Here is a 72,089-nt window from a genome sequence, read left to right as displayed (position 1 = left end):
TTCTTAGTGAATCTAAAGGAGAAGACGTAGGCAAAAAAGCTAAACATCTATAAAACACTTGTGTTAATTTCTCTACTATTCATTTTACTTGAAAATTCAATTCTCTTTCATTGATCTAAAAGCCAATTAGTTTGTATTCTTTTTAAACTCAGCTTTTGAATTAAAGAAAATATTTTTTCAAAAAGGAAAATAGTTTTTTTTTTATTTCTTAAAATAGTCCAATTCACCACCTCTTGGGCCTAATCATATTGAACTAATTAACCTAACATATATTATAATTAATAATTTTATAAGTTATAAATTTTGTAATGTTAACACAAAATAAAAAGTAAATATACTAAAAGTATATATATGATAGTAATTATATTTCTTATAAATTAACACAATATATAAAGTATATATATTAAAAGATATTACAAGTTAATTAATAATTATAGTTTCATGAATGAATTTAATTAACAATAGGGGTTTGTCGTTAATTACATGAAATTAAAAAAAGAATAATTAGGTTCCAAAACTATTCTAATCTCACAACTTCTCTTTAAGTATATATATTATAAGTTTATAAAAATAATGGTATATACATTATGATTAATAAGTTTATAAGTTATAATTTTTGTAACGTTAATATATATAATAGTAATTATATTTTTTATAAATTAACATAATTTATAGAGTATAAATATTAAAAGACATTATAAGTTAATTAATAATCATAGTTTTATAAATTAATTTAATTAATAATATGGGTTTACCTTTAATTACGTGAAATTAAAAAAAAAACATAATTGTGTTTTGGGGTACGGGGGGTTCCCAAGAGTTGATACCTGAACCAGACATAGGTAGTGAAATTACCAATCGAAGTCATCTCAAACTCGATTATAGAGTACTTTAACCCTACATAACCTAGTCAGGTATCTTGTTACAGGGTATCCATTGCCATCCCTATTTTATGTAGCCTTCATCTCGACATAACTTGAGTCCTCAGTATAAAACCCATAATTATGATATTAAGGCAAAAGAGACACCAACTTTATATGTGAATCCGAATATCAAATTACCATTTTCGTCTCTAAGTAGTCCTCCCAATGCTATTAGACCCAATTGACCTCTAACGCTTCCATCCATATTTAGTTTTACAAAGGAATGCTTTGGTAGTTTCCAAGCTATTAGTATTTCTTTCTTCATGTTCTCTTCTTAGGTTATCCCAAACCTCTTTTGATTTGGTCCATATTTGTTGCCATGCATTTTTGCGCTAAATAAAAAAAGTATTAAACACTGATAGATTTCTCCAATACCATAGCATCCATGTAGTGTAAGCAAAAATAATCTCCCATGGAATTCCATCCAACTTTATTTTACTCATCATATTTTCTAGCACCCACTTATGCAAATCAAGATTGAAGAAATTACCAGTGATTGTCATTGGAATAATCTGAAGCCATAGACCCTCGTTGTGATTGTAATCTCTGACTACATGAAGCAAAGATTCCTCTTGATTACCACAATGAAAGCACGATGTCAGGATTCCCAAGTTTTTCCTAGATAACCAAGTTGCAGTTGGCAAAGAGTGATGTAGTAATTTTTAAAGTAATAAATGCACTTTCCTAGAATTGGTGAACTTCCAGATGTGTTGCTAGTGATTCTCTTTCAAATGTTGGTTGTTTAACTAAAACTCATATGCCAGTTTCACTATAAACTCACCATTACTCGTTGGTAGCCAACATGATGCGTCATCCTTAGCACTAATAGGGTCAACCATCACTGCTGCTGTCATCTATGATATATGTCGAAGGAGTTCCTGCTCAATTTGCTCCCAATTCCATCTACCAAACTCATCACAATAACTAGCTACAAATAAATTAATTTCCATTTTTGATTAGTCATTAACAACATGATCAATTAACAATCCATAGCTAAGCCGAACATTTATCCGAAAATTTGTTTGGTGGCCATTGACAATAATTTTCCCCATGCCTTCCTCTAATATTGGTCTAGTTTTTAATATGTTCTTCTATACATGAGAGTCCGTTGCTTTGGCTTGCATTGACATTAAGTCCTAGCCATAAAGATACAAACTTCAATGTTGAAGTTTTAAACTTTGGATTTTTAATTTTTCAAAATTATTATCAATTTTTTATGCTAAAAATTTTGGAAATAAATATAAAATTTATTAGTGTAATACGCTTCAATGTGTAATTTTGTCTTTATATTTCAATACTTGTTTCACACTTAACGCTTCAAGAAGAAAGTAGGTAGAGTGCATCTAAAAATCCCACATTGGCACATCGACTAGGTAAGGGAATCTTGGGAAGCTTATAAGCGATGGCACTGCACACCCCATCAGGTTAGCCTTTTAGGGAGAGAGTAATGACCTTGTAACAAGTGATATCAAAACAGACTCGACGATGAGAGTATTGTCATATTGGGTGGGTGAGGTTTTCATGTGTTACAACTTAAACTTATCCTCATGTGACCTTAAACTCTGAAAATAGAAGTTAAGTAAGCTTATAAATCACGGACTCACTTTTTTAATCTAAAAGATATGTTTGATAGATGGTGGAAGATCTATGTTTATATATCAAAGACTCACCTCATCTCTTGCTGATGTAGGATTCGTGACATTCTCACCTAGCACTTCAAGAAGAAAATAGGTCAAGCGTATCTAAAAATCTTACATTGGATAAGTAGAGAATCTTGAAAAGCTTATAAGCGGTGTTATTACATATTCCATTAAGTTATCTTTTTGGGAAGAGATTAACTGGCCCTTGACAACTTGTTTCAATTTTTCTTACTTTTATTTTGATTCATATTTGATAAAAAAACAAAGAAAAAATATTTTTAAAAATATTTCATTTATTTGAATTATCTAAAAACATAATTATTATGACGTGATATCTTAGAAAATAAAATAAATTTTTTTTCTTTTTTAAGTTTTTGAAAATTAGTAAAAATTTTAAAAAATAACTAAATTTAATATTTATTTCTAAGATTAACGTTTGCCAATAATAATTTACCGTGTTATAAAATTGTTGAGTTCCCGCCAATTTGCAGATAGAAGGTAAAGATTTACCCGCCAAAATCAGCCGCAAAAGTGCAAAACCCTCCTCCCTTTGCCAAAATCCCATTTCCGAGACAGAGCGAAAAGAGTGTAAGGAAGAATAAAACTGTAAAGCCAGAAACAAAGAAAAAAAAAAGGGGCGGCAAAATGAGTGGGCAAACTCGAAAGATGATACAGAAGAAGTTGAAGATCAGAGGATACAGCCTGAAGATGGATGGCCTTGAGGAGATTCTTTCCTTTGTTGATCGCTTCCAAGATGCCCAAGATGAAGCCATCGATCTGCTACTCGATCAGCTCGATCATGAATCCCGTAATTTTATGATTGTGATTGCTATTTATTGTGATTACTGCTCCATCCCTCTTTATTAGGGTTTTTCTTTTTCTTTTTTTTTTAAATTATGAGTAATTGGATTTTTCACCGGAAGCAGTGAAATCTTCCATAATTGACAAGGGGGCGGTGCATCGAGTAATCAGTCTTCTACTGGAAGCAGAAGCAGCCGAGGAGGAATGCCCTACTTCTTCAACCTCTCTTTCCCATTCTTCTATTCGCGTTGTTGATGCCTTTCTCGTCCCCAAATTTCGATACGATCCCATCAAGAAGCATTTCTTTCAGTACGTAATGCTTTACTACACTTTTCTTTTCTTTTCGAAACTATTAGGTTAGATTTGAATTCTAAAAGTTGCTTCATGTTTATAGACATGCTGGTAGTCTACCGATCCATGGGGATGCCTCTGCGAAATCAGCTCTGTATAGGGATAGGTTTCTTTTATTGTTCCAAAGGGTTTCTCGTGATCAACATTTTATTAAACCCGCATTTGATACTGATGAAACCTCTCAAAGTTGTCAGGTGCTCCCTCCTTTTCTTACTCTTCCTCGTTCTATATGTATACGGTGAAATGGAGTTAAACTTCAAAGTTTGTGTGCTCTAAACACAGAGAAAAAATTGATGTTTTCATGAGATAATATTGTTGGGCAGCTATCTCCAATACAGTCTCTGGTTGGGCAAAGAGGGAAAAGATGGGTGATGGGTGTCATCTCGCAGTTGGAGGATGGACATTTTTACTTGGAAGACCTTACCGCTGCTGTTGAAATTGACTTCTCTAAAGCAATATCCTTTGCTTAATTGCCTATCATACCTGCTTATATATTGGTTCTGTTTCATTAAAATTTTAACTGCTTCATAAAATCATTGTTTACTGTAAATCAAAGTGGAAAACAGAAAATCATTGTGTTCTTTGACAATCAACACAAAATAACTACAGGATTTTTTATGGAGAACACCGTCATTGTAGCTGAGGGTGAAATGCTTTCTGAGGGTATTTTTCAGGTGGGTGTTATTTTTTATTCTCTTTACAGTTGCTACATTCACACTTTACTTTATGATACCTCCTGGGAAAAGTTTTTTCTTCTAAAACTTGTGTGTGTTCTCTGTATTCTATCTTTTACAAAAGTTTCTGTATGTAGAGTAATATATTTTTGGCAAGCATGTTGCGCACCATGTAATGATATTCATTTGGACTACTTTTATAAAGCAGTCAAAGGAAACTACCAAAGTTGACTCAAACAAGTTCTAAACCATAAATAGAAGCAAACTAATAGAAAGGAACCATGAATGTACCTTTAGACTTGACATTTTCAGATTTCTAGCTAATTAAGATGTACCAGAAACCTTTGTGACACAAAACCAGTGAAAACAGAACAAAAAGTAAAACTTGCAACTATTAACTTGAGGAAACATGAATTGTTATAGACTTATAAAATATCTATTCTAGATTAAATAATGTCCTAATCCAATCTAATATCAAATAAAGACCATATTTCCAAACCTCCTGGATCTTCATTTTCCTTGAGCACTTTTGTCTATGTTATACTCCCATTGTTTGAGAATAGTTGTCCCTGAGATGCTGAGGTAGTAAAAATCCCTTGAGCTAATCCTTGCATTCTCTTATGGATGGGATAGGATGTTAAACTACTTGTTCTTCTTTGTAGATGGCAAATATGCTGATTTCAATGGGGCTATTCTTTTGATTGACTATATGAATTTTTGATTGAAATGGTAGAGTTCATTGTTAGAACAATTTTAATATGTAGCCCAATATAATAGTGATCATCAGGGTTGAACTTCCTCATCTCCTTTATTTTCTTTGTTATTGTGCATTCATCCAACTGTTCTTGGAAAGCATTGGTTGCAGCATCAACCACAGGTTTCATCTCCTCTCGGGCCTCAAGTTTTAATGGCTTGTAATTCTAGGATCTTTCTAGCTAAAGAATTGGAAACACGTGCAACAGATTCCTTAATTACTTCAGCTGGGTGATTGAAGCCTGAATCTTTTTTTTCATCCATGATGCAACATTTCTACTTTTTACTTCTTATCTTTTGTGCTTCAACTCCTCATGGCCAAACAATCGGATAGCTTTTCTGGTTTCACCTTTTCTGTTACTCTCTGGTTAAGTAAAACAACACCTGATTGGTGTTGCTGCTGTGCTAGTGAGTAATTGTAGCTTTTTCCTTTGGACTTTATAGAAAAGATTAGTGCAGAAGTTGTTGGATGCATTGAGACTGAAATTTAGATGTAAACTAGAGTTCTAAAATCCCTATTTTAATAGTTATACCTACATTTTCTTTTGACCTGGAATAGTATAGAACTCTTTTAACATCTTCTGAAGCAACTCATCAAGCTTAGCTTTCTCATTTAGCTTCTAATGAACCTACTTGTACTTATGTCAAAATCTACTTTGTTCCTCCGTGATTTTGTCGAAGAGCTTCAACATTGGATTTTAATACATCTTTTACAGGCATTGTTCAAGAATCCATATTTTTGTTCAATTTAATTTCAAATTTCCCCCACTAAAATGCTTTTGTTGCAAATATGACCTCCTTTTTGTCTTTGTGGTATATATTTCTCTAGCAGTATAGGTTTATTGCCTCCCTTGTATGAATAGTTGGCCAACCTAACCTGGTTATACCTCTTTCAAATCCATACCACCATCTTTATGCCAATCTAACTAGTTCTATCTTTGCAAATTTTGTCCTACATGCATAATCCATATCATGTAATTCTCAATATTCTTAAATGGAATTAATCCAATTAGAAAACAACATAGATCTACCTTTCCTTCATAATATGGAACCACAATCTGGACCTTGGTGAAATTCGTTACCACGACATTAACAATGGGCCTGACATGGTAGGCTTTCGTAAAATTATATGCTTTGGAATAAAGATTACTTGATTGAATTAATCATATATTGAAGGCGTTACAACTTTTTCTTACTTATCCTCATGAATACCATGTTGCTGATTATGAAATTCTAAATCAGACCTACTTTTGAGATTCAGTCCACACTTAAGTTGAGCAATAATTTGTATTTTTATCTCCAGTAACCCAACATGACCTTGCCTGCTTCCTGATTTTCTAGATTGTTTACAGACAATTTTCCTCTTTCAAGATTATAAAATCTATCCCATTGCATCAAGCTGGGCACATGGAATCTCCCACGAGGTAAAAATGTCTTGGAGAAAGCTCAAGCACGAACACCAAATTGACATAGGAGGGGAAACTGGGTTGCATCAAGTTAAGAAACATCTGGCTTTAAGGTGGGCAAGAACTTTTGTATTATGGTATTATTGGATGGTAGAAAATTATTAGCAGTTGGTTTGTTTATGAAGGCAAGAACTTGTTGCTTTATGATATTATTGGATGGAGAAGATAATTAGCAGTTGGTTTGATTAGGAATGAAGGCGAGAACTTGTTATTTTACAATATTATTGGATGGGAGAAGATATTTAGCTGTTGGTTTGTTTAGGAAGGAACCTCAGTTTTGGAGGAGAAAAAGGGTTAAGCCTACTTTCTCTGGGTGTGAACAGTACCCATGAACACTAATTCAAGGTTAACAGTTGAAGCTCAGATGTTGCTTTGTGTGGATTTGGTTAGGGTTTGATATATGGTTGTTCTAGGGTTTAAAGGGAATGATTTAGTGATGGTTTTAATCTGAAACAGAGCTGTAAAATAAAGAACAATAAGATAAAGATCTAGGTGTTGCACCTAAGTCCCTGGAGGTTTCACACATATGGTTAGGAATTTCCTTACCGAATCCCAAAGAGGCCTTAAAATCACAAGATGTTCATAAAATTTATATCTATTCAGTGGGAGACTTATTTATTCATAAATTTCTACTATTTTGACTCCCACAAAGATTAGTACCAAACTTGACTCAGAAAAAGCTATTAATCAGAAAGGAAAAGATAACAATGGAAGTAAAGCTTACGGAAAGCCTTAGACTTGAATTCTGAGATTTCCAGCAAATTTAGAATTACCTGAATATCTCTGACATATCAAGCCCAAGCAAAGGGAAAATGATAAAACTTGGAAACCTAAGAAACATAAATTAAGACTTAATAATTAGTATCTTTTCTAGTGTAAAAAGGTCCTAATTCGGTCCAACATCAAAGAAACACCACAAATCCAAAATTTCTCCGAACTTAATCTTGACTTTCCTTGACCACTTAATTGTCAGCAATGAATTTCTTAACCATGGCTCTCTAAGCTATTTCTTCATTGTGCGTAATGAGTTAGCAAATGAACTTGCTGAATAAATTCGGGAATTCCATTTTGGAGCAGTTTTTGAGTATTCATTTCCATCTTTTGTTTGTTTTGAAACTGTTGGAAATGAGAAGAACAGAAAATGGAACTTCCTTTTTCTTATTCAACTAGGAAAGGTTTGTGTAAAGGGTTGCAAGATTCCTTTAATTGTAAATCTCCAGACATTAACAGAACAAGTTCACAAGTCACAAGTCAGAGTTTTGTGCCTAAGCAGAACAAGAAGAATTTGTTTTTTAATTTTATGCAAGTTTGTAGGCAATATGATTTAACGTAGTTGTATAGTTAGTGAAAGTAGTATCAATGTTCGGTTCAAATATTCCTTTGTTGGAGCCTACAAAGAGCTGGCCTGGCTTGCTACGTCAGCATCCATCTATACTTTTAACAGGGAAAAATGGAAGGCTGGTTATAGAACCCTATTTTTTGAAGCTCAATGCAGACATTGAAAGACATGTAACATCATTGCCCCCCTAAGAAACTATGTAATAAATTTAGTGAACATTTGTGAAATTACATGGTTTCAACGTTATACATAATTTGAAGATATCTATTGAAATTGATTTTTTCTGGATGAGCTAACTATTGCTCTGTGATGAAGGTAATTACATGTGGGTTTCCTCCCTTAGAGGACAGAGATAAATCATTCAAAATACTTGCTGGGCATGACTTCTTTGGTGGTGGTACACTAACAAAAGAGGAGACTGTATCCTAAATTATTCCCTTTTTGATGTTTATTACTTGGAAAAAATGCCTGAACTCTTTCTTTGAAGATTCTTTTAGCGGAAACTGAAAATAGTTTCCCTAAACCCTCTTAATAGCTCAGACTTGCAGATCTGGAAAAGAGAGCAGTGAATGACATGTTTGTCATACTGTCTGACATTTGGCTGGATAATGAAGAGGTAATTCACAGTCTCTAATTCTTTTCCTTTTCTTCTTCTCTTATTTTAGGGTGCTTAAGGTGTGATTTGTTTGCTGAATAACTTGACATAATTTATAATACTGTCTTGTCCATAGAGAAGGTCATGGAAAAGCTGGAGACTGTCCTTAATGGATTTGAGAGTGTGGAAATTGTTCCTTCCTTATTTGTTTTGATGGGAAACTTTTGTTCTCACCCATGTAACCTCTCCTTTCATTCTTTTTCAAGTCTCAGGTGAGGATTAATTAAATTAACTCATTCTAGTTTTTCTATACACTTGTCATTTTGGGGAAAAAAAAGATTGGCTAGAGAAATAACTTGCTACTTTGATGTACAGATTGCAATTTGGCAAATTAGGCCGAATGATTGAAGCCCATCCACGGCTTAAAGAGCAGAGTCGGTTTCTGTTCATTCCAGGTCCTGATGATGCAGGTATATTAAAGTATTACCTCATGACGATTGCTTGTTCCCTAAAAGAGTTGCAGCATTTGATTGAGGATATAATCATTTTCAGGTCCATCAACGGCTCTACCCAGGTGTGCTTTACCAAAATATCTAACTGAAGAGCTCCAGAAGCATGTTCCAAATGCCATATTTTCTACTAATCCATGCAGGTTAATCTCTCTAATCTCATACTGTTTAACATATGATAACATAGGCTTAATATTTTGTAGAGAGCTTCGTCTGAGTCCATGCAGACTTGATAGTATTCAAAATTGTGTTCTGTGATTCAATAGTCAGTTACTAATGGAAGCATGAGAGGGTGATCTTTTAAGAGCTCATTTTCACACCTTAGAATATGGGATTCATATTGCAACTACAACAATTTATGTCTTTGATTTCTTAACTTGCAAGTGTTGTTTAAATGCAGAATAAAGTTCTACACCCAGGAAATCGTCTTCTTTCGTCAAGATCTGCTGTATAGGATGCGTCGTTCCTGTTTGATTCCCCCTTCTACTGAAGAAACGGACGATCCTTTTGAACATGTAACTTTTCTTCACCCCAGACCTTCCTCTTCTGCTTCTTTTTAATTATTTCTGACTATTCTAATTACTTTTCTCTCGTTGAGATGAGATTGATTGGTTGAGTTTCTTTTGCAGCTTGTTGCAACCATAACCCATCAAAGTCATCTCTGCCCACTCCCTCTCATTGTACAACCCATTATTTGGAATTATGACCATTGTCTCCATCTATATCCGACTCCACATACGGTAATGCTCTTGTAATCCAACTTCTTTTGCTTCTTTTGGTTGCTCTCAGGCATTTTGAAATGTTATATTGGAAAAAGAATGACACTGGGATTTTGTGTTTGCATCATCCTTAAGATCTTGAAGAATAAAAGCAAAAACTGAATGTAACCAGATGACTTTTTAGTTCATGAGAATGTGTAAAAACCAATTGTAACCAGATAACATTTTTATCGGTTGAGCAAGTTCTCATCCTATGTAGAAAGTACCCTAGGTTGCCATTTATTACCATGCCAGATAGACGGGGCATTCATTCAAAGAATGTGTATAATAATCATTTTTAATAGCCGATGAGTGTAATTGGAAGAAGTCAGATTCAACTCTGTTTTTATGATTGATACTGAGAGCAAAGATCTGACAGTTTCCTCCATGGCCTTTCCATACAGATCATTTTGGGTGATAGAAGTGAGCAGAAGGCATTCAAATACACTGGAATTACTTGCTTTAATCCAGGTTCCTTCTCAGATGATAGCACATTTGTTGCATATCGTCCCTGCACTCAGGAAGTTGAGTTTTCAGCCTTGTGAGTTTCTAAAGTTTCCTTCAGAATGCAGAGAATTGAACATGCGAAAAAAGAACTGCTATCTTTTTTCGTTGTAGTAGAACTTGCAGATTAACCTGTCCACTTGTCTTTCTGTTGTAAAGTAATCTCCATAGTTTTGGTGGATGCATATTACATCCATTGCCAAAATAGAAGAAAATTGCATTGTTATTAGTCAAACTTTGCCTGGTGAATATTTTTTATGTTAGTCAACATCTACCGCTCTATATGCACTTCAATAAATCGTGGAATTGAATATGGAAACTTCTATTAAGCTTTTGCTGCAAAATAATTATTTCACATGTAACATGCACTTTCTTTAACTATTTCATCACCATCCCCTGTTTCTCTTTCCATCTTTTTAGCTTCTAATTTGGCATTACATGCATCTTTCCATATTCCACTTAGTCATCATTCTTTTTTTTTTTTCTTCTTTCTTATAGAATAAGAAAAAGATGTTTGAATTTTCAATGGCAACTCATATTGCTTGTTCCACATCTTGTTTATTGAGTAACTAAGACAGAAACCTTAATTCTTGTCATGTTCTCAACCTCCTCATGTCATCTGAAGCAGATTGAAAGAATTAAAATTTCTTCATCCTTGTTAAAATAAATTTAGGGTTTTAAACAAATTTAACTTTGTTATATGGATGACTTAGCTTTTTATTTAATGTTAAATTAATATTTTAATTTTATTATAATAAAACCACTCTGTAATTAATTGACACCATAATACAATTAATAATAACCTCTTTTATCTCTGCATATTCCTTCAGGTTATTTCTTATTATTTCCTCTCCCTTCATACAGGGCTCCAGACTCCACTTAATTCATTCTTCATCTCTCTTGTCTTTTCCTTTGCTAGTGTGCTGCCCCGAACCAGAGTTAGGTCTTGTTGTGTCCTCTGTGATTATCCTTTTATATCAACTATATCAAACCGACTGGATAGCCTATTTTTTCTCTCTAGAACGCAAAGCTTTTCTAAGAGAAAAAAGATAGTCTTACCTGAATTGCTGGAGAAAAAAGTCTACTGATCAATCAGATTGAGGAAAAGCATGAAGGAGACAAAGCAGTAGTTGAGATAATTTATTGACAGTGCAAAATCAGAGTGGGATTTGTTAAATACATGGTGCAAGAAAGTGTTTCAGATCTTAAATTTTGGATATTTAAAACCCTTTCACAGGTTTGATTCAATTGCCTTTGGATTTTAAAATCCAAATGCAAATCGTTGGTCCCCAAATGCAGCATTAAACCATTAAAGCAACTTTTACTCATGCTAAATTGACCACAAGTGATTGAAAGAAAAAGTAGAGAGAGCTAGATGGCTGCAACATCTAAAGGCAGGTGAATGTACTAAGATTTAACTATGTCATCAATTAAAAGGCACATACGTTGAGGATGGGAGCATGGAATTTTCAAGAACTGATAATGATGGAAAGAAGAATCCCTGTTAGCATAGATGGGATAAACTGACAATAACTTAAAACCATTAATTGCCAAAGGGGCTCCTGTATAGTTACTTTCTTCTGTACCATCGAATGCCCTGATTCTATTGTTGTATTTTAATATTCAGTATCATATATCATCGACAATTACATACATCAAAGAGTAGATTGTCAAACAACAGAGCTGTGGGTTTTGCTTCGCCTACACGCAGGTGTGTAATGATTTCTAGCTTTGTGGAATGCATTCTCAATGGAAATTTGACAAAATTTGAACTCGAGAATACATTGAGAGTGTATCTGTCATCATATTATAGGACAACTAGTGAATGCGGCCGCACGTTTTGAGTACTTTTGATGACCCCAGATGCTATTATTCCCTCCTGATTCTCAAAGTGCAGATTGTTGTTGCTATATAATATACACATATCTTATATTGTAGTCCATCAGCCAAATTCTAAACATGACAAAAGGTTGCCATCATCATCGTTGACATGTGAGTTTTATTGCTTCATTCAACACTTGAGCCGAAAGATATGGATCATATGCATTCTGTTCTTCATTATGTTGATAAATTTTCCTACTTTATATTAATAAAGCAAAAGTTTTCTTCAATTACACGCCCTATACCATCGCAGGTATGCTATGTTATATTTTTCTCTTTGGAAACATAAACTAAAACATGGTTGCCGATGCATGCATATTGGATGAGATGTGCCTTTTTTGGATGGTTAATACATAATTCATGTGGTTAATATGACACTATCAGATGAGATATGTTCTTCCCAATTAAAAGCAATAGAAAATCCCATTGCTTTCATCCTTGGGGCATGTCTTAAAAGGGGGCATTATTTTAGTTGCTATTAGATGATGCAAAGGTGTGATATTCCATCAAGTTAGTATGTGAAATCCACTTAAAGGAACGTATCCATGCCGATAGAGTTGACCTTTACATCCTTACCTAATACCCGACAAGCCTCAAAAAGTGAGTTGTACTCAAGGAAGTTTTCCCAATTTTACTTGCATAGTTTCCACAACAAAAATAGACTTGTGATTTCCTGAAAACACAAGGACAAAGGTATTGGTGAAAGGGTATCTTGTTATCTGCAGAATAAGCAATGGCTACATGATTGATGGAATCACAAGATATCCAAAAGAAGAAAAACACAGGGAAAGGAAAAAGGATGTTAGAATAGAATATGCATGGTTTGGTAGGTAGGTGTACTCTTCTCCAGTTAAGCTCAAGAAACAAAAGGAAGCCTTTGAATAGTTACCAGTTAGTTTTGAACAGTTACATAGATGACAGGCTGTTTGGCAAGAGTTTTATCTGGAATCAGACATGTAGAAAGAGGAAGAATCTGAAGCTCTCCTCCTATCATGGAAGTTGTATTGTTTATATTATTGTGGTCTAGCATTTGGAAAAACCAATAACATTGGACTATTTGGTTCGTTGGTCGTACAAAGAATTGAGTTAAAATTTTTGAAAAGTAAATAATTAAGAAATAGTTGAACGAAATTCTTAAAAACTTCTCTAAAAATAATTAAGAAAAATCTTATGTTGCATAGTCCACTGCACAGAAACTCCTTTTATTAGTTTAGCTAAAATTAAAAACAAAAAATAAATAAAAAGTTTTTCATGTGTCTCAATTTAGTGTAAGAATTTCACCTTTGAACCTTCAAGCAAGATTAGTGTGTAGGAGTGTGTATCTGTGTGTTTTTCAAAACAAAAAAAATAAAATCATCTTTAATGAATTAATCTTTGAAATTTACGTATGTTTAGTTTGATTCATATTTTTATAAAAGTGCGTTTAGAATAGACCTTTTACACATAATACTCAAATAAATCTTTATTTTTTTATTACGTTCAATTAAGTCATTATATTATTGTTTTGGGTCAAATAAGCTCTTATAATTAATGACTGACTAATTATCATTAGTCAAAATACCAAATTAACATGTCATGTCATTATCAATTGTGATATGTCAATATATCACATCATCATTAATTATGATATGTTGACATACCATATCAATGCAACATGGTATAGAATGACAAACAGTATTTTAACTCAATCTATAGGGATTTATTTGATTTTTTTTTAAAAAAATATAAGAGTTTATTTGACTCAAAATAAAAGTACAAGGTTTTAATTGAATGCAATCAAAGTATAATGACTTATTTCAATTTTCATAAATAGTTTAAGAGCTTTTTTTGGAGATTATGTCAACATTTTAAAAATGTTGTATAAACTTAACGTAAAAGTATTATAAAATGTAGACAATTATTTGATAACTTTTTTATTATTTAAACAAATATAAAAAATAAATACTCAAATTTATTTAGATTGAAAGAAATGAATAAAACAAACTTTTTTATTAATTAAAAATTAAGCAAAATAAGTTAAATCACAAAAAAAATTAGACAACTTAAAAACTATAAAGTGAAAATAATATAATTTAACTTATAATTTTATGAATGAAGTTAAAGTATAAAGTGATCAGAATGTAAAAATTTTTCATTAAATATTTATTTGTTATAATACATAGTTTGTTTCAAAAATTCAAATAAGCATTTCGAATAGATTAAAAATTTTAAAATATTGAAGGTCAAACGTTTTATTTTTAGTTTTACATTAAAAAAGCTTTTCCATATATTAAGGCAAAATTCCCACTTTGTCATTTTGACATTTGATAAGCGTATCCTTAAATAATGACTAATTTTCTTATATTTTCAATATTGCCAATTACAATAAATCAGCTTTCATGTTATACCATCTTGTCTTCAATTCTTCATCCACTAACTTAAGAAATAAGTTTTTATTTTAATTCATTTAATTACTGTTAAAATTTTAATATTCTTTACAATAAGCCCGGTACAATTAATAATTAAGATAAAATTATGTAATTATTTCTTTTACTCTGTTAAAAGGGTGAATTTAAACACTGTAAAATAATTTGTAAAAATTGAACTCTTGTACTTTTTAAAATTAAAAATGTCAATTTAATTTAAAATATTTTCATTATTTACGTGGACATAGTATTTGACTGTATTGACACGACATTGAATATAATGATGTAACATCTAATAATGATGTAATGATTAAAGACATAATTGAATGCTACGTCATCAAATTTAATACTACATCAATACAATCAAATATCATGTTAACATAAATAACGAAACAATTTTAACATTGTTAATGATTGGATTAATGTTGTAAATTTTAAAAAATTAAAAAATTTAATTTTTACAAATTATTCTATAGAAATGAAATTTCCCTGTATCCTTCAAATGGGTGATTGTACAGGGGCTGTTATTTGAGACTTTTTGTGATTTTGTATCTGGTGTCTTCCCTTACTTGGGGCTCTGGCTTGTCTTGGATGGAGGTGGTTTGATGGATATGGGGTGCTATGGATTCTTTTTGTCATACATAGCTTATGATGTTATTTGGAGGTGATCCCCTTTCTATGGAATTTATACATTTGCTATTCAAAAAAAAAAAAAAAACTGTTTTTATTCCATTTTCTTTTTTCATATTTTCAGCCATTGTTTTCTCTTAATTTTTGTTGTTTGTCTTGATAATTTTACACATTATATTTTTCATTTTCATGTCTTTTTTTTTTATTTTGTTATTATTTGTTTAATGCTTTTTGGGATCTTATATGATTTTTGTTTTCAAACTGAAAACCTTGCTCAATTGGTTGAATTTGAATCCGAGCCAATCCAATTAAACTAGAAAAAATAGACAATCTGAACCATCCAACTCTATGTTATAAATTAAAGAAAATATAGTATTTAAGATTTTTTGTAAATTAAATGAATTGTAATATTTAAGATTTTATAGAATAAAAATAATATTATAAAAGAGAAGTAAAATAAAATGTGATAGTCTGATTTGCCAGTGGTGATGGTTTAACTCCCTGCTATTGGTTAATTTGCTAGCAAAGTGGAGATTTCTTGTAATCATCCAATAATTAGCATGTTTTTTTCTTTAAAAAAAAATTAGCACGTTTTCTTTTAAAGTTAGTAAATATATTTAAAAATATTAAAAACACTAAGATAACAGAAGTTAATCCTAGTAAATATTAAAAGTTGAAATTAACTTTTGAAAGTAACAATGGTGACAAAGTTCATCCTAAAGATATTAAAAAGTATAAAGATTTATTTAAATTTTTTAAAATAGTTTATGATTTTTTTAGATATTATGTCATATATTAATATAAAAATATTTTTAATATTTTAATAATAAATTTAATTTAAATGATTTTAATAGACAGATGAAGCTGGAGCCTGGGTCTAAGTTATAGAAGATTCAATCGAGCCCAACTCAACCCGACTTATAGATGCCTTTACTTTAGACTAAATCTCTTCCAAAATATTCTTAAAATGAGAAACTCCAAAGAACTGGAGGAATTGGACACACTCTATACTTAATTTTATTTTGACATTATGATTGAAAGTATACTCATGAGATTGTAAAAGCAAATTCCTACTTACTTTTAAGAATTAAAATAAATTAATCATAATGAAGATTTTTAATTGTAAACATTACTTTATTTGATAATATATGTACAGTTAAAATTAATACTTACAATCCAACATAAATCCAATTCTAATTTCAATGCTATTGCTGGGGTCTTATAGATATGTACAGAGTTCAAATTCTAAGACCCCCCAACAATCCACGAGCCTAAATGTTTTGGCACATATACAGTTTAATTAGGGAGGTAATAAATAAAATTTAATTTCCCTTCAAAAGTTTTCATTTCAAATTTATTATAGTTTGTTGCCAAATACAAATTAATATAGAATTTATATGATATTATTAGAAAATTCTTCATCTGCCGGATTTTTTTATCTTTACTTTTTATGAAAATTGAAAAATTTTAATGTGCCTTATGTCAAAATTTAATATATCTTTAATAAATTTGATGTTCCATAATTTTTAATACCAAAAAGTAAAAAAAAAAATCACGAACAATAGTTTTAACTATTAAAAAAAGTAAAATTATTAGATTAAGAAAAAAAACATAATTTTAAGATATCAAAAGAAGAAAAAATAGATTGATAAAAACCATACAAGGGAGTCTTTGCTATATATAGCTAGTCTATGGGTAAACCTTTGGACATAAATACCATTAATTTAGTTGGTAGAAGACACTTTCAAACATAAGCTTAATAGTCTAAATTGAATGTTGACCAAAAACATATGCCAAGGAAAAAGAAACTTGTTCTACAACCACCACCACTTAAACATTCATTAGACCACCATATTCTTTCTTTGCGGTGGCAGCCCTAATTGATCTAAGAATATTAAAGATACGTCATTTTCGAAAAAATTTTCCTTTCAATGATATTTTTATTATTTTTTTAATTTTTGGAAGAAAAAATAAAATATGCATTTAAACTTTCGATAAAAAGCCAGACAATATATTTTAAAATATGTAATAAGTTTAAGATAACAAATTAAAATATTTTATATTCATTTAAATACATTCGCTAAAATTGAAACGACATAGAAAAGATTAGCATGGTCCTATGTTATGACTCTCACATTAATCAGAAATGGAGTGGATCTTGACCATTTAAACATGAGTTTTTCTTTGAGTTGAAAATGTAAAGTCGTGATATCTGATAATTTTGTGATATTAATTGGTATTGAATTTTTTACTTGTTGCTTTCAGTTTGTAGATATTTTTTGCGAAACAAAGTGCAAAAAGTAAAGAGGATATATATAGAGAAAGACGAGCACTTGGGAATTGGGTAGGTTTGTAGTTAAAAGGAAGAATACATATCATTGTCGAGTGTCGTTAGTGGTTAGGAGAGACTGAGGGCCGCAGCAAGACATCCCATGGACAAGGATGATATCTGTAGGAGAAGTAGGTGAAATTGGTGAACAGTCAAGTGAGGGGAATGGAGAGGGAGGCTCTCCGTCAAGCTAAGAAATGCCTGCCATGAGTCGTTTAGTTTTAGACTAAGCCTCTATAAGGTCATAGAGTTGAAGAAAACAGCATACCAATGACAGTTACCACTCCCTCCAGCCGTAGACAAATGGAAAGCCCTCACTTTTTATACAAGCAATTTGGACAATGGTAGGCCAACAGTCGAACCAAGACCTCATTAAATAACTATAATAATATATGTATTATAAGTAAAGAGAGTTACAACAAAGTAATATTATGATTTTCCGATTAAATTTAAAAAAATAAATATTCATGAATTCATTATTTGTTACCCGTATGGCATTTGACAAAAATAGCATTACGCTAATTTATCAGCAAATTATGGAGAGCTGATTGTAAGGCATGTTCCCACGTGGCCCCGCCGCCAAGAAGAATCAAAGCGAAATTGGCTTTCTTTTTTGAACTTTCCTTTTCTCCCTCCTCGGGGATTGCTTCTTACTTTTTTTAATTCAAGTTTTATAAATTTTCCTTCTCATTACTTCTTAAGCCGTCGCTGAATGTCATAAATGTGAAAAGTGAAGCACGTGTGAAAGAGCTGGAGGCTGCCAGAGGAAGGGCAGTTTTGTGAATATTGAAAATTGTAAAGGTGATTGCCGTAATTATGATGATTAAAATAGGTTAAGAGAGAAACCCTAATTTATTAGTCGCTGCAATATATATATAATAAACTGTACCAAGATATTAAACATGCCTTTCTTATGAAATACTACTGAATTATTCCAAAGTTCCTTTTGTCCTTGTTCTTCTATTCTTTGCATATTTGGGAACTTACATGATATGAGAGCTTAATTTCTAGAGTTTTTTTGTTTGTTTGTGTTGCATTTAAATGTGATGCGTTCACATAGCATGTAATTTTGTTAATTATTTGTAAATAATTAATAAATATTTAATTAATTAATGTTAAATATTATTTTGATATTTTTTAATTAAATAATTAGAAAAAAGTTTGAAATAGGATACAAATTTAAATTTAATTTGTTTAAATTTAAATAAGAATTATCTATCTATTATATTTTAATTTAATTTGTTTAAATTTAAATAAAGATTAATTACATTTAAATTTAATTTGTTTAAATTTAAAATTAGTATCCTATTTCTATAACCCTAACACCTCTATAAATAGTGAACAGATGTACTAGTTTTTTACATACAACTAAAAGTGAAAGTGAGTTGTTTTGTAAGTCAGAAAAATCAAAAACTCTTTTCTCTTTTTCTCTCTTCATTCTTGAGGTACCATAAAAGGTTAGAGGATTTTGGAATGTGTAATTCCTTGTGGATGACTCTAGTAGCCACTCCGTAACAACGAGAGCGAAGAGATCATTGTGTGCACGAAGGAGGATTTGTAAGGCAAACATCTTCGATTAGAAAAAGCATGGAATAGTTATTTGAAAACGTAGACTCACCTCTCAATAGTGGTATCAGAGCAAGTTTCGGCTTACTTTCATCCTTTTAATTTGTGTTTATTTTGAAAGCATGTTTTGGTCATGATTTTATTTAATTTAAATTACTAGTATATGATTTATTATGTATAAATCTATAATAGATATGTTTTATTTTTTATTAGCTTTCTAATGATGTATTATATATCCAAAAAAATATTGCAAATTTATTTTGTTGAGCCTTATGGATGGCAACAAAATGAACAAAAAAAATAGAGAAAGAAAATGCAACTAGCAAGATTCAAACATGCACTAACAAAGTCATTGAAACTTTTAAAAATATCCTTTAACCACTACACTAAAGAAGCATCCTTGAGATGAGAGTGTGACAAATAATAAAGACTAAAAGGTTCGAACACGGCCATAAAGGACTTGATGTGGTAGCCACATGGTGCTAATGGATCTGTTTTTTTAAAATTACATTTTTGCCCCACAAATTTCTATTTGTTCAAAATGACCCCAAAATTTTTTTGAAATTACAATTTGATAAAAATTTAGAATATTATTTATGTTTTTGGCATGTTAATATTTTATTAAATTCAAATGTATTATAAATATAGTTAATTAATATGTTAATTAATCACAATTTTTTCTTATATGTTTATATTAGAAATGATTTTTTTCTAAAACATATATATCGTTTGAGTGAATTTAGCAAATGTTTGTTAACTCAATTATTTTACATATGTTATAAAATGCTATGGGCCATATAAGTATATTTTGTATGATTTTACTTTATTGCTTGGTAAAATTTATAAAATGCATGATTAATTATTTTACTTATTTATTAAATAAAATTGTATGCAAGAAGACAGTAGAATGATTATTTGTCTCAGTAGTTTTGTCAAAGGAGACTAGGTTTTAAGAGAGACCGTTTGTGACTCGTCTAGCCTTTCTTAGAAATTATTATAGAAGTAGGGTGCTTTGTCGAGGAGATTATTATAGTCTTTCCTAGAAGTATATGAATATATGATCTACTTAGTGCTATTTTGTGTGCATAATATTTATACGAAAGTTTTTGATCATCCAAAATAATAAATACATATAAGCAAGTGCAACATCCTTATTTTTGTGTAGATTGATGTAGTATAGGTTCTTTATGATGTAATTTATTTTAGATTTATATTAATTATTGAGGCCATGTAAAGAGATGTAATTTTTTGCTTACTTTATGCATAATATTAATTTGGATATAGGCACCTATAAATATCAATAAGGTTTTTTAATATAACTTATTATATTATGTGGTAAGTGGAAGTTGTTCCCAGGCTTAAGGATAGTGAGATTTGTTCCTATAATCCAAGGTTAAATTATATTAGATATTTTAATTGATGTTTATACTATTGGTGATGATTACTAACCTGCATGTGAAATTTTCGAACTAGTAATATAGGTAAAAATTAAACATGTCTAATCTTAATTGATTAGAAAATTAGATATGCATCTAATTAAATCTTAAGCAATGAAGTAGTGATATGGCTTCAAAACAAACTATTACTGATTTGACTAAAGGTGCCAAACTTGATGGCAAAAACTATGATATTTGACATAAGAAGGTTCAGTATCTTTTTAATGAGCAAGAGTTGCTCGATTATCTGACCAAAGAGATGAAGCCACCTGAAGCTAGAAACACTGCCCAGCATCGCTCATTGAGGAGTTTGAGAACTTCTTCACTGCCAAATAGTTGTGGGAATAACTGAAATTCAAGTATGATGGAACTACAGCTACGAGGCTTCGTGCCTTGACACTTAGGTTTAATCAATATGTGATGGACTCCAAGCACACTATGGCTAAACACTTAGGGGTTCTGTCAACCATGATAAGAGAGATGAAATTAGCTAGCTATGATCTCACATATGAGCAACAAGTCTTAGCTATCATTAGGACATTCATTGAGTCTTCATGGGGACATGTTAAACTTGTATTAACACACAATCAAAAAATAGAGACATTTGACGACATTTCTCGCCATCTAGAGCTTGAGGTAGAGTGTAAAGAAGCTATTCACAACACTACCTTGATAACTCAAGTTGAAAATAGTAAAGGATATGTTCCCCAGCAAAAGAGACAAAAAAATGAAGAAATATTGAAAATCTAAGGCCTAAAAATGATGGAGTCACCAAGCACCAAAGAGGCAAGCATGGTGAGAAGAAGGATAAGTACAAGTTGAAATGCTTTAACTGTGGTAAGAGGAGACATTTTGCTCAAGAGTGAACTGAGCCTAAGACTGTTCATCCTCTAAACCGCTTTAGAACTTATGTATGTTCTCATGTAATTATAGCTCATTCTTTCCTTGGTCTAATTGTAAATATAGAAGCAACCAAGCACATAACTCGGAACCTGCAGGATATGTAGATTACCATCGTTTACCAATGGGTAGACACTTTGTCATGATAGGGAACGGAGAACAGGAAAAGGTCCTAGGAGTAGGAACTTACCAACTCACAAAGCACAATAGGTGAAAATGACTCTTACATGATGTGCTTCATACTTCATTCGTACAATGTAATCTACTTTCAGTTTAGCATTGATGGGTTTTGGATTTAATAGTTTATCTATTTTTCTTGAAAACACATTTTTTAGTCATGGTTATTTTAAAAATAGTTTGATTATGTTAGATTTGGAGTCTAATAATGATGTTACTTTTGTTTCAAATTCTTCCTTTGATCTTATAAATAATTTTGTGAAATGGCATGCTAGATTAGGACATATTGGGCAAAATAGAATGTCCAGATTGGTTAGAGAAAGACTGTTGGGCTCATTCACCAAGTGAGCCATGTCTTGTTGGTAAGTCCAGTAGAAAGCTTTCTGGGAAGGCTAAAAAGGCCACCATCTTTTAAAACTTGCCCATTCGGACATTTGTGAGCCTATGAATGTAAAGGCACATAATGACACATCCTATTTCATTACATTCATAGATGATTACTCACAATATGGATCCATATTTCTATTGTCCCACAGTTTTAAAGCTTTGAATATTTTCAAACACTTTATGGTAGAGGTTGAGAATTAGAAAGAAAGGAAACTTAAGGTTTTTCACATTGATAGATGTCGTGAATACTTATTTGATCAGCTTAAAGAATTATCTGAGGAAAAGAGGAACCTCATTGTTGCATGGAGTCATTTTTGCTGCCCATTGCAATCATAGTGTTTTACATCAACTCAATGGCTCAAATCTAAAAGACATTGAGAAAAAGATTCTTTGAACCAAATGATTCCAAAATATGTAACCTACAATTCACCCTTTCTAAGCTCACTGAATGTGTTCGTATTGTTGACTCATATTTTATTGAACTAAATGCTATCTGAGAAGAATTAAAGAATTTTAGGCCCTTACCTTATTGTAAATGTGGTGAATGTAACCTCATTTTTTTCAAGAATACATAGATTTAGTAGCTAAGGATAATGTTTTCAAGTACTTGAATGGGTTAAAGGAGTCATATGTTACTTTAAGGTCCCAAATAATTCTATTGAGATCATTTCCAATCTTAGATAAAGCTTGTAGCTTGTTAATTAGAGAAGAATCTAAGAGAAATTTACTATTGCAATCTTAACCCTCTATTGAGAGTTCTACTATAATAAGTTTTAGTAATGGTAGAAAAAAGTCACTAAGTCAAATTTGGTTTGTAGTAATTGTGGAAAGTCAGGGCATGTTAAAGACAAATACTATAAAATGATTGGTTTTCCTAGTGACTTTAAGTTAACTAAAAATAAAGGTGCTCCAAAGAGAATGGTTGCTTTAGTGAACAGTTTTGTGGTTGATAATCATGTTGCTAAACAAGAGGAATCCACAAGTGCTTTGCCTCATTTCTCTTTTATAGAGTCTCAATATAAAAAAATCATGATGTTAATAAATAAGCAGAACATTGATTCTAGTGATAATCCACTTTTTTCAAATAATTGTGGTATGAATACTATCAACATAAGCCTTCAATTATCAATTTATTAGTGGTAGGTATGATTGCTAAACCCTATTATTTCAATTCACATAATGCTTTATATGATGATTCTTTTCACCACAATATTTCTAAAAATGATCGTTATCTTTAAATGATTGATTCGGGTGCTTCATATTATATAGCTTGCACTTTAAAATTTTTCATTTCATTAAGACCTATTAAAAATATTACTATGTGTTAGCTTTATTCTTATTTTGAAATGACAAAATTGATTGAACTAAATATGCTTTGAAAATGAATGAGAATGTTTTTGAATTTGAAGAAAATCCTCAAGGATGTTTGAAGTTGATTTTACAAAGAAAGATATCTTGAAATGTTAAGATTGATTGAATATACTTTGAAAGTGAATGATAATTCTTTTAAACTTAAAGATATGCTTATCTTTTGTTTCTAAACTTAAATTGCTAGCTTAAGAATCGAATTTGCAAATGTAAAAATTTAATTCTTAAATGAGTAGAAAGAAAAATTTATTTCTTTATCACAAGAAGAATTGATTTTAAGAGAAGAAGAAGTCAGTTCTTGGAAAACAGAAGCTACTGGAATTGAGAAGAATTGACACCTCAGAATGAAGGAATTAATTTTGGGAGAATAGAATGCAGAAGGTAGAAATACGAGAAGAAAAAAATTGATTCTCTATATAGCAGAAGTCGATTCTAAGTGAATAGTGAACCAAAGAGAATAAGTTTGAAGATAAAGAATCGATTCTACATGAAGAAGGTATTGGTTATTGAAGCACCACAAGCAAGAATTATAAACTTGGTGAACAAGGAAAAATGGTGTAAATGGATAAGATTAGAGCATCAAAAGTCAAGTTGAAATTCAAATTTTGGCGCCAGTCAACAGTGAAGAATTAATACCTTGAAGCAAAAGAATCGATTCTCTAAAAGTGCAAAGGTGTCACTTTTGAACCAAGTTAAAGAAGAATCGACATCTCAGGAAAGAAGAATCGATTCTGCAAAAATAAAAAGTTATAGACTTTATGAAGAATCGACATCTCAGAAAAGAAGAATCGATTCTTCAGACACAAAAAGTTTTAGACTTTATGAAGAATTGACAACTCAATCAAAGAATCGATTCTCTATGTGCGACAGAAATGTACAAGCTGACCAAAATGTATGAAAATTGATTCAAATTTCGCTCCAATGGGCAAGAAATCACAAGACCTATCAATATCCACTTTAATGACGATAAAGGTGAGATCTTGAACAATTTTGAAAAGATTTTGAAGTGCCAAAAAGAGGAAAAACAAGTAAGAGAGAGAAGAGTAGAAAAATCATATCTTTGAGCAAGAGCAAAACGAAAAGATCACATTTTAATCTTTCAGCTGACACTCCCTGAGCCTACACTTCATTTCATTATTCATCATTCTTGAAAAAGCTCTCATCTTTCTGTATTGAAAATCATTATCAACCTTCATAGAGGTCTTGAGCTACAGATTCTTTTTGAATCTATTGTTGTATTGGTTATACCAACACGCAAAAGGTAGAGGGATTTTGGTTAATCCTTAAAAAGGCTGTATTTTGTGTAAATGTTGTTCTTGAACTTGAAAAAGGTAGTGTTTTGGTTAAGGTTATGCATGATGCTGTGAAAAGGCATGTTATGAAGGTTACGTTTGACCTTATCAAAAAGCATGATGTAAACATTATGCTTGACCCTGTTGAAAAGGCATGTTGATAGTGGATTCAAACTCCTTGTGCTATTAAGGGAAGGGATGTAAGAATTGGAAGGCCGAACCTCCATAAGAATCTGACTGAGTACTCTTCATCTTTTTACATTTTACTTGCTTAGCTCATACATTGTTTTTGCTACTCAATTCCTTATATCTCTATTGCATTTTCAAAGTTCTCTTAAAAAGAATGAACTTTTAGTTTATAACCAATTCAGTTCCCTTTTTGGTTACTTTACTTTAAGCTTATCTTCCTAACACTATACAAATTAAATGCCAAATAACATAAGAGTTACTGTCACTCATAAAGGATTTGCTAGGTTACTACCAAATTTGGTTCTACATGATGTGTTATATGTTCCTAACAAGTATTAGGTTAAATCTAGTGTCACTAAGTAAGTTAACTAAATCAAAATCACATTAATTGATTTTTACTTATTCAAAATGCATTATTCAAGACACTAAGTCATGGAAGATGGTTGGTCTAGCTAAGGTTAAGGGTGGATTATATATCTTGCAAACTAAAGATGGTGCTCTTCTAAATGATCAAACTACCTCGGAAGTCCTTGTTGGTTTTCTCCAAAATAATGGTGTTTTTCAAAATAAAGAAATTTCTTTTTCTGATGTGTATGCCGCATATTGTGTTGGCTCTATTAGTTTTTGATGATAATAAAACATTCCCATTTATTTGTGTCTAATACCTTCATTTAAGTGTGCAGAAAATTAATATATGAAATTAATTTATTAACTCTTCAAAGAGTAGTTTTGAAAGAAAAAAAGGGATAAAATCAACAAGATGTAACTAAATAACAAGGAGGAAGCTTGTTGGTGAAACAAGGAAGAACATTGGTTGACCAAATTTCAAATTGGAGAAATGGCAAGCTGAAGAGTTTGAGAAACAGAACCAATTTAGTCAACCAAGTCAGTTGACTAAGTGCTCTCTGTTAGAATCTGCAAACCAGAAACAGAACCAACTTAGTCAACCAAGTTAGTCGACTAAGAGCTCTCTGTCTACAATTTGAACTAGAGCACTACAAGACAGATTAATGGCTAGAACTCATCCTCAACTGTTTCCAACATATATAAACTACCAAACTACCATCAGAGTTGCATCTCCAAGTATAAAAGGGTATTCCGACAATTAAAAACAAGTTTTTTGAAGCCTTGAATGAGATTTGAGCTATATAAAGTAGAAAAACAAGAAAAGCTTCACTGCACTTGTCTGCACTCAAACGTCTACTCTTTGCATTTGTATTTAGCACTTAATTTTGTACCACTCAGATCAACTTGTGATCATAGGTACTTTCTTTTACTACCTTTCTTGTATTCTCAGAGTGAGGAAGTCACTCTAAGAGGTTATTCAAGCTTGGGATAGCTTGATTGTTGTAGGTTATGGTTAAGCCTTGAAAAACCACTTTGGGTTTTAGTTGAGCTCGTGAAAAATTAGTGTAAAAGGTTATGGCTGAGCCTGGCAAAAGCCATTGTAAAGCTTGGTGAAAGCTTGTGAATTTCACTAGTGTTTAGTGAATTTGTGGGAAAATCCTTGGTTGGATAATCAAGGTAGTGGATGTAGGTCTTGGACCAAACCACTCTAAATTGTTGTGCATTTTATTCTCTGTTTTTATTTTCTTAAGTTCTGGAAATTAGTTCCTCATATTGTTAAGAGCCAAATTTGTGCTATTCACCCCCCTCTAGCACATATTATAGGGACCAACAATTGGTATCAGAGCTAGTTCCCTGTTATTAAGGTTTAACATCCTTAGGGAGGATCCATATGGCTCTCCAAAAATCAGTAGTGGCTAAGAGACAATCAACAAACAGACCACCTCTGTTTGATGGCTCTAATTACCCTTATTGGAGTACTAGAATGTCAATTTACATTAGAGCTATAGACTATGAAATGTGGGACGTCATAACTGATGGACGCTTTATGCCCTCAACAGTGAATGTGGTGACAAATGAGTTGATGCCCAAGCCAAGGTCTGAATGGACTGAAGCTGAAACTAAGAAAGTTCAAATAAATTTTAAGGCCATCAACACTTTGCATTGTGCATTAACCCCCACTAAATTTAACAAAGTCTCAAGCTGTACAACAGCTAAGCAAGTGTGGGAAAAACTTAGAATAATCCATGAAGGAACTTCTCAAGTAAAGGAGTCCAAAATTGCACTCTTAACACATAGTTATGAAACGTTCAAAATGGAGCCTGGTGAAGACATCACCAGCATGTTTGATAGGTTTACAAACATCACAAACAAATTGAGTCAGCTAGGTAAGCCTATCCCTGAACATGAATTAGTTAAGAGACTGCTTAGAAGCCTACCAAAATCTTGGAAGCCAAAAGTGACTACCATTAGAGAGGCTAAAGATCTGAACATCATCACACTCGATGAGATTTGTGGTTCTCTTCTTACTCATGAGTTAGAGCTTAAGGAAGAAGAAGAAGAAAACTGAAGGGAAGCAAAGGAAAAGAAAAAAAGTATTGCACTTAAAGCCAGCATCCTTGAAGAAGAGCTGGAAGAGTTTTCCTGTGATGATGATGAACAACTAGCTCTAGTTGCAAGAAAATTCAGAAAGTTAATGAGCAGAAGAAATCGAAGGCTAACTAAAAGAGGTTTCAGGAAAGACCAAGGTGCTTCATGGAAAATAAGGAAGAAAAATGACTCCAACAGAAAAGAGGAGATGATCTGCTACGAATGCGAGAAGCCTGGTCTCTTCAAGTTCGAGTGTCCATTGCTAAAAGATGAAACACCCAAGAAAAATAAGAAATCCAAGAAAGCAATGGTGGCAGTTGCATGGTTAGACAGTGACACATCAAGCTCTGAAATTGATGATGAAAAATCTAAGGAAAGAGCAAACATCTGTTTAATGGCACAAGAGGATGAAACAGAGGTATCCTCATCCCCCTGCATTAATTCTTATGATGATTTACAATATGAGTATGAGTGCCTTCATGATAAATTTGAAAAACTTTTTTCAAAGTACAAATCATTAAAGAAAAAGGTTGCGTTACTTGAAAATGATTTGAAAAAAATCAAAAAAGAATTTACTTCTGTTTTTGAGCAAAGAAATATTTTGCAAGTTGATTTAGAACACTCAAAAACAAACTTTGAGGTTTTAAAACAAGAGGTGGAAAACAGGTTTGAAGCGTTGCAAATAATTCTTGATGAAAACACAGCTTTTAAATGTTTGAAAGAGGAATCTTCAAAAAGAAATGTATACCACAATAAAAATTCAGATAAAGCATTACCTAGATGTTATAATTGTGGTAAACATGGTCATTTATCATATGAGTGTTTTAAGAAAAGAATAGTGCAAAAAGTTAAGAAAATCTGGGTTCCTAAGGGATCCTTTGTTGCAACTAACACTCAAGGACCCATCAAAGTATGGGTACCTATAAAGAAAAACTGAAATTCTATTTTGTAGGTTGAGTTGGACTTAAAGGAGACATGTTCAAGAGCTCAACTCAAGAAGAAACAGCCTTGGTACTTGGACAGTGGTTGTTCATGGCACATGATAGGACATAAAATGCTGTTTGCTCAATTGGATAAGAGAAAGGGAGGAACCGCATCCTTTGGAGATGATTCAAAAGGTAGAATCCATGGTATAGGTACGGTTGGTAAGAATTTCCAGACTCAAATTAGTCATGTGTTGTTGGTTAAAGGCTTAAAGCATAATTTGCTAAGTATTAGTCAACTATGTGATAAAAGATTCAGAGTATGTTTTGATTCAACTAAGTGTGAAGTGATAGATATGAGTACAAATAAAATCTCATTTATAGGAAAAAGATTGAAGAACATGTATGTGATTTTTCTTGAAGATCTTGAAGTAAATAATGAAGTATGTCTTGTTGCAAATGCTGAAAATGATAGTTGGCTATGGCATAGGAGATTAGGACATGTGAGCATGCATACTATGTCAAAATTAATTAAGAAAAATCTTGTTACCGGACTGCTGAATTTAAAATTTGAAAATGATAGGATATGTGATGCTTGCCAACTAGGAAAACAAGTTAGAACATCTTTTAAGACTAAGAAGATAGTGTCAATATTTAGACCTATTGAATTGTTACACATTGATCTTTTTGCTCCAATAAGCACAACTAGTTTAGGAGAAAAATCTTATGACTTTGTAATAGTTGTGACTATTCTAGACATACTTAGGTGTATTTTCTTACTCATAAGAATGATGCTCTATAAGCATTCTTAAGTCATTGTAAGAAAGTAGAAATTGAAAAAGGACTAGCTATAGTTAGCATAAGGAGTGATCATGGAGGAGAATTTGAAAATGATGAGTTTGAAAAGTTTTGCAATGAAGAGGGGTTGGATCACAATTTTTCTTCACCTAAAACACCCTAGCAAAATGGAGTTGTAGAAAAAAAAAAACGAACCTTGAAAGAAATGGCTAGGACCATGCTATGTGAGAACAACCTACCTAAATATCTTTGGGCTGAGGCAGTAAATACAACAACTTATATTCTTAATAGAGTCTCAATAAGACCCTTGATTTCAAAGACTCCATATGAACTTTATAAAGGTAGAAAACTAAATATTTCTCACCGTAGGAGTTTTGACTATAAATGCTTTGTATTGAACAATGGAAAACAGCCCTTAGGGAAGTTTGATGCAAAGAGTGATGAAGCAATATTTTTAGGATATGCATTAAACTCAAAAGCCTATAGAGTTTTTAACAAAAGGACCTTAACCATTGAAGAATCAGTTCATGTAGTTTTTGATGAGTCAAATGCTTTACAAAAAGAAGTTCATGATGATGATGATGATGTAGAAGTCCTAGAAAAACAAATGGAGGAAATGAGCTTAGAAAACAACAAAAATAATGAAGAAAGCTTACCTAGAGGAGAAAATGAAACTCCACCTCTCGAAGATCTAGAAAGAGCAGAAAATTAACATGATGATCTACCAAGGAGTTGGAGATTTGTAAGAGATCACCCACAAGACCAAGTAATAAGTGACATTTCACAAGGAGTTAAAACTAGGCAAGCAACTAGAGAAGCTTGTGAGTTTTCAGCTTTTATATCTCAAATTGAACCTAAAAACTTTGAAAAAGCTAAAAAAGAGGAAAGTTGGATAATGGCCATGCAAGAAGAACTTGATCAATTCACAAGGAGTTGTGTATGGTCATTGGTACCTAGAACTTCAAATCACCCTATTGTTGGTACAAAATGGGTATTTAGAAATAAGGTAGATGAGTAAGGAAATGTAGTTAGAAATAAAGTTAGGTTGGTAGCAAAAGGATACAACCAAGAAGAAGGAATAAATTATGATGAAACCTTTGCTCCGGTTGCTAGGATTGAAGCCATAAGGTTGTTGCTAGCTTTTGCATGTTTCATGAATGTTAAATTATTCCAAATGGATGTAAAAGGTGCATTCTTAAATGGATTAATTCAAGAGGAAGTATATGTAGAACAACCACCTGGTTTTGAAGACTATGAAAAATCTGATCATATTTACAAACTTCATAAAGCCATGTATGGATTGAAACAAGCCCCTAGAGCTTGGTATGAGAGGCTTTCAAAATTTCTAGTTGAGAAAGGGTATGACAGAGGCAGCATCGATACTACATTCTTTATTAAGAGATATCTAAATGATTTAATTGTTGTGCAAATATATGCGGATGACATTGTATTTAGTGCAACTAATAAGGCTTTATGCAAGATCTTTGCTAAGAAAATGCAGGGTGATTTGAAATGAGCATGATGGGAGAGCTAAAGTACTTTCTTGGTCTTTAGATCAAACAAAGTGATGAAAGAATCTTCATCAACCAAGAAAGATACACTCATGATATGCTTAAGAAATTTAATATGCTAAAGCTGAAATCAATTTCCACACCAATGAGTCCATCCACCAAACTCGACTTAGATGAAAAAGGTAAGGATGTAGATCAAAAGCTCTATAGAGGTATGATCGGCTCTCTTCTCTACTTAATAGCAAGTAGACTAGATATTCAGTTTAGTGTGTGCTAGATTTCAGTCACAGCCTAAAGAAACACACCTAATAGCTGTTAAGAGAATTTTTAGATACCTCATAGACACTCAAAGACTAGGAATATGGTACTCTAGAGACTCAACTCTTAGCTTAGTTGGATATTCAGATGTTGACTTTGCTGGCAACAGAATTGATAGAAAAAGCACTAGTGAAACATGCCAAATTTTAGGAAACATGCTTGTATCTTGGTACAACAAGAAGCAAAACTCAGTGGTACTATCTATAGTAGAGGCTGAATATGTATCATTATGAAGTTGCTATGCACAAATTCTTTGGATCAAGCAATAATTAAAAGACTATGGAATAATTATGCATAATGTACCAATATACTGTGATAACACAAGTGTAATCAATATATCAAAAAACCTTGTGCAGCACTCTAGGACAAAGCATATTGAAATTAGACACCATTTTATTAGAGACCATGTAGTGAAAAATGACATTAAGATAGAATTTGTGAATACTTTACATCAATTAGCAGACATTTTTACCAAACCTCTGAATGAAGATAGATTATGTGAGATTAGAAGAAATTTAGGGATGATTAGTGTGAAGGAATTGTAAGAAAACCTTTGGCTCTCACATAGAAAACAGAATACATTCAGTCAACTAAGGATTTCTTAGTCAACTAAGAATGGTCTGACAACTTTGAATAATAAGACTGAGTGAGTTTGGAGAAAGAAGAGTAAAAAGTGGTAAAAATTTGGGTTTACCGGTGCAAAAAGAATGAAGAAATACTGCCAAAGGTAAATAACCAAATTTTTAGAGGGAGATTTAAAATTATGAAGAAATAAAAGTAGGGCAGTACTTAAGGGAAGGTGGGCAGTTTTTCTGAGTAATAACTGCTGACTACCTCTTCTTTCCTCTCCCTTGAAACCCGTTGCTCTAAAAACAAACACCTAAATCTTTTTGTTTGCCTCTGAAACTAACAAACCCTCAGAAATTTCTAAAACCAATATGGCTAAAACATCTCAGGGTAAAGAGATATCAGAGAAAAAGAAAGGGAAAAGGCCAATGGAGGAAGGAATAGGAACGAAAAGTCTGAAGAAGAAACTGAAAATCATGCCTGGTTCAATGAAAGAAATATCTGAGAAATTAAGAGAAAAGAAGCAAAAAATTGAGAAAAAAAAAGATACAAAACCCTCACTCCACAAAGGTACTAGTTCTTCTTTTTCAAAGTTTAGGAATAAGTTGCATGAATATAGGTTCAAGAATATCGAGAATGCACCAATCTCCTGTGGAAAATTTATTGATTGGAAGAGTTTTAACGATAATATTGAAATCCAGACTAGTTTATCTGAGTACTTTGATGAACTGAAACTAAAAGGTTATAGCACCTTTAGGAATAGGTCTTATAGTCCAAGTCTGGTTAAAGAATTCTATTCTGGTATTGCTTTGAAAGAAAAGGAATTAATAGATTCTAATGACTATGTGGAAGATGGATTGAACATATATTTGAATAGAAAAGAGTTTATTGTGACTGCTGAAGATATAGGAAATCTGCTGAAAATAGAATGCAAAGAAAGAGAGTATGAGCTCCCTGAAAAATATGATGCATACTCATTGTGGGAGATCATCACTGGAAGAAAAGAAAAATATTCTTCAAAAAGCAATTTAGGTTTGATAATCAGTCCTCAGTTTAGGATTTTACACTATTTTACAGCAGTCAACATTCAAGGTAGAAGTGGAAGCCTTAGCTACATTAGCCTCCAAGACCTTTCGCTGATGGAGCATGCCTTCAACAAGGTACCTCTGAATCTAGGAAGATTTATGATTAAAAAAGTGAGAAGTGCCTGCAGACTTGATAAGGTTAATATGTCGTATGGGAATGTAATTACATCCCTGGTGCAAAAGAAGGGAATATGGGCAAAAAGGCATGATTTGGACCTGTTAAAAATCAGAGATCAAGCTATATATTATGGGAGCTTGGTTAAAATGGGGTATTTACTCGATGGGGAAAGATTCATTAAGACCCCTAAGACTGGTCCAAGAAAAGAAAACAGCCTACTTGCTCAACCTGAAGAAGCCCCTTCCAAATTCTCAAATGAAGTAATTTTTAATTTGCTCATGAGGATTGATGGAAAGCTGACTAACCAAGGTGAAAAGATACAGAAAATTGAAAAGAAAATCACTGAGTTGGAAAACGAGCTGAAGGAGAAGGAAAGCATTTCATCTGAACCTGTGGCTGCAGACAACTCTGCAACATCTAGCACTGCACTAGCACAACAAGGTGCTGAAGGTTCAGCTGAGCCAGTAGAAAAATCTGCTCCTCATGTTGAAAGTTCTAGCTTTCAAGCTGAAGGTTCCACTTACAAGTCTACCAGTCTTGTTCTGCAAATTGAAGACTCTCTTCAAGGGGTTGATCATACAGCCAAGACATCCTCTTCTAAACCACAAAGCAAAAATGACTTAAAATAAGGGATAGAGAAACATCAGGCCTTTGCTCTAAATTTAGAGGAAGTTTCCATTATGGATGTCTTCCACCAAATGGTTAAGGAAGGACAAGTTAAAAAAGACACTACCAGGACAAAAACTCAAAAGAATGGTGAAGATGTAGGAAAAGGAAAGAAACCTGCATCAGCTACCAAAGTAAAGGCAAAAACAGAAAAAGCCAAAGCCACTGCAGCACCACCAACTGAGGCAGAACCACTAACCAAAGGCAAGAAGACTATGGTAACCAAGACAGCCTTTCTCAAAAGAAGAAACTCTTCCAGATTGGCAGAGAAATCCAGACCAGTTTCAACCTCTTCTCCTCAAAATCCAATCCCTGTCTTAGACAAGTCCTCACTAGAGTCTTCCCCTAAAAAGTCATCACCTCTTTGAGAACCCTCTTTTTTCCCCCTAAACGCTTTCTATGACACTAAATCCTCACCTTTTGACACATAAGATGAATAGAAGCCCATTCCTTTGATGTTGACAAAAAAGGGGAGTATAATGGGTGCAGGAACTAGAAAATGGGTGCAGGGACCAGAGAATGGGTGTAGGAATTAAAAAAAAAATGTTAGGGTGGAGGAACCAAGAACCTAGGAAAGAAAAGAAAGCAGAATCAGGAGCAGGAACTTAGAAAAATAAGAGATAGGAAGCAAAACTGTCCAAGGGCAATTTCGAAATACTTTTTATTAATTGCTATTTGTGCCATGGTGGCACTTAAACACTCAGTTTTGATTTTGTTGTTTATGTGGTTGAATGTGAAATATGAATGCTGATATGACTATGATGCTTAACTGCTACAAATTGAAGTCTGCTGATATTTTGGTATTTTTACTGTCATGAACAAAATCTGCTGATGCTATGCTGATATTGAGGCCGATAAATGATTTTTGTTATGGCATTGTGGATAACTTTTGTTTGTAAATAGATATAGATGGTGTGTATAGTATATCAATTGAAACATGAATGATGTAGACAAAATCTGAAATCAATAAACTGTTGACAGTTGTTGGAACATTTATGAAAATTTGTCAACATCTACTGTTGAAAGTTTAATGATGATATGCTAATACTTGTTGCAAATCACTCCATATTGGTGCATATTTGTATAATGTCACTTTCTATATGACAAAAATAAAATTTGATGAATAAAGTAAGCAAAAATATGCACATACTTAGGGGGAGCAATCCTCACCTTCTGCAAAGAACTGAAAAGACTAAAAGGACACCATGCTATTAATCAAGGAATGTTTTGTCATCATCAAAAAGGGGGAGATTGTTAGCTCCATTAGTTTTTTATGATAATAAAATATTTTCATTTATTTGTGTCTAATACCTTCATTTGAGTGTGCAGGAAATTAATATATGAAATTAATTTATTAACTCTCCAAAAAGTATTTTTGAAAGAAAAAGAGAGATAAAATCAACAAGATGTAACTTAATAACAAGGAGGAAGCTTGTTGGTGAAACAAGGAAGAACATTGGTTGACCAAATTTCAAATTGGAGAAATGACGGGCTGAAGAGTTTGAGAAACAGAACCAATTTAGTCGACCAAGTCAGTCGACTATGTGCTCTTTGTCAGAATCTGCAAAGCAGAAATAGAACCAACTTAGTCAACCAAGTTAGTCGACTAAGAGCTCTCTGTCTACAATTTGAACCAAAGCATTACAAGATAGATTAACAACTAGAACTCATCCTCAATTGTTTTCAGTGGATATAAACTGCCAAACTGCCATCAGAGTTGCATCTCCAAGTATAAAAGGGTTTTCCAACAATTAAAAACAAGTTTTTTGAAGCCTTGAATGAGATTTGAGCTATACAAAGTAGAAAAACCAGAAAAGCTTCACTGCACTTGTCTGTATTTAAATGCCTACTCTTTGTATTTGTATTTAGCACTTAATCTTGTACCACTCAGATCAACCAGTGATCATAGGTACTTTATTTTACTACCTTTCTTGTATTTTTAGAGTGAGGAAGTCACTCTAAGGGGTTATTCAAGCTTAGGATAGCTTGATTGTTGTAGGTTGTGGTTAAGCCTTGAAAAACCACTTTGGGTTTTAGTTGAACCCATGAAAAACTAGTGTAAAAGGTTGTGGCTGAGCCTGACAAAAGCCATTGTAAGGCTTGGTGAAAGCTTATGAATTTCACCGGTGTTTAGTGAATTTGTGAAAAATTCTTGGTTGGATAATCAAGGTAGTGGATGTAGGTCTTGGACCGAACCACTTTAAATTGCTGTGCATTTTATATTCTGTTTTTATTTTCTTAAGTTCTGGAAATTAGTTCCTCATATTGTTAAGAGCCAAATATGTGCTATTCACCCCACTCTAGCACATATTATAGGGACCAACATATTGTAATTCTTTGCAAAAAATTTTCAATATTTGGCATTTTAGGATACGACATATTTCAATAAAGAGAATGCAAGCAATGCATAAAAAAAGCTCAAAAATATCTTTCTTCCAAACTTAATTTGTGAAATTTGTCCATTAATTAAACAAAAAAAATGGCATTTCCAATTCATATTAAATCCATTATCCCATGTTTTGAATTGGTCCATAGGGATATTTGAGAACTTTATGCAATAGCTTTCTTGAAAGGATATGATTATCTTTTGACCAATGTGGATTATTTTAATAAATTTACATGGGTTTACTTAATGAGAGCTAAACTTGATGTTATTTTTTCTATAGTTCCTATTTTTTATTATGGTTTTGACTCAATTTGATAAAAAAAAATCCAGCAAATTAGATTTAATAATGAACTTTGAAATTAATATATTTGAGTTTTATTCGTTAAAAGGCATCATTCATCAGCTTCTTTTGTGGAGACTCCTCAACCAAATGGGGTGGTAGAAAGAAAACATAGTCCATCCTTATCTAAGGGCTGGGGAAAGATCTCACATCTTTAATAGCCAAGGATTGGATTGTGGATTATAAGTAAGGGTATGCCCCTTTCCTTTGATGAGGTGTCTTTTTGTAAAAGACGACATTATGAGGGCAAGTGCTAAAGTGGATAATACCCTATAGTTGGATGTAGTCCAACAATCCTTGTATCAACAAACGAAATTGTTTATGGGAATCCCATACTAGCCTTTAGAGAAAGCACATTCCACCCTTGATTAGGGGGCTAGTGTTGAGGGGGAAAGATTTCACATCCTTACTAACCAAGGATCAAGTTGTGATTTATAAGTAAGGGCATGCCTTTTCCCCTATAAGGCACCTTAAAATGGGGCTAGTGTCGAGGGTGAAACATCTCACATAAGAGAAAACAAAATCCACCTTTAACTAGAGGCTAGTGATGAGAGGCAAAGATCTCACATCCTTAATAGCCAAGGAATGGATTGCAGCTTATAAGCACTTTCCCATACTAAGGTGTCTATTCTCAAAAGAAAACACCATGAGGGCAAGTTTTAGAGAAAGCATAGCCCAATAATCCTTGTATCAACAAATGGTGTCATTTATTGGAATCCTTGAAGACTTTTAGAGAAAGCACATTGCACCTTTTATTGGGGGGCTAGTTTTGAGGGTGAAAGGTTTCACATCCTTAATAGTCAATTGGTCAAATGTGATTTATAAGTAAGCATGTTTTCCCCAAAGAAGTGCCTTTTCTTAAAAATCAATCATGAGGGCACTCCCTAAAATAAACAATATCTCGTAATTGGGTGCAATTTAACAATTCTTGTATTGATAGAAATTTTTGTAATGGAACCCTATGTACATGTCCTTAGTGAAACAAATATGTTGTCACTATTTAAAAATGCTCAATTATAACAGTTATATCAATTTACTAAATTAAGTTACTAATTTAATTGTTAAATTAATTTACTTTTTTTAAAAGTTAATTATATAATTTTCAATTATAAAAAGGATGTAAGAGCTTAATTTTACAATTGTGACTGTACTTTTACTTTAGTTCAAAAATAATAAGAAGTTAACAAAAAAAAATGTTCTAAAACGAAGCAAAAGTATTTAATGCGAGAAAGAGACAAAAAGAGGTCAATCCAACCATTGGATTTCATACTTTATTCATATAGATCATGCATGATAAATTTGAAGTTAACTTGAAAATGTTTAACTATTTGTTCAATAAGAGTACACTTTCAATCGATAAATATTGTTAGCTTTATTAGCTTTAAAATGACTATAGTTTTGATATGATAAAAATGATGAAAATTGTTTGAATGATCTCTGAACTTGTTTGAGTGATCCTTGAACTTGTTTGAATGATTTTTAAAGTTATTTGAATGTGTTTTTGAATTTAATTTATAAATGTCAAAAACTTCCATACATTTTTGCTTTTGAAGTGCTTAAGTGTTTCCATGTGAAAAATGATCAAGATTACTTGAATGGTCTTTGAACTTATTTAAATTATTTTTGAAGTTGTTTGAATGAGTTTTTGAACTTGTTTGAATAGATTTTATACTTGTTTAAATAAGTTTTGAAGATCCTAAGTGTTTCCACGTGAAAAAGTTTCAAAATTGTTTGAACATTATTTGAGTGATCCTTGAAATCTACAAGCTTGATTTAGATGTTTTAGTGTTAAATTTGTTTAAATGAGCTTTATAATCTTTCTAACACTTAATATTGAGATGTTTAAGTGTTTGATTTCAAAGGTAGGTTCATCAAGTAAAAAGGCTAAGGTGTGTGAAGCAAAAACCAAATTAAAAAAACCTTCAAAAAGCTTTCTGTCTCTTATCTATCCTTAAATGTTCATCATCTACCGATAAATGTTCCATATCTATCGATAGTTGTGGTTTTGCCTAGTATCTATCGATAGATACACATGAACTATCAATAAATAGTGACTGTTGGACATAAAATTCAAAAGGAAAATGGCTAGTTTCTTCATCAAACTTTCTTTAACAGCTCCAAAACTTTTCCAACTATAAAAAGGACTTCTCCAACACATTTAGAAGGTTAGAAGAGTGGAGAAAACATCATTTGAACAAGAATCAAACCTTATGAGGAAAAAGAAGAAAAAGAGAGAAAAACCAAGCTAAAGCAAGCAAATTAATTTCTTTTCTTCCACCTAGCTTTTAAGTTTTCTTGTGCTATAATTCCTTTATGCCTTTATTCTCATCTTTTATAATCATTGGTATCACTATCATACTCTTCCAACTTTGTATTTACTTAGCAAAATCCATCTTCAAGAGGTAGATTTGCTTCAATCTTGTAAGAAAGAAAAAGGTATACCTTAACCTCCTAAAGTTAATGTTGAAAGGTTGTGCTTGATCCATAAAAGGCATTGTATTGAGAGGTTGTGCTTGATCCTTGAAAGGCATTGTAAAGGTTATGTTTGAGCATTAAAAAAAAGTATTTTTCATAGTAGATTTGAAACTCCTTACTTTCTAAGGGAGAAGATGTAAACACCTTTATAGAGGGCCGAACCTCTATAAATTTTTTGTGCCTTTTCTTTCTACTTTTTACTCCTTGAACTTGTGCATTTCATCTCTAAGAAGTTTTAGAAATTTGTCTACAACTTACTTATTCTTCACTTTTATATTTGTGCATTTTACTTTGAAGAGTTTGAAAATTTTGTTTTCAACTTGTGTGTTCATTAAGTTGCTTATTAAATTTCTTTCGGCATGTTTTAAAGTGAAAAACAAATTTGAGAAACTTGTCTTCAAGCTTGTCTTTATTAAAAGTTTAATTTGTTAAAAAGAATTTTTATAAATCCAATTCACTTCTTGCTTGGATATTTTCTCATTATTATTGAGTTAACATTCCTAACAAATATATATAAAAAAAGACTCGATTGATGTGATATGATTATTGGATTGACTTAAAACTTCACGTGCATGATGAGTACAAATAGATTGTTAAATTCAATGGTAAGTACTAAAAAGATTAAACTATACATGAAATTATAAAATGGTGTAAAACTTAAATTAAATTTAAACTACTATAAATGGTATATCCTTTTGGTTTGAAGAAGAGTAAGTCATCCCTTTTTATCTATTGTCGGTTTTCTTCCCCTATTTTCTTTGTTTGGGTCTTGTGAAAACGAAGGTTATTGATAGTTAACGTAGAAGCAGTGTTAGGTGCTTGCATGCATTCGTGTTTGTGAGAAGTCTTTCAATAGTTGTACCAAAGAAGTAAAATACATTCCTAATCTTGACGAGAATGATAATATAAGATAACTTTTTTTTATCAAACCGCAACACTATATCGAGAAACCGAAACTAAAAACTTTGTCAAATCTTTGTTACTCAATGAGATAACAACTAATAAATGTTGCTGTAACTTCTTTAGCCTAATGCTCATTGTGCAAAGTGACTGTTATGGCGATGGGGTCTTATTTTAATACTAAGGAGAATTTAAAACTTTTAAGTCTAGATTTGACTTTCACCTGAAATATGCTTCTTGTATTAAATTTATAATATATAGTTATTATGTTACATTTATCCATCATAGTTGATTAAATTTCTATTTTTTATATGTAGTCTTGTACCTAGATTGTTTTTGTGCAACAATATTCTTGCCTTGGCTTAGTTAATATCTGGAGCTATAGAGTTTTATTCTAGTTAAATTATGCTTTTAATCCCTTTACTTTATAAAAAGGATGGATTTAGTTTTTATATAATAATTTGTGTAAATTGAGTTATTGTATTTTTTTTTTAAATTTGTTAATATCAATTCTAACACTAATATCGTTAAGTAGTGTGCTGATGTAGCACTTAACCAAACTGACATGACATTAATCGAGATGACATGATGTTCAATTTTTTTTTTGTTAATTTGACTGAAAAAAGAAAAACACATAATCCTTGTATTATCAAAATTTAATATCAAAATAATGAATTGTGTTTGGTTGTTAGAGGCGAGGAAGAGAGAAAACTAATTGAATTTTCTGGTTTGATAAAATAGCAAATTGATTAGAGAAAATTTAAGATTGATACTTAACAACACTCTTTCTAACTGATTGGCTAATGGGATAACTTGTCTCTTTACTTTGTGTTACAGCAATTATTCCTAACTTTTACTGTTTGGGCGCTTAATCAATTACCAGTAAAGTGTTTCCAGATAAGGTTTACAAATAAGTACGAAGGCAGGGTGGATAGGAATGAACAAGTAGAAGAATTTTTTGGAATTTCACCTTTTCTACAGCAACAAGGAAAAGAGGGGGGGGGGGGGGGGGGGGGAGACAGAGCAGGCTTTTGACTGAAAAAAACAGTTTTAAGTTGTTAATTAATTAATCATATATATAGAAGAAACCCAAACCAAAGTCTCCACGTGCAATAGTCCTCACATCCCAATTTAAGCTAATTAAGCTGTTAGTGTTAGTTAGGTCTGAAAGGTTATCAAAAACCTAAAATCCCCCAATACTTGCATTACATGCCCATCACGTTACACATAAATATCCAACAAATACAATACTAACACCTTTTCTTTCTATTGCTGCATGTTATCTCACACACGTACACGTATATATTTATATAATTTATGTTTGAATAATCAATTTTGTAATAAAAAGATATTTAATTTATATTAATTCTTATATATGTATTCTCATAGTGTCTGATTCAGTGTAAGTATATATCTATCTTCTTATATTAATAAATTTATCCAAATTTTTTTAAAAATTCATTTGATCAAATGTAAAATACTTATATATATAGAGCTTTATTCTCATTATTCTTGATTAAAAATCCTTCCAAGTTTTAATTGGAATTCGGGTGTATTACTATCAGTACTTTGATCTACGATGGAAATGCTAGTAATTAATAAACCAAGATATAACTGGAAAAGTAGAAAAAAGAAAAATAAAAAAGGGGTATGTATAAATGTAATGCTAAATGGTAGCTAGGTGGGTTATAAGTAGAGGTTGTAGGTTGGAAACTTGTAAAGACGTTGAAAGGAGAACGAAATTCACCCCACCAAGCAACCTCTCTCTTTGTGTGTAAAGTTGATTGTTTACTTATAAGCGTTTGTTAGCCTAGACGTTGCATCAATCGCTGCAACTGGTCTGTCCAAACCCTCCAACTCTCTAACGGAAAACACTTCCCACATCTCCTTCCCTTCCCTTATATCTTCTCTTTCCATCTACCTTTCTCTTCTTGTCTTGTTTGCCCACCCGCAACCATCTCTTTCTTCCTTCTTCTTTCTTCTTTCTTTTCTCCATCAATAACCCCCCTGCACGGCTGCAACCTTCCCTTTCCTTTATATGTTTTTGCTCCCTTCCTTTAATCACTTCAACTCTTTCTTTGGTGCTGACCCAAGATCATCAGGTTTCTGGAGATCCATCCAGCACCAATCTAGCTGGGGTATATATATACACCTCGGAAATCAATACGTAGTTAATAGCTAGGCTAGGGTTGCTTGGATCTTACTACATAGCTTGTTGTGATCAGCAAAGATCAGATGTGCACCAGAGGCCACTGGAGGCCTGCCGAAGATGAAAAGCTCCGGGAGTTGGTGGAACGCTATGGCCCTCATAATTGGAACGCCATAGCCGAAAAGCTTCAAGGCAGATCAGGTGAAAGCCCTAAATCAGATATACACTAGATATAGTGGTTCGTTTCTTAATACAATTACCCCATAGTCTTTTTCTTGTATGAATATGTATCTGTTAACAAGACCGACTTGCCTAGGGTTTCAATTTTAATGTTAATCGATAACATCCAGAACCCAACAATCCATATGCTTTGCTGCTAAATGAAAAATAAAAATGATACTATTCTAAGCTGTCTCTAATAAGTTAATGGCTAACAGCGGAGGCACGTTTTGATTGAATCAGGCAAAAGCTGTAGGCTGAGATGGTTCAACCAGTTGGATCCGAGAATCAATAGAAGCCCTTTCACGGAAGAGGAAGAGGAACGGCTTTTGGCTTCTCACAGGATCCACGGGAACAGATGGGCTGTTATTGCCAGGCTTTTCCCCGGTCGTACTGATAACGCCGTAAAGAACCACTGGCATGTCATCATGGCACGTAGATGCAGAGAACGATCCAGGCTTTACGCCAAAAGATCAGCTGCCCATCACTCAACCACCCTACCAGACCATCGAAAGCCTTCCCCTAAACCACTTCATCAAGCTGTTCACTCCGAGTCTGAGATAACGACTAGTTTTGCTCCACTTTTCGACAAATACAAGCAAGGATATCCCTACCCCTATCCTTTCCCTCCCCATTTTTTCAAAGAGTTTTACGCTCGCGATTGGAATCCAACCCATTGTATTACAATCACGGAAGGTGCGTAACATGTTTGTAATGAAATCTTTCCTTAAATATAGCTGTGCTGTACGTATAAACCTAGAAGATGCGATGAACATGTGTTTCTTCAGTTCTTCTAGCTAGCCCATGGTCATGTTCCCTGTATAATTGACAATAACATATACTGCAGATAAGAATCGACCAACCGAATTCTATGACTTTCTTCAAGTAAATACAGACTCCAATAAAAGTGAAGTGACAGACAACACCAGGAGAGATGAGGAGGAGGTAGATCAGGAAGCTATGGAGCAGCAGAGCAAGGCTGGGGCTTCATTCATCGATTTCTTATCGATCGGAAGCTCCTCGTAACGTTTGTGTCTTTGATCATCCTTCACGATCATACATAGATCTCATTGCAAAAGAATCATCAACTTACATCAACACATTGTAGAAAAAGACAAAAAACTAATTACAAGCTTAATTTGCTAGCTGTTGCCACTGCATTGATTGACACAACATATTTAAGAAAATTTATCAATTATTTAGGCTTTATATAGAAACCAAATGGCATGATTATGTGTGAATAGCCGAGGCTTTACGCAAAAAGTGTTGCTGTAAAACCCTTGTCAGTGGATCTCAGGAATGTTTAGCATTAAAATCATCATGTTCAGTGGTTTTTTTCTCCCTTTTGTTGGCCTGATATCATGTTCCTCTGATACGTAATTAATTTGCATGATCAATTCTCTTCTGTAAATGTGTACCTTTTCCTGCTCTGTCTCTCTCTCTCTCTCTCTTTACACACACACACACACATTGATCTCCTTCTTTGTTGCTTGATCAGCTAGTTTCATTGAGTGTTTCCATCTCAAAAATGGGAAAATCCTTGATGCATGTCTCTACAGAGGTTGAAAATTATTTATATATATATATATATATATATATATATATTATTGCATAAAGCAAAACTTCTCCTTGTCTCTCTTTCTCTCAAAGCAAATGAAAATTTTGTAATTATAGCAATAATACTGGTCTTGATATATATTCCTGTTATCATTTTTATAGCAAAACCCACCATTTCGGCAACTTCATTTGCTCCATTTTATTATTTTAGATGTTTCACATATATTAGTATTGTGCTCTCAATATATATACAGCTCTAACATGTGTCAGAATAAAAGTTTGCCTTCTCTCTCTCTCTTCTAAATTTTTTCAATAAAGAAAATGTCCTTTTCTAGCTGGTTGTTTGTTTGTTAGAAACCTTATTTTCTTGAGCATTGTTTAGGTGTAAAGTTTTTCCAAGATATAGTGATGCAATATAAGCCATCCGCAATGACTTTAGCAGCTGATAAGATTCAATCATGGAATGTAGGATAATTTAACTAAAGTGATGTAATTTTGGACACAAAAGTATGATCTGACAGGACTATCAAACAACCCAGTACATTTGTCACTCCTTTAATTGTTCATAAGCCACCATAAAGTTGATAAAATCCTTGATTTATTTGTCTTGGGATTGATTGTGGTCTTTGTTCAGTGACATTGGATTGAGTTTACTATTTGCTTAATTCGATCTCAAGAAAATTTATTGAAGAATTTACTTCCATTTGATGCCCATTGAACATTAATCAAAACTTGGGAGCTGGAACCCTATGCAAAATGGATTTGTTATAACCATTAATACCTTAATTTATTCCCAATTGGACTTCTCTCAATGGTAGGAACTTGAAATTTTTTTACTTTAAGGTTTTAGATTCAATGTGAGAAGAGAGCAAAATTTCTCTCAACCTTGTGTAGCTTAAATCCCAATGGATTTTCTCATATATAAGAATGAAGGGAGCAAGATATTTCTTTATTTCTCCCAATTAGGAAGATCAACTGATTTAAAAAATGATGCTTCCGCCTTACAAATATATTTCTATATATGCTTGCACATAAAGTTTCTATAAGTTAAACGTTTCAGAAATTGTTATAAGAAAAAAAAAAGAATGAGGATAATAATAAGGGTTCTTTTAGTATGTAGGAGAAGTACAAAGGAGAGCAACAATTTTGTCACGACCTGTTTTTTGGTGGGCTATGATCGGCAAAAGGACCTACGCGGTTATGGCTCATTAGACCCAAGCAAACCTTAAACAATGTTGCTTACTAAATTACTAATATATTTGCTTTAGAGATTTTCAAAATTTAACAAGAAAATCACACAAGTGCACATGGTCATCAACAAGTAATACAGTGATAAGAAAGATTGTCGATCCCTCAGGGAGTTGATTCCAAATCTATACTAAGTACTAAAATTGAAACAAGCTAATTTTATCCAAGTACTCAAAATTCTAGAAATGATTAAAAGTAAAACTAAGTGACTAATTTAAACCAGAAATTGCAAACCAGAATTGATGTAAAAGCAATGGTATAAAGTTTAGGATTATGGGTTCAATTAGTATTTAATTTGGATGCATGATTGGCTAATTACTCACTTCAATTGATACTAGTCTAGAATCCTCAAGCATGTATGATTCTCTGTCGAGATATCGTACAATGGCCTAACTTAATTAAATCTCTATATGCACGTTTGGTTCATGAAATAGATAGGAATATAATATAATAACTATTCTTTGATAATAGAATAAGGTGGGAATAGAATAGAATAGTTATTACGTCGTTTTGTACCACGAATGGAATAGGACATGAATAGTTATTATAGTTTATTGAAGTGTTTGGTAGGTAAAAATAACTTTGGAATAGGAAAGAAAAAGAGTATAAAAGGACAAAAATATCCTTTATTATATATATGATTAATTTTTTTATTTTATATTATTTTTTAAATGTTAATAATTTAAAATTTATTTTAAATATTAATAATTAATAATTTAAATATTAATCTTTTATTAATATTTTAATATTAATTTATTAAAATATTAATATTTTATTTATAATTTAGGTGTTATTATGACTATTTATTTTTATTTTATTTTAAAATATTAATATTTTATAATTTATTTAAAATATTCATAATTTATAATTTAAATATTAATATTTGATTTATAATTTAAATGTTATTATGATTATTTATTTTTATTTTATTTTATTTCTTAAATATTAATAATTTATAATTAATTTAAAATACTAATAATTGATCATTCAAATATTAATATTTTATTTATAATTTAACTGATATTATGATTAAAATATTAATAATTTTAATCAATTTTTGAATTTAAAATATTTTTTATAATATATATTAAAATAATTTTTTTTTTTTATAATAATATTAATAATTGATAATTTAAATATTAATATTTTATTTATAATTTAATCATTAACATTTAAAATATTAATATTTTATTTATAATTGAAATGTTATTATGATTAAACATCAATAATTCCATAAAAAGTATATAATGGCCAAGCACATTATTCAAACTACATACTAACATCCACCATAACCCTAGAAATAAAAATTGAGCTCAACATATCCATAGGCACATTCAACATCTCGAACAAATAAAGCATTTTTATAAAGAAAGATAGAGAGAGAAAATCAAATCTAGTGAGAGAAAGTATTTGGTGCAGCTTTTGCAGCTCAATCTTCAAAGATTTCCACCGCTTTTCTTCCCTTTTTCAAAGATTTTTCCCAAAATGGTATATGCTCTAACCCCTTTTTTCAAAGTGAAAAGCTTGTTTTTATACCAAAAAAATTACCCTAAAATTAAAAAGATCGGATGGTGTGGATTTGCCAAGGTACGTGTCAGTGTCGCAGTGCTGACCTTTCTATTTGGTGTTGAGTCTTGGCTGAATAGGGGTGGTGTTGCAATGCTGGCCCTCGGAGGTTGTGATGTTGCCTTGTCTACCTGGTTGCTGTGTAACTTGCAACAATCCTTCAAATTCTTACACAATTTTGACCATGATCCAATCAGAACTAGATGAAGTGTTGACCATCGTAGCCTTTTCTTTTAACTTTTCAGTGGTTCAAAAATCTCATCAATCGGACTTCTGTAGATTAATTGACGCTCAAATTACTGCAACATGGTTAGAGATCTCCTTAAGCATCTATGCACGATTCTTTGCCATTTAAGCCCCACATGCTTGCACACCTTCGATAACAAATGACTAAATCAATAAAGGTTCAAAAATAGGACTTTTATTTTGAAAATGAGCTAAAAGAACTCAATTAAAAATACTCAAACATGCATTAAGCTAATTAATAAAAAGATGTAAAAACAACCTAAAATATGACTAAAAAGCAAGAGGACTTCATTCTTTTTATGCTCAATAAAGTGTAAGATAACTCTATAAAATAGAGTTATCACACCCCCAAACTTAACATTTTACTAGTCCTTGAGCAAAACTTAAAACAAAGAAATAAACATGAACATAAAAAACATTGAACTATAAATCGGTTGTACCAATCCAAATATCACTTTTAATTCCTCGTAAGTCATCTTATTTCCTCAACATCCTAAGCAAAGTATAAATATTATTCAAGTTCAAATTTCACTAAATTGCAAGCTCATTTTCAAATGAAATCTTTTGTGTGTGTGTGTGTGTGTGTGTGTAGTTTCATGCAATGAGAATCATGCCATTTGATAAGTTTATGCTTATGCAAAAATTTAAATTAGTCAAAAGTTTCATATGTTTGCTCTTCATCTCTCTTTCCACTAATGTAGGTTAACACTTACTCAAGGGTCCTTAGGACTTTGTCAAGCTTGTAATGTATGGCAAGGGTCAAGGTAGGATTTAAGAAACTATGTAGCTTAAATCACCCTAATCACATAATCATTCTAGGACCTATAATGAGATTTGTTTCTTATTCCTCCCAATCACCTTTTTCTTTCTTCAACCTTCTCATTCATTAAACACTTTATTCTTTTTTATTTTCATTTTTTTCTTCTTTTTTTTTTCATTCACAATTTAACACCCCCAAACTTATTTCCTTTTATGTTAGGTAGTATGGTGAATCCTACATGACTTTTTGAATTTTTCTCCACTTCCACCTTATCTACTTTTGTCTTCATTTCTAGCTCACTACGCTCCCTAAAATGATTTATGTACTTAGGAGTGATGGGTATTAAAGTGGAAATTTATTTATGGTTAAGGCTTATTTAATATGTGTTTAATCAAAGAAAAAGAGAAAATTTAGGCTAAAAAAGGGTGACTAAGGATAATAGTATAGACGGGTAGGCTCGAAAAGCTCAAACGATCCAAAGATGGCCTAAGTCATTTACCTAATTAAGTGTAACCTAGGATTTCGCCTTGAGAGAAATTCAAACAAATTTTAGAACTCAAGACTTTATTCAAAAATTTACACTTACATAAACATTTTCCAAATGAACACAATTATTCAAAGCAAGAAACAAGTGCTCAATATGGTAGAAATTCACATTCTACAATGATGCTTAACAACAAAGTTCAACATAATACTCAAACAATATTTCCATTTACTTGGAGCACAAGATAACAAGACAACTTTTTTTCTTCATTGGATGAGTAAATCAAATCAATTGGTGCAACTAATCATCATAGACAGCATTTTCATGGAAAACAAACTCGCTAAACTTTAACACTAAACAACTTACTCAAATTGAAACTAATAACATGAAATGGTAAAATAAAAAAGAAAAGTTTAAAATTTTAAACTTCCTTTTGAACTTAAAGCTAACATTGTCCTCAATGTTACTAAAAGTTAATGAAAGAAAACTCCCTTGATCTCACTCTTCTTCCTCTTCCTTATCATTATCATCAGTTATGGGATTCTTTAGCAAGGATGGAAAAGTGGCCATGTCCATCCCCATATGTAGTGCACAAGCTTGCAATATCTGCTCCATTGCCTTCACACACTTTCTCTAGTGTGCCACTTTGCGTTCAAGACGCTTAAATCTTTGGGGTATGGTGAGGTTTGTATGGTGTGGTGGAGGTCTTGGTGTAAAGGATGAACTCCTACCAGCAACAGAGTGCTCATGAGCATTGAATCTTTGAATGATACATGGGTCTAATGGTGCTTTCGAATGCCAAAGTTCTTCGTCACTAGACTAATGCACTCTCGCTTGTTTGCATAAAGCCGTGATGAGTGATGGGTACCACAGGCCATCTTTAGCTGAAATAGCAATGTGAATGATATTAGCAAAAATTAACCGACTAACATTAATGGACTTACTTGTGATGATGGCATAAAGAAAAATTGCTTTATCCTTGGTGACATTGCTCAAATGCTCTACTAGTATTTTGGCTGTGAGGAAGTGATACCAAACCTTGAAAAGGTTATTCATTGTGCTAGCCTTGAATGAGATCGAGACCCTTTTAGAGATTTTCCATTGGGTGCCTAGTTTGCAAAGCAAGTTAATGACCTCATCCAAATTCATATTGCCATTCAAATATTGAGTATACTCGTCCAGCAAATAGTAAAACTAGTTAATGGTGTGGCTGTGAAAAGGCGCTTGCTTACCCCTACAAAATGTAACACTATTCTCGTGCTCATAAGCATTTGCATAAAACACAATCACCATGTGAAACCCCACCTCTATGTAAGAGAATAATTAGGAAATTCTTAGGTGAGCATGTAGAATTCATGTTTTGAACATAGTTCTGACCTTCAAAAAGAATTTATTGTCACCTTGGTTGGCCGTCACTGTTGAGTCATAAATTTTTCTAAGTTTGGATGGTCAAAATATGAGGTTTTTATAACACAATCTTTTGAAAATAAAAAATGACGGTAATGGTTCCCTTGATAATTAGATAACTAAAAATGATTTTTTCATAGTTTTTGGAGTATGTTTGCTATGATAAATTAGAGTTGCAAATTTAATTTCAGTGGAACTTTTTCGATTTTATTCTTGAAACCAAAATTTAGATTTTTATTCTTTTGGATTTTGATGTTTTTGATATTTTTATTGAATCTAAATGAGGGGGGGGGGGTGTTTGTTTATTTACATTAAATATCTTAAGTAAATGGAGTGTAAAATGAAAGAAGTAAAAATGAAGACATTTACTTAAATGGTGTTTAATGTAAATAAGCTGAACAGGTTTTTGTAGGCAATCTGTCTCAAAAATTGCATTCTGTGTCAAATGTAGCGATACATGTGCATGATGTATCGATACATTTAGTCTAGAAAGGGTTTCTGATGAACATTTATCGATACAAATTTTCCAGAACCAAAAGTATCGATACATTTCGTAGATTTTTGAAAAAATAAAAGGTATAAAAGGGTATTTTTACATCCCATAGTATAAATATGACCCCTACTTCAAGGGTTTTTCATTCTAAGCTGCCTTTCATCAGTTTTTCAACAACTTTAAGCTCTCTCAAACCCATTTTCACCCCAAATCATTATTTGGGAGATTGAAAGCTTGGTTTTGGGTTTTTCAAACAAAGGTGACATCTTTCAACTTCTAAATCTTGATTTACGAAAATTTTCAGCACTAAAAATATTATTTTTATGCCCAAATTTTTTTATGGAATTCTAAAGGTCAAGGTTTGTGATTTTTCTTAGCATCAAAGCTCAGTTAAGGTAAAGGATGAAGGATTGATGGTTTTGTAAGTAATTATTATGTTAAGTAATAGCAGGTTTAAGTTAGAAAGTTTGTTTTAGTTAAATCCTAATAGTTTCGAAAGTGTTTAGAATGATTATTACTATATTGACAGTTTGAGTAATGATTGTAATAATTGTTGAATACTTTAGGTGCTGTCAAAACTCCAAGAAATTCACTGGAGTAAGGTCTTATTTGTTGGTGTAGGTCAACACTTTTAAGGTAAGTGGATACACTTTTTGAAGTATTTTAATATGTAAAGTGAGTATGATTTTTTATGAAATTGATTTATTATGCATCAAGAAATATTACTTGAAGAATGGCTTATCAAACGATTTGAGCTATAATGTTTTAACTAGATTTTGAAATGTATGATTGAAAGATTTGATTTGATGATGATTTATTATGTGAGATGATACAAATGATTTTCAGCTAGTTTGCCAATCTACTATGTATGTAAATATTCTACTATGTATTAGTTTTCAACAAAGGGGAACGAGCCCTTTCAAACGTTTTACTTTAAAAACTTCAATTCCAATATGACTTAAGAGAAAATGACAAATATGTTAAGTTCATGGATGACAAGTGGATGTAAGTTCCTACCTTTATACTTGATGATGAGCATGATGATTGAGTTTTTTTTTTGGAAGAATATGATTTGTAGTAATTAGTACCTAAATTGTTGTTATGGAAAAAAATAGAGATGATGCTTATGTGTAGCTAGACATTTCAACCCTTAAGGTTGTGATATGCTTTATATGAGGAATACTAGAACATGTTAATCATGGTTCTTGGGGATAATACGTGATGTAGTTTCCCTATACCCTATAAGAGATTTAAAGGTGTAGCATGAATCTACTTGGATTATGTATTGACGATAGATTGAGATATGAAATAATACTTTGCATGTGATTGTTTCCCGGAGCTTTCACATGGTGTGAGGTAACATTCCACATGAGGTGAATTGCATTTAGTATGATGATGATAGTGCTCCACATGGTGTGAGGTAACATTCCACATGTGGTGAATTGCATCGAGTATGATGATGATAACATTCCACATGGTGTGAGGTAACATTCCACACGTGGTGCCAATGCACAGATATATGAGTAAAGTGTTGGGATGAGCCCTGCAGTCAATTGGGATTGGTTAAGGCTTGATTCCAATCATGCAACAGTATCATTCATGTTGAATGATTAGAGGTTTTCCTTCATCAATAAGACATCAATTATAATGAGTTATAAGTCTAATTGGATGAAGTCCATGAGATTAATATGCATTGCAAGGAAACTGTAATGGGTTGCAGTTATGAGATTCCTATGCATTAAAGCATAATCTCAAAATATTCCTAGTCAATGTATCATTGAGACTGGACATCAATGAGGCTTAGAGACTAGTATATTTTATGTTCTTTACTTTGGAAGTAAGCAATCGATCTCATAGATTGAAGTATAGAGATACTTGGAACTAGAATGTAGGTGCTTGCCTAGGAGAGCAAGTTCACTGAACATGACTGTCAGGACCCAAATTTTGGGCCATGATCGGCGCATAGGCCCAATGGACGTAGTCCACTAAGCCCAAGCAAGCCTATTAGTCCGACGTGTTCATCATTCCATCATAAACTGCTAAGTCATTTTTCAAAACTTAGAATCAAAATATTATTAAACATTGCCATCTCATATTGGCATACTAAACAAGTGTATATACATTTGTTTACAACATGTATCTTAACAATTACATTAGGTTCGTCTATACACAACAAAATAATACTCGACTTCCAGCGAAGGGACTCGGACGAATGTATAGCTACTGAATGCCGAGACACCTACCAAAAGATGTGTACAAGTCTACAAGGAAACCTCGTCCTAGTTACCGGCTGCCTCGTGATCTAAAAACATGAAGTTGAAAACGGTAACAAGGAAGGGAACAAGCAACTATAAGGAATCTTTAACGAAATCATGATGCATTCTTTTCAAAATAATGCAATTTGTTTCTATTCTTATTAAAAACCCCTCATCAACCCTTAAATGATTAATCATTTGAAAATCATTAACCCATACATAACGAACCATTTGAAGAATGAAAGCTTCAATATTACACAAGTCAAATACGACAACAAATCTTGGCTGTAGCGGAAAGGCATTCTCGTTGCAGCGTAGCTGCAACGAGAATGAATTTTTGTTGCAGCGATGTTGAGATTTAGTTATTAGCCGAACTAGGGTTTCTCAACTGGCTGAGGGTTTCTCACTAAACCTCCCCATTTTAAACTTAACTCATTTAAACCTTAATGTTGGAAGTCTATGCTCTGATATGGTAGCAAAGAAGTGAAAGATAGGGCAGCAGTTGGACAAGATAGGAGACCAAAATAGAAGGTTTTTTGCTGCAGCGAGATTCTTTCTCGCTGCAGCGAAATTGTAACCCAGAAACAGAAGGTTTCTCGCTGCAGCGAAATTCTTTCTCACTGCAGCAAAATTCAGCTGATGAAACAGAGAGTTTTTCGCTGCAGCGAGGTTCCTTTTCCCTGAAGCGAGAAGCTAAAATGACTATCTTGCTGCAGCGAAATTCCTTCTCGCTGCAGCGAGAACCAGTTCTGGTGAAGGTTCTCAAACCCGAGAGTTTCTCGCTGTAGCGAAATACAGGGCACCAAACGAAAATTTCCCTTTCTCTCAAAGAAAACCACCATGCTTGAAATGTTCAAACCAATAAGAAATACATAACAACTTTCCAAAGTTTAACATACCGAATTTCACATACATTACATCCATATACGTAACTCATAAATTTCTTATAACACACATGTTTACGTATGTATACATATACATATACCCATCACCATCATGCACACCATCCCATCATCGTCATCACCAGTTCATGCGCACTCCCTACTCGCACATGGCTGGGTCATCACCGGGTTATGCGCACTCCCTACTCGCACATAATCGGGTCATCCTCGGCTTATACGTACTCTCTACTTGCACATAGCCGAGTCAATATAATTACACAACATTATATTCAAGCATATATGTATATCAACATAATGCAGCCACATAGAAATCCATAATAACCACATATCATAACATAAACCATTTCTCAAGAGCTTGTTCCCAAGGCATTCATTTTTGAGAAAAGTTGTATAAAATCATTCAAACACTTTGTTCAAAACAGTCATATTCCCAAAACAATTTTGATAGGCAGTCCATTCACCAGTTGATTGTAGAGCCTTTAGATGACTCTAATTCCTCTAATTATCCAAATGAGATGATGGGGCTTCCTTAGAACCTAGGATTACATTAGCATAAGCAATAGCTCAATTTACACACTATGAACCCTAAAAGCTATCTCTTAGCTAGTTTTCAATTGCCACATTAAATGGCCATCTATGTTCACTATCTTAATCACTAAAAGTAATGAACATACTTAACAATAAAACAACTCATAAATCCCAATTACTAGCCATTTCCTACAGCTAAAAATCAAGCTTAGTTCATCACTCACCCTAGGGTTCCTTTATAGTCGAATTCTCTTTCAATAGCTTCTTAATCAATGGGGTAATTCTCTCTTTCTCTCTCTAGAATGCCTAGATAGTGAGAGAAAGTATGAAAACTAGATTTTTGAAGGGTTTTAAAGTGAGAGGATGAAAGAGCATAAGGGTTTATGGAAGAGTACAGCAAAAGCATGAAAATTGGAGTTAGAGAGAGAAAGTTATGGAAGCTTGAAGAAAACTCCCATGGAGGAATTGAAGAAACTTGAGAAAAGAGAAGGGAAGAAGAAGACCAGCTGCTGGAAATTCAAGAAGGTGCTGAAAATTTCAAGATATTTATAGGCCAAACTTATCCATTCCCATAAAATTACAAAAATGCCCTTCTACTAATTAACTTATTCTCCTCCAATCTTTTATGCAATCTTTTTGCTCTTTTAACATTGGGACAAGATCCATAATGGTCTAGACATGTTTAGGTTCATAAAAACTTAAAATTTTAACTCGAGGTGAAAAATGACCATTTTGCCCCTACCGTGAAAATCGTCAAAATTTTGGTTTTCTTTCCATTTTACCCCTAATTTCACCATCCATTTATGCCTTAGGCCTACTTAGGCCATAATATTATTAAAAATCTTACTTTTAGGGCTTACTAAGGAAATGATGAAGTTACCCCTGGCTCGTATTATTACATCTATGCTTAGTTACAAGCCTAAAGAGGTTGGGGTCTCACAATGACCCGCCATGAGAAGTGCATTTGGTAATACACTCTAGTGTCTATGCAACACTTCTCATGTGTCAGTTGTGTAAATACTCCCTAAACTTGAGACACCAAGTTATCTTATGTGTGGAGTGCTATGCTTTGATTTCATCCCTACGGATGCCTAACCAAGGATGCCAAAATAGGATGCTTTTGGGTATAGTATGAAGCATGTGAAGGCAAATGAGTGGTCAAGATAGGAATCATCATTTCAAGTGTTTTAGAGTACATATCCTATTAGTTCTTGGTTAACATTAGCTTATTGAAGTCCTTGGCCAAGGCGACATGGAGATTATGAAAAAGGTTTCATAACTCTCTATAAAGCTAATGCTATAATTACAAGAACAAATATGGAGGTCAATAAGAGTAGACACTGTACCAAGCTCTTATCATCTCCAGGATATATGATGAGGGAATGAATTACACTGATAGACTGTACACTGAAAGGTTGTCAAAGAACCCTTTGACTCTCCCAACAATTGGGTGGCCATAATGCATTGCAAGATGCCAATCTTGGTTTATGGAATCGATTATAAATTAATTGATTGAAATTTATATCAATCAATTAAGTCATTAATCAATTCCATTGCCAACATGTTGGGAACCTAATGGGTCACACACAATGACTGCATTTGAATTAAATTGGAAGAGTGACGATTTAAGTTAGACTTAAATCACATGCTAGGTTATTAACTTCCATAAACTTACTTAAAAGAGTTTAATTATGTTTTTGGCATAATTATAAGGCCTTGATTGCAAAATGTAAAGGAAATTAATTTTGATTTTAATTTTCAAGGACTTAATTAAAAGAGTTTAATTAAGTAATGGGCCCAATATTATAATGTATTATAATATTGAGGGCTTAATTGCAAAATTGAAGTTATTTTAACCTAACTATATAAGTCACCTTTTAACTATTTTCTATATGAGAGTTTTTCACAATTGAAAAAACGTAGTTTTTGTCAGAAAAAGAAAAAACGTTTTTTTTTGCCACCCCTCCTTTTGTGTGAAAGAGAAAATTGCTTATGAAGCAATTTTCAAGAGAGGTTTGGCTAAGATTGTGAAAAAGAAGAAAAGGGAAATTGTTGTTCTCTTTGCTAGCACAAAGTATCGTTAAAAACTCATTCCTTTGTTGAAGGTTCAAGTGCAATCGTGTGTACTACCATTGGAGGCCAAGCACTTGATTGGCTAGGGTTTTTGTTCCTTGTGGTGTTCGTGGGATTGCTTTAGAAAGTGCCATCGTGATTACGAAATTACATGGTAAGGTAACTTTCTAAACAATAATTTATTTTGTGCTTTTATGTGTTAAATATCACCAAGGTGATCCATGGGTGGAGGCATGTTTTGTTGTTTAGTTATAAAATTTTTAACTTTCTTTTCGCTACGTATTTTGAGCATGCCATCCATAGTCAAACCCATAATAAAGCAATCCCCACACATGATGAGGCAAAATTCCACCACATGTTGGCAACTTTCCATATGAGCGAGGTTGATGTGCCACTTAAAAACCTAGACGTGGGCTAATACTTAGTAGACATCCTGCATTTATGATTATTGCATATTAGTTTTGCTATAGTGATGCCTTTTGTGAATGTTTCTTGTGTTGTGATGTTTGATTGAGTTGTAGATTAAACAATAATCTGTACGATAGTTAAGATGGGTTAATAGATAGAATAAGTTTGTGAATGGTCTAGTGGAACCACTGTTTATGACTATTGCCCTCAAGGAATCTTTTCTTACTCAATAGTTGTTGTAGTACCCCGTATTTTTATATGGTAGCTAATAAAGTTTACAGATGCCAATTGAGGTTGATTACTGAGTTAAAAGGGTAATTCAGAAGTGAACCTATGAAATCTCGATCTCCATAGGCACATAATTAGAAGTAGACGAGATAATGCGGACCAGGGGTAATTTCATAATTTCTCTTGGTGAGCTCCTATGAGTGGGTTTTTTTTTATGCTATTAAGGTCTAAATAGGCCTAAGGAATGAATGAATGATGTTTATGATGGTAAATAAATGAGGAAGATAAAAAATAATGATAATTTCCACGGTAGGAGCAAAATGGTCATTTTGCATCTCGGGTCTAAATTTTTAAGTTTCGTGAACCCGAGTACCTTTAGACTATTATGGACTTTGTTTTGGTGTCAAAAGAGCAAAAAGGTTGCACAAAGGATGGGAGGAAAACAAAACTACCGTGTTAAGGGCATTTTGGTAATTTCGATGGAAATTTGGATTAACTTGAAGCATAAATATCTGAGCTCCAGTAGCTTCTCCTTCTTCTTCTTCCTCCCCTTTTACTTTCCTTTTAGCCTCCATGGAAGCTTCTTTGCAACTTCCATAACTTTCTCTCTCTAGCTCTAATTTTCATGCTTTTGTGCACTTTTTCATAAAAACTTTGTGCTCTTTCACTCTCTCACTTTAAAACCCTTGAAAAGTCTTACTTCTATACTTCCTCTCACTAGTTAGAAGTTTAGAGAGAGAAAGAGGGATTTTCCATGATAGCTTGAGTATTCTTGAGAAAGAATTCAACTACAAATCCACCAAGGTGAGTAATGAATTAGGTTAAATTTTCAAGTTGTTGATAATGGTTGATGATTAGAGTGGTGAATTAATCTATTGTTGAGATTGTTATTCATTTTTAAGGTGACTAAAGTAGTGAAATAAATAGCCACCTAATGGTAATTGGAAGCTAGTTAGGAATAACAAGTAGAGCTTGATTTAAGAAATAGCTTTTAGAAGTGCATTTATGCAAATTGGGTTGGTAGTGATGTTGTGTGTGTGTGATAGGTTCCAACGAGGCCTCACATGTCCGTTTGAAGCAATAATCAAAGTTAGAATCAATTGAAGAATCAATAAGATCGGTGAGTGAACTTACATTTTAAAATTGTTTGTGGAATGTGAATGTAAATGCACAAAACATTTGAATGATTTTAACCAACTTTTCTTTAAAAATGCGTGTCAGGGAACAAGCCCTTGATAAAATGTTTTGATGTTGCTAAAATTTGAAATGTGCAAAAGGATGAGTCCATGTGCTCCTATATTATGTTGGTATGTATATATATATATGAATATATGTTGTGCATTGATGAATAATGTTTTGTGATGATATTGACCCAGCTATGTGCGAGTAGGGAGTGCGGATAAGCCGATGATGATATTGACCTGGCTATGCGCGAGTAGGAGTGCGCATAAGCCGATGTTGACCCGACTATGTGCGAGTGGGAGTGCGCATAAGCCGATGCTGACCCGGCTATGTGAGAGTAGGGAGTGCGCATAAGTTGATGATGATGATGACCTGGCTATGACTATGAATGAAGTGGGTGGTGTACGTGTTTATATATGTTTATATATGTATATGTGATAGAAAGTTTATGACTATAATATGTGATTGAAATGAATAATGAGAAACTTGATTATTGTCAATGTGTTCACTTTGATGTGCAATATGGTAGGAATGGATTGTGTGGCATGTGAAAATCCCTTAATTGTCATCTCCCCTAACTCTCGCTGCAGCGAGAAACTCTCGGGTGGTGGGGGCATAAGCCAGCCCTGTTTCTTGCTGCAGCGAGGAAATTTCACTGCAGCGAGAAACTCTCAGGTTTTGATGTAGTGCTTTCACTTTGATGAAGATTTTGACTACCTTTTCGTCCGAACTAAAAAATGTGGTAAACATTAAAGTTGTAGACCTGTCTCTTAGATTTCTAATGGTTCAAACATCAGGTTAATTGGACTTCTGTATCAGGATATATGCTAGAAAAACTGAAACACATGCAAACTGACACTATTTCTCACCGCAACAAGAAACTTTTTGTTTTGGCCACCTGAATCTCGCTGTAATGAGAATGAACTTTGCTGCAGTGAGAAACTTGCTGCCATGCTTGCTACCTTGCTTGATTTTGACATATTTTTCACCCATTTAACTTCATGGATTGATCTTGGGTTTTTGCAACACTATGAGGTTATTAATCAAAGTTTGAAATGAGGGGATTTTAGTAAGAAACTAAATCAATTGCATTGTTTTTGAAACAAGTGCATCATGATTTCCAAATTCTTCCTATTGATTGCTTGTTCCCTTCTTATGTTCACTCACTGAGTTTTATACTCACGTTTTTAAACTTCATGTTTTCATATTTTGAGGTAACTGGGACCTAGATTGAGTCGCACACATATGCTCGCCTTCTTGGTAGGTACTGTGGCATCTCAGTAGCTGTACCTTCACCCACGGTCACTTCGCTGATGGTCAAGAGTCATATGCTTGTGTATACATATAAGTAATGTAGACCACTCAGATTCATGTATGTTAAAAATCAAATATGTATATTTGATTACTGATGCCATTATAGGCTGGCAAATGAGTAATATTATTTTAACATAATACGAATGTGAATATTGGGTTGCTATAAAATGTTACCGAAATGATTATAGTGGAGAATTACAATATGTGGTTTTATAAATGATGGTTGGAAATGATGATCTAAATTGCATAAAGAGGCTTGCTTGGGCTTAGTGGGCTATGCCCATTGGGCCTATGCGTCAGTCATAGCTCGAAATTTGGGTTATGACAGTTGTGGACCTTGCGAGTGCATTTGAGAGGGTGAATGCAGAACATTAGGCAGAGATAAAAAAGGGAAAGAGGCTAGGGTGAAGGGCATATGGGCCGAGGAATGGTTGTAGTTGATGTAGATCTTTATTCCCTTAAAGGTTAAGGACAATGTCAGGGACATGGATAACCTTGCCTTCCTTTTGGGAGACCACATTTAGGGGTGTGTCGCAATGCACATGGACCTATTTGTATAGAGACATTTCGATGCCCTACATGTGAGAAGTGACATAGGGGACCGAGTCTCTATATGACAGATAATTGTTACATTTGTCACCAACTAGGACACAAGAAGAAAAAGTGTCCATAATCTCGACGACTCCATAGATCACCTCCTAGTTCCCCATAACCTACTTTAGCTCTGGCCCTTATGACGATACCACCTAGCAAGAGCGATGATGGAAGTAAGGGCAAGGATGTGGTAGGCATTTCATAAAATGTGGTATTGGAGTGTGTGACACAGAACGACCAGACCTCGAAAATGATTGATACAGTTATGAATTTAGATTCTTGAATAATTATGCTATGCCTAATGTTAGTGTTATGATATTGAATTGAGATCTTTGAGTAATGTAATGGAATATGAAGTTAGATTATTTAATGATAAATGATGATATACTTACAATCATATGATAAAGGAAATTGTGAGAATAGATAACATGTTAAGTTGTGATCGTAATAAATTTTGTTTGGCACAAATCATAAGGGTGGAGACTAGAATTAATCCTTGAAATTTGGATGCTAGAATGATCTGTTAGAGTGTTAGGAAATGCTAATGGCAAGATCAACTGATAACAATGATAGTGGTTAGTGATGTAAAATGAGATGCATGAGAATGTGCTTGCCAATGGTGGCATTGTTGAACTAAGATACTTTGACAAAGCCCAATGTGGGGTTGATAGTTGTATCATTGGAAGTGTCAAATGGTGAAACAAGTATGAAAGATTGAATGATAGATTGGATTCTAATTTATAAGTTAGTTGATGTATTATGACTAAGTTAAAGTGCCTCCCAAATTAATAATTAGTAAAGGGTATACTGGTAACTTATACATGAAGCTAGAAATGAAGTTAAAGTCGATTTTTAGCAAAATCATGGAGGGTGGATTTGCTCAAAGGATTATGAGTAAGTATAATATGAAGAAGTTGAAAGATTGATGGAACTTGGCTTTATTCAAGTGAATCTTAAACTACATGGTTGTCCCTAAGTGTATAAGAAATATTAGAGAATTGGAATGTGCAAAAATTCACCTAGAAAAGTAAATTTTATGCCATATGTATTGATACATGAAGAACAACATGTATTGATACATATGGAATAAAATGCACCAAGAAACATTTTGTGTAAAATGTATCAATACATTCCCTAAATGTATCAGTACATTCTCTTTAGAATAGTGCTTTAAGTTGGTTACACAAGGTTTTCAAGGTGTTTAACTCTCCTTGCATCCTAAACGATGTTGCTTATGGTTCATCTTGATGGTTGTAAGTTGGTTTGATCTAGAGATGAATAACAACATAGTTAATTAATGATGAATTTTGAATGCTTCATGAGTACAAGTTTAGAAAAATGAAAAAAATTGCTACGTGACAAATCGATCTATGGCATTAGGAATAATGATATTTATGTGAAATTGAGAGATAATTAATGGATTTAGTGAATACATGATCAAGTTCACTAGAGATAAAGTTAAGGAAGTTAAATTCATTTAGTAAGGATATCGATGAATGAATATTGATAAATGCTACTCATGGTGGGACACCTAAAGCCTAAATGTGTACATAAAAGTCGTAAGATATGGATAGTATTGAAACTTAGCATGGTAGATAAAGGTAAGAGCACGAATGGTCAAGTAAGAATAGGTAGGTGGAAAAGAACGATGAGGCCACATACGAGGAACCAATACATTATGAAGAAATTATATGTTCATTGTATATGTTTGTGCATCCATTATTGATATTCAATTAAGAACGTAACACCCCTAATTTTTTTATGTAAATTAAGCTAGTTGAGAATGAATTATGAAATATATGGTACTTTGAGAACTTTGGTGATAAGTTATGTATGCCAAGAGTTTAGGGGTATATATATAGACACTTAGGCGAATTTTTGGGAAAAATATGAGATGAATCCTATGACTTGGTTGTATTTTATGTGATAATTGAGGATTTGAAAATATGAAATTAAGTTATATGAATAATTTGAGATGTTTGGGTTGAACGGAAGTGAATTAGAAGCCTTAGGAATGAATTTGGAGGCTTGAAGAAGTGGAAATGTGCATTCTGGGTACATCTATCAATAGATGCAAAGATAGAAGGCTTCGAAAAATAAGATGGATGAGCATCTATTGATAAATGACCACCCGATAACTCTGTACGGCAAAGAGGCCTAGAAACTATTGATATATATTGTTCAATTTTCTACCCACGTAAGTATATGTATCACAAAGAGATTATAATAATGAGTAGAGTGTCGATCTCACAAGGAATTGAATTAATTCTTGTTAATTACTATAATTAACACACCCTAATTTTATCTAAATAATTAAAATTAAAATTAAAACTAATAAAATAATAACTAAAACTAATCTAAAATATATCAACAAAATTATTTTAGTAACTTCTAGTGATTGCCAGACCTAAGATTATGAAATTCCTTAATACTTCTGTAACGACCCCTCCTCGGTCGTTACAGACGTCCGAGACCTCCAAGAGATCCCGCCAAGTCCCGAAGAAGCCTGAAAGAAATTTCTCAATAACTCATTGTACACCTTTACTAAACTGTATTAATGTTTGAACCATATATATTTATAACTTGAATTTAACAATAAGCATAGCCATTAAATTTTGACTTTATGTCATGACATCACAATTAAATACACTGAGTTCAAAAATCTCAAATTTTTCGTTTATATCAAAACTAATATTTGTTTACATAGTAAAACCAAAGTACTACAACTCAACCTCTAACAGCGGAGTGACTTGAGATAAAATGCTATGAGATGCCTTTACCTATTTGCGGTGGACCGAACGCGTCGATGATTACACACTAGGCTGATCCCTGTCTGAAAAAGGGGAAATAAAAAGGGTGTGAGTCTCACAAACTTAGTGATCATCGGCTTCGTGAGTAGGGCATAAACGGGAAACAAGCAATAAAGTAGAGATTTTGAATAATAAAACTTGCAAGAGTAGATAAAACTATTTAATTCAAACGGAGATCTGTGCCTTATATATATATAAAAAAATATCAAAAATCTCTTGTAAGTCGTAATCAACCATAATGTATATCAAATCAAGTAAGTAAACATTTGTGTAGCGGGAAAGTTAATAACTATTTTCAAACTAAATCAGTGAAATATCATTTTAAACCTCGTGTTCGTAAAAGATCTCTGTAGTCGAAATTATCTCATGTAATACTCAAATCAAATCAATAAAGTTGGGCAAGCTCCCGCGAAACCAAATAGTAACCAGGTTTATACACAGTTCGCAAATCAGCTAGCACGTGAGGGTAAAACTCATATAATAGTAAAACTAGGGGAGCTGCAGTAAATCGTATAATTTTGTTTTCACTGTGCAAGAAATAAGAGTATGAAAACCCAAAGAGATTTTTGTCTCAAGTAGAAAATCAAATAAAATTCGTGGTCCCGCTACCATGTAATAACCTCCGGGAACTTCACTCTACCGGATCCCACATGCCATGGCAGTCTTAACGATGTTGGTCGACATCGGAGAATCAAGCGGTCGCAACTGCATAATCATCTAGTGGCCGCCACTCATACATATATCATAGGTCGTGGTCCCTGTTACGCCTAACCGCCCGTCGACGACCCAAAGGTTCTCTAGCTAGAGCTCACTCGTGCACGAGGGTCACACTTAACCGAAGTGATAATCGGCCTACTCTCGAATCTCTCAGTTTGTAAAACCATTTCTGAAATTTTATTATGTCTTTAAAATCTTGTCTCAAAATTATTTCCAAAGCATTCAACACAGAGTATGATAAAATCTATTATCATTTCCATAAAATAAAGTTGGTGCATGAATTTCGAAACATAAACTCGCATAATGAATAAGCATTCTAATCATGAATGCACACTGCACAAATATATAAGGCACATTTTGATGTAAAATAGTGTGAAGGGCTTGTTTCCCGATTTTCGAAACACTTTATATATAATTTATACATACATATATTCAAAACAATTTCTAAACATAATTTGCAACCACAATTTCCTAAGATTGCTACTAGCACATGCTATCCACAATTTTCGCATTTGAAATGAATCATACGTATAGGTATATATTTATGAAAATTTTAAAATTGACACCCCTACTCACCTTACAATAGCGGGACACTACATCGCTATTTCTATTTGTCGGTCGCTCGTCACTTGCTCCGGCATGCCGCTATAGTACACTATCTTTACTTTGGACATCCTATCAACAATCCAAACTTAATATATTTAGTGCATCAATTCCACTTCTATTTCTCATTCTATCATGAAACCATATTCAATTAACTCACATCTTAATGCATTTTTACTAAAATTACTTATATCCGTTGGTTACATAATTCCTTAGATTATAACACTAGCAACTTATTTATGATGTCACTTGCCTACTTCAACCTTTCTAAATAACTTCCGCCCATATCCATCTTATATTCCCATAATTTTAACTATATTTACAGCAACCACAGTTGTCACGACCCGGAACTCCTATCGAGCCCGTGACAACCGTTGCGACGTCTCGATCGACATTCATCACCCGGAATGTCAACCGGAACCCCGCAAGGCTTTAATATCAGCTTCTCATTTCCCCTGTGGGTAATTGTTTCCAAATACCACATTCTAAAAGATTTTAAACTGTTTCCAACTTAAACAAATAAAATAATAATTTTCGTCTCACAGGGGTATTTTGGTCATTTATCTCAAAAATCTCAAAATCATCTAAAAATATAGTATGTAAGTGGAAAACACATATTTCATAATCAAAAATAATTTTGGATGTCTAAAACATTCATTTAAAATGGAATTATGACTGTCATAATAAAATAAAAATATTAAATAAAATATTCAATTTTCACATAAAACGATATTTTAAGAACACTGCATAAATAATTTTTATAGCGTAAAAGCAAAATAAATTCTTACATACCGTAATACAGATAACCAAAGTATAGAATTTAATTTACAGTGACACGTGGGCCCACGAATGACCAAAAGTATCAAAAGAAATGAACCTACAGTCTTTGGATGTGGCAAGTTCAACTGTAATCCTCGCCGATATCAGTTATCTACAATCTATTCTAAGCCTGAAATGGGTGGAAATGAGGGTGGTGAGATTATAAAATCCTAGTGAGTAAACAAACATCACTCAAAATATCTAAAGTCGAGTAAAAGGAGACTATTAAAACATTTCATCAAACTATAATTTATCATCTTTCAACTTATTTCAACCAAATGAAATCAATTTATTTAAAGCAAGTAATCAGTATGGCTTATGAATTTCTTAAAAAGCTTGGCTCATGCCAAAAATTATTATCATACTCAGTTATTTGGGATACCTTGGCCGAGGGCTATCCCAACTTAGTCCGCCAAGGCTATTAGAAAGTCATGTTTTTATTTTGAAAACATAGTCGTTCCTTGGCGTTGGCCGAGTTCCCCTTCACGTGGTGGTTTGGCGTGAAGTGAACTCTAAAAGTTATACCTCGGGAGTTACCCTACTTGCCTCTCCAACCGAGGTAAAAATATAACAGGATTCCGTGCCCCTCTAATAGGCTAGTCCACAGAATCGAGCCCACTGCAGCAGGTCAAACCCACCATACAATAAAATTTTGACAGCATGACAGGCCTAATATATTACTACCTAACCTGCAAGGGTAAAATAAAGTAATTCATACAATTCATAAAAAACACAACTCAGCCAGTCATGCCAATACAATAACATAAGCCATTAATTCAATTTTAAATTTACAACATATCAGTGGTCTCCAATTACTCTATTTTCAAAATCGTTATTTCGTTTCAAGACAATTTATAAAATATTTTCATTTAAACTCATTTTGTTTACAAAACATAAAAATTTACCATTTGAAGTCATTTTCATAAAATTCACCAAAACCGAATAAAAACATACTTTAGATCATTAAAATGATGGTAAGGTTACTCACCGTGTCTAGAATGGGAATTTTCAAAATACTCAGACTATTGGTCCTCGGGTGCAATTCCCTTGCTTTTATCGGAGGACTCACCACCTTGACACAGTACAAATTCGAGAAATTCACCACATTGGTACTAAATTGAAATTAAACTAATTTAGACTACTAATGCTTGATATGGAATGCAAAAATGTCTAAATTTTTGCCTAAACGCAGTGTTAGCCTATTTCGATCTTTTACCCGATAAATCGATATACGTGTCTGTTTAAACTCCAAATTAATTTTTTCATTTTCTATACCTCAATTGCACCCAAATTGACTTAATGTCCCTCAGTGTGATGCAAATTATCAGTTTCGGTAACAAATTACGAAAATACCCCTAGTGGGTAAAAATTTGTATTTTTACTCCGAAAATTCCCATTATTTTTCTAGGCTCATAATTCATCATTATGCATCATAATTCCTCAAATAAACATCAAGATCAGCAGCCAATATTCCCCTAGAAAATTTGGCATAATGGGTTTCAATGGGAGAAAATTATATCTCTAGCTTATTTTTGCTATATTTCAATATTAACTTAACTAAAATGACTTAATTCAATTATAATCAACCAAAAATCAAGCTCAAAACTCATCCATGGAGGTTTGGCCAGCATGGGTGTCCATACCCACTTTCTAATTTTGCATGGAAATGAGAAAAAAATGCATGGGCAGTGAAAATCACAAGGAAAATCAATGAAATTTACCTTTTCAATGCTTGATTTCTTGATTTCTCTTGATTTTCCCCAAATTTTCAGGTAGGGTTCTTATTTTTTTCCCCCTTTTCTCCCCTGGTTTGGACAGCTGAAGAAGATGAGAATTCTTGAATTTTTACCTTTTTAAAGGCTAAAATAATATAATATTATTTTATTCATTTTTTTAATTTTTTATTAATTCCTTAAATTCTAGCCATCCATTTGTTTCCAAATTTTCACCATACACTTGTCCCACATATCCATAGCTGAGATAAAATTCTCAGACTTATCCAAAGTCTTGGTGGAGTAATTTTTGAAATTTACACTTTTGCCCCCATAAAAGTCAAAAATTACATTTTTGCCCCAAAAACTGAAAAATTGCCCATAGACATATTTTTCATCCCTTATACTCATACCATTCTCCAATTTGTCAAATTTGATCTAAATTCTCTCAAAATCTCAAATTTTGTCCGCGGGTGGTAAAATTACGATTTTGCCCCTACACTCTAGAAATCACTGAAATTAAACTTTTTTATTGCCAAACCCTCAAATTATACTCCAATAAGTCAAATGGGGCGAAAAAAATTCTTTTCTAAAAATTTCCATTGTGTTCCTGGGTGACAAATGACCATTTTACCCCTGGACAGTAAAAATTTCAATTTGACTCCAAATTGATCCTCGAACTCCAAATCATCATATTAAACCATTCTGGGACTTTAATATTCTTAATTTCATTAAAAATTCTCTATTTGATCTAGTTCGAGGCTTAAATTAACTTAATTGTACCATTTGGTACATTGTCGTCTTTTAACGATTTTTCTTTCGGGGCTATCCAAGTATGCAAGCATATTGTCAATCATATGAATGACATGGAAAGTATTTTATAAGGTCGGGCTTGACAACACTACCCCCCTTAAAATAAAATTTTGACCTCAAAATTTCATGTACTGAACTCAGAGAAAAGGTGGGGGTATTATTTTCTCATCTAATGCTCGACTTCTTATGTCCTCCCCTTTATAGGGAATTTCGATTTGTTCACCTCATTTACCTCCAATTCAACTCAAGTACTTCGCTTATGTCTATTATTATCCTTTAAAATCAGATCAACAATAACCTTCACAATTATGATCTCTTATATCGAGACACAAAGTATGTTTCTATTACTATCATTAAACTTGAACCATAACTCCATCCCAATCATACCGATTTCGGTCGCATTTTATACTTATTTAGGTATACCAATCACTATCTTATTACTTCATTCCATATTAAATTTCTCAACTTTCATTCATTTATCCCATCCTCATACACTATTGTGTAGTTTACAATATCATTAACACGCCATACTCATTCCTGTACATATCCTCAGCGTTCGGGGAAAATTAATGGCTTTAATTATTTCCACATACTTCATATTTACTTTGCATTTAGGAAATTTCAATCTTCTTAATCCTATTAATCCATCTTATATGGCTTAATCGTACTATAGATTATATTCCCTTAACTATTTCTCCAAAATTCCTTAAGTCGCCATAAATCGTCTTCTGATAAGATTCTTAATCGTTAATTTATCTATACAACTCATTAAATATATTGAGTTCAAATCTTGAACCACTAAAACCATTATTCATTTTAGTTGGGTACATCACTACTCCACACATACATATACATGTACATTCAAATGTCTATATTCCTCATTATGTATACGGGTCTCTGTTTTCAAATGCCTTCAGACTAATTTCTGTTAATTCATTCCCATCCATAATCAAGATTCAATAGAATAATCTTCATAATTCATACAAATTCTCATCATGCCTGTGCATAGTTCCTCATCATTTATATACTTATATTCTCTTCTTATCATTTCCAATTATATGCTTAAGTTTCCTTGTATTGTATATCATTGCATCACAATGTCATCTCCATTGAATTATAATCTATTATGCGTGTATGTTTTATAATCCCATTGGTATCTAAAAAATTTATCTTGACTTGATCATTGCATCTTATGCAATACTACAATTCCTAAAAGTCATCCTTATTCCTCGATTATCCTTCATGTCTCCTATATATTGTATCCTTATTGCATTTCGATATTGATTTGTCACTTAAAACTCAGATTCATTTGAATCATGTATGCCTCACGCATTTTCAAATTCTAATTCCCATAATATATTAAGAAAGTTTCATTATCTGACTTCATTATCAAGGTTAACTTCTATCATCCTTTATTCCACTCTTTCATATGAATATAACACCATTCTTCCTTAACTAATTTACAAATTGTACTTGAAATTACAAGACTTGAAACTAAATTCTCCTCAAGTACTTTTTAATGTTAATACTTATACCACTCTCAGCTTATAGCTTCCTTTTTATAACTACATAACTTAGTGCTTGCTTTCACAAGATCCATGGTAGAACTTCTCTTGAGTATTTCCTTAGGGATATTTATTTTAAATTTATGTCTCACAACATATGATCATTTGACCCGTAACTTAGCCATTTGGCTCCTTAGCAAGTTTCACAGTAACGCATCTTATGCTCATCATGTATAACTTATAATTCTTTCTCAAGGGCGTGTAAACATTCTTGAAACACTTAATCACTTATTTACTCTTTTATACACCAAATATATCATTTCCATAAAGGCATGCCCAACTACTCATGCTTCACTTTATCTCCATGGGTTTCTAGCATGTCACCTAGTTTACTTGTGTTGTTACTAATCCTTTCCTTTCAACAAGGTCAAGACAAGATCAGTATATTCTCATAACAATATTCTATATAAACTCATTTGCTATATCATTATTGAAATCTTTATTTACATTTTCCTCACTTGGTATTGACATCTCTTATCAGTATCTCATACATTCATCTAACCTTTCGCTCGCTTCCTCTTTAGTCTTTAACAAGACTTAATCTCTTGTCTTCTTTATTTCTTAAGATTTGGCTTCAGTCATCATATTATTCATCTTAACACTCCACATGTTAATTTATTTTTATGTAGCCATCTCAAAAATTCTCTAACTTTTCTTTCTCTTACATGCCAATATATATAAGGTAATAAAAAAAAACTTTGCAATTTCACTCATCATCTTTATCTTAATACCTCCCAATGCACTTAAGACTCCAAACAACAAAGCTTAGCATGAAAACCAATGACCATTCTTCAACTCGTGAGTTTCATCTTCATGCCACTCTCAATTTGCTCTTGCTTTCTAGCCATTAGGGGTTCCTAACGTGACAGCGTTTAATAGTCAGAACTGTGGTGTTGCAACGGTTTGAATTCACTTTATCTTAGCAACTCTTCCACCTTTAAAGCTACTACCTCAATTATTCACAATCATGTGGCTTCCCTCTGAGTCTATACCACAATTAGCAAGACTAACTTTCTATCACAAGTGTGCGATCAAAACATTGATTTAACGTATTTATTTTGCCACTAGCATTCATATATCTTTGCCATAACATTTAATACAAGTTTGCTTAAGCAAAAATCTCCAAATTTATTCATAGCTACGTGTATCTCAAATTGCTCATCACTTATTATCAGTCAATAAATCCCACTCAAAAATACCCTTTCCATATTGTATAGTGATTTCACCATATAGCATCACTGCACGATGTTCCTCCATTCTACTATCACGCATACTCCATAGAAATTAATTAAAAGATTTACGTACCTTAACTAATGCTAATTCCATTTAATCATATCTTAAATACTTTAAACTTGTAAATTACAACTCCAAATGTATGTCCATATATTGATAATCTTTATATATTTCATGATCATGAAAACTACAACTTACAAACTAGTTTTCTATCATATGTACTTTATTAGAGCACTAATTTCAACATATTTAATCTACCCTTGGTGGTATGTCAAAATCATCCCTATCTCGGTTGCAATCCAGAGGAATCTCTCCTCTGCATATCCGTATGAGCTGGTGGAGATGGAGCAGCTACCGTAGCCTGTCCTAACTGTGGGCAATCTCTCCTAATGTGACTCGGTTGATCACAACGAAAACATCGTGCAGGCCCTCTGCATGGCCCAACATGATAATTCCCACAATTTCTGCATCTACGTGAACTTCCTTAAATAGAAGAGTTTTTGCCCCTGTTTGGTGGCTGACTAGAAGATATACTTAGATTTCTCCTTTTTGATAACTCAGCTCGCAAACTCTTATTTTCATTCGCAAGCTTCTCAGCTCTTAAAGCCATTTGCACCACCTCTTTAGCCACGGTTGCGTCCGACTCACCCATAAAAGAAACACAACTTTGTTGCCTATCCTTTTTAAGCTTCTTAGAATCAGAAACATCCAACACTGATGGTGGGACAGGAGGTGGGGATGGTGGTACTGAAGGAGCAGCTAGAGGAACTGTAGGAAGAGCTTGACCAGCCTGAGCCTGGCTAGCAATAGTAGTAAAGAAGGCTGCTAATGCCTGAACTACCTCAAGAGGCATGACAGGAATACTAGTAAGTGGCGGAGGAGGTGGAGGATGTGGAGGAGTCTCGGTCTGTTCAGCAGCAGGTGCTGCCCGAATGATGGATGCACTCGATTCCTCCTCTATTGCACCTAACTAACGACGTTGAAAACGACCTCTTCCCCTCCCAACTGATCTAGTGAGAGGTGGTTGTTCGCGTCAAGGAGACATAATCATCTATAAGAGGGAACAAAGTGAGTTTAGGCAACCTTAGGCTCTATATGCTTATGCATGTATTTTATTCAACCTAACCTAACTTAACTTCGGGGCCACACTGACACTGTAAATTTTTTAAACAGCTTTAAAATAACTTTAAACCAAAAAACTCTAATCTTTAAAACCAAAAACTCTGATACCAACTTAATTGTCACAACCCGGAACTCCTATCGAGCCCGTGACAACCACCGCGACGTCTCGATCGACATTCATCACCCGGAATGTCAACCAGAACCCCGCAAGGCTTTAATATCAGCTTCTCATTTCCCCTGTGGGTAATTGTTTCCAAATACCACATTCTAAAAGATTTTAAACTGTTTCCAACTTAAACAAATAAAATAATAATTTTCGTCTCACAGGGGGTATTTTGGTCATTTATCTCAAAAATCTCAAAATCATCTAAAAATATAGTATGTAAGTGGAAAACACATATTTCATAATCAAAAATAATTTTGGATGTCTAAAACATTCGTTTAAAATGGAATTATGACTGTCATAATAAAATAAAAATATTAAATAAAATATTCAATTTTCACATAAAACGATATTTTAAGAACACTGCATAAATAATTTTTATACGTAAAAGCAAAATAAATTCTTACATACCGTAATACAGATAACCAAAGTATAGAATTTAATTTACAGTGACACGTGGGCCCACGAATGACCAAAAGTATCAAAAGAAATGAACCTACAGTCTTTGGATGTGGCAAGTTCAATTGTAATCCTCGCCGATATCAGTTATCTACAATCTATTCTGAGCTTGAAATGGGTGGAAAGGAGGGTGGTGAGATTATAAAATCCTAGTGAGTAAACAAACATCACTCAAAATATCTAAAGTCGAGTAAAAGGAGACTATTAAAACATTTCATCAAACTGTAATTCATCATCTTTCAACTTATTTCAACCAAATGAAATCAATTTATTTAAAGCAAGTAATCAGTATGGCTTATGAATTTCTTAAAAAGCTTGGCTCATGCTAAAAATTATTATCATACTCAGTTATTTGGGATACCTTGGCCGAGGGCTATACCAACTGAGTCCGCCAAGGCTATTAGAAAGTCATGTTTTTATTTTGAAAACATAGTCGTTCCTTGGCGTTGGTCGAGTTCCCTTTCACGTGGTGGTTTGGCGTGAAGTGAACTCTAAAAGTTATACCTCGGGAGTTACCCTACTCGCCTCTCTAACCGAGGTAACAATACAACAGGATTTTGTGCCCCTCTAATAGGCTAGTCCACAGAATCAAGCCCACTGCAGCAGGTCAAACCCACCATACAATAAAATTTTGACAGCATGATAGGGCTAATATATTACTACCTAACCTGCAAGGGTAAAATAAAGCAATTCATACAATTCATAAAAAACACAGCCCAGCCAGTCATGCTAATACAATAACATAAGCCATTAATTCAATTTTAAATTTACAACATATCAGTGGTCTCCAATTACTCTATTTTCAAAATCGTTATTTCGTTTCAAGACAATTTATAAAATATTTTCATTTAAACTCATTTTGTTTACAAAACATAAAAATTTACCATTTGAACTCATTTTCATAAAATTCACCAAAACTGAATAAAAACATACTTTAGATCATTAAAATGATGGTAAGGTTACTCACCGTGTCTAGAGTGGGGATTTTCGAAATACTCAGACTATTGGTTCTCGGGTGCAATTCTCTTTCTTTTATCAGAGGACTCACCACCTTGACATAGTAC

General features: G+C 32.9%; 2 protein-coding genes across 2 annotated transcripts; both read left to right on the top strand.

Annotated features, from left to right (window-relative positions):
• Positions 1-3,044: 3,044 nt before the first annotated feature.
• Positions 3,045-10,626, top strand: DPB2 (DNA polymerase epsilon subunit B2). The gene is given in 14 exon segments (XM_088804253.1): positions 3,045-3,371; positions 3,490-3,673; positions 3,759-3,909; positions 4,039-4,171; positions 4,313-4,389; positions 8,263-8,367; positions 8,483-8,563; positions 8,679-8,697; positions 8,700-8,814; positions 8,918-9,012; positions 9,095-9,194; positions 9,452-9,566; positions 9,681-9,791; positions 10,214-10,626. Coding segments are annotated over 14 exon segments (1,590 nt in total). The 5' UTR covers positions 3,045-3,208; the 3' UTR covers positions 10,355-10,626.
• A 30,573-nt stretch (positions 10,627-41,199) lies between these two features.
• LOC18604481 (transcription factor MYB52-like) lies at positions 41,200-43,175 on the top strand. The gene is made up of 3 exons (XM_007036991.3): positions 41,200-41,746; positions 42,008-42,460; positions 42,612-43,175. The coding sequence occupies exons 1-3, from the start codon at positions 41,632-41,634 to the stop codon at positions 42,788-42,790; spliced, it is 747 nt and encodes a 248-aa protein (XP_007037053.1). The 5' UTR covers positions 41,200-41,631; the 3' UTR covers positions 42,791-43,175.
• The last annotated feature ends 28,914 nt before the right edge of the window (positions 43,176-72,089 follow it).

The sequence above is a fragment of the Theobroma cacao genome, chromosome 3, assembly GCF_053813885.1.
Source record: "Theobroma cacao isolate CCN51 chromosome 3, ASM5381388v1, whole genome shotgun sequence".
Classification (NCBI taxonomy): Eukaryota; Viridiplantae; Streptophyta; class Magnoliopsida; order Malvales; family Malvaceae; genus Theobroma; species Theobroma cacao.
This window is presented reverse-complemented; position numbering and strand designations above follow the sequence as displayed.

Bases quoted from the DNA above. Each gene is read 5' to 3' on its own strand.
- LOC18604481 (XM_007036991.3), top strand. From the start codon at position 41,632: ATGTGCACCAGAGGCCACTGGAGGCCTGCCGAAGATGAAAAGCTCCGG. The intron at 41,747-42,007 runs GTGAAAGCCCTA...TGATTGAATCAG, and splicing joins AAAGCTTCAAGGCAGATCAG to GCAAAAGCTGTAGGCTGAGA. The intron at 42,461-42,611 runs GTGCGTAACATG...CATATACTGCAG, and splicing joins TTGTATTACAATCACGGAAG to ATAAGAATCGACCAACCGAA.